Below are 72,089 nucleotides of genomic sequence, written 5' to 3'. Positions count from 1 at the left end.
TTCTTTTTTTTTTTTTTGAGATGGAGTCTTGCTCTGTCACTCAGGCTGGAGTGTAGTGGTGCGATCTCGGCTATCTACAACCTCTGCCTCTCAAGTTCAAGCGATTCTCCTGCCTCAGTTTCCTGAGTAGCTGGGATTACAGGCGCCTGCCACCATGCCCAGATAATTTTTATATTTCAGTAGAGACAGAGTTTCACCGTGTTGGCCAGTCTGATCTAGAACTCCTCAGGTGATCTGCCCGCCTCGGCCTCCCGAAATTCTGGGATTATAGGCGTAAGCCACCGCGTCCAGCCTTCCTTTCTTTCTTAAGTCACTGCAGTCACAATGACCTTTTAAGGAAGTAATATTTCATATATACAAATACAAACATAATATATAACATTAGGTATAACAAATATTGTAGAATGACCACCCATGTACTCAACACCAGCTTAAGAAATAGGAAACTAGACTGGGCATTGTGTCTCATGCCTGTAATGCCAGCACTTTGGGAGGCTGAGGTGGGCGGATCACAGGGTCAGGAGTTCGAGACCAGCCTGGCCAACATGGTGAAGCCCCATCTCTACTACAAATACAAAATTAGCCGGGCATGGTGGCAGGTGCCTGTAATCCCAGCTACTTTGGGAGGCTGAATCAGGAGAATCGCTTGAACCCAGGATGTGGAGGTTGTGGGGAGCCAAGATCACGCCACTGTACTTCAGCCTGGGTGACAGAATGTGACTCAGTCTCAAAAAAAATTAAAAAATAGGAAACTATAAATACCTTTGAAGCTCAGTGTCTCCTCCCCAAAGGTAAATACTATCTTGAATTTGGTGTTTAACATTCACTTGTTAAAAAAATGTATTTTACTATCTATGTATATATTTCTAAACAATAATTTAGGCCAGGCACAGTGGCTCACACTTGTTATCCCAGCACTTTGGGAGGCCGAGGCGGGCAGATCACGAGGTCAAGAGATCAAGACCATCCTGGCCAACATGGTGAAATCCCATCTCTACTAAAAATACAAAAATTAGCTGGGTATGGTGGTGCCTGTAGTCCCAGCTACTCTGGAGGGTGAGGCAGGAAAATTACTTGAACCCAGGAGGTGGAGGTTGCAGTGAGCCGAGATCAAGCCACTCTACTCCAGCCTGGCAAGAGAATGAGACTCAGTCTCAAAAAAAAAAAAAAAATTATTTGACTTTGTTTGTTTTTGAAATTTTGAAAACAGATTTCATGCCATTTGCTCTGCAACGTGATTTTTGTACTCAACATTGCTTCTGAAACTCATCCATGTAGATTTTTACTACTGTGTTATAATATTCCATTATATGACTATATCACGATTTATACAAATTCCTGTGATGAACTGTTGGATTTTTTTTGAGTTTTTATGCAACCACCAGCAAAGCTAGGAACAACAGTTTTGACCATGACTTCTAGTACATGTATGTAAGAATTTATCTAGGGAAAGAGAAATTACTGTGATAATGAAAATGTTCTGGTTATATGCTTTCCATCCAATGAGGTAGCCTCCAGCCATGTGTGGCTATTAAGCACGTGGAATATAACTATTATAACTGAAAAACTAAATTTTTATTTTACTTAATTTAGATTTAAATAGCCACAAGCATCTAGTGGCTACCACATTGGACAGAATAGCTCGAGAAAATATACACAAGAATAGAGTTGCTAGATTATGGAGTATGTGTGTCTTCAGCTTTACAAAATATTGACAAAAGTTTTCTAAAGTGGTAATATTAATTTATACTTCTATTAGCAGTATAAAAGAATTGTCAACATATTTTTTAAAGCCTGCCTTAAAAATTTTTGCTTATCTAGGTATAAACTGGGAATAGTCAGAGGTGTTTGAACCAGAGTGACACCATCCGGAATTGGGGCTGTGTAAAATAAGGCTGAGACCTACCGGGTTGCATTCCCAGGAGGTTAGGCACTCAATCACAGGATGTAATAGGTCATTGGCACAAGGTACAGGTCACAAAGATCTTGCTGATAAAAGGATATGGTAAAGAAGCCAGCCAAATCCCATCAAATCAAGATGGCAATGAAAGCTACCTCTGATCATCCTCATTCCTCATTATACATTAATTGTAAAACATTAACATACTAAAAGACACTCCCACTGGCACCAGGACAGTTTACTAATGCCACAACAATGTCAAGAAGTTACCCTATATTGGCCAAGCACGGTGGCTCATGCCTGTAATCCCAGCACTTTGGAAGGCCAAGGCAGACGGATCACAATGTCAGGAGTTCAAGACCAGCCTGGTCAACATGGTGAAACCCCGTCTCTACTAAAAAAAATACAAAAATTAGCTGGGCATGGTGGCGGGTGCCTGTAATCCCAGCTACTCGGGAGGCTGAAGCAGGAGAATTGCTTGAACCTGGAAGGCGGAGGTTGCAGTGACCCAAGATCGTGCCACTACACTTCAGCCTGGGCAACAGAGCAAGACTCTGTCTCAAAAAAAAAAAAAAAAGTTACTGTAAAACGGGGAGGAACCCTCAGTTCCAAGAATCATCCACCCCTTTCCCAGAAAACTAATGAATAATCCATCCCTTGTTTAGCATATAATTAAGAAATAACTATAATTAGTCAAGCAGCCCAAATCGCTGTTCTGCCTGTGGAGTAGCCATTCTTTTATTTCTTTGCTTTCTTAATAAACTTGCTTTCACTTTACTGTATGGACTCGCCCTGAATTCCTTCTTGTGCGAGGTTCAAGAACCCTCTCATTGGGCCTGGATCGGGTTCCCTTGCCAGTGAAGACATCTTATTTGCGTTTTAGTTTGTATTTCCATCATCATTGTTTATTTGCCATTTATGCTTTCTTTTTTGTAAAATGTCTGTCTAAGTCTTTTGTCTCCTTTCCTGTTGGGTTGTCTGTCTTTTCCTATTGATATTTTGGAGTTCTTTATATATATTTTTGCTTGTTTGATGTGTATATATTTTAATATTTTATTTTCCAATTAAATGTGTTACAATTATCCTCAAAGGTGCCCTTAGAAACATAAATCAAATCATGTCTCATTTCTTAAAATTCATTACACTTCAAATAAAACCTAAACTTCTTATGATGATGCAGTGAACATTGTGATTAACTCTCAACACCCATCCCATCTCTGTAGCACTGAGGAGAAACAATACAATTTGGGGAACTGACCAGTGTAGTAAGGACAGGCTTCATCGAGGTAAGGGTAATCCCATCCCCTAACCAATGATTGGTTCAGGAAAAGGCATGTAGTCTCCTTTTGGACAACAAAATTCAGGGAGAGATTTGCTGAAAGCTTCTGGGAAAGTTGGCCTTCACTCTTAGGAGGGAGTAAGAAAAAGCCAGACTTTTTTCCACTGGACTTGAAAGAGGAAGTGAAACTGCCTTTGCAAAAATTGTAACAGTGAGAAAATTATGATAATGATAAAGATCTGATCTAACAACTCCCATATTGCCTTTAACCTCCAAACTATTCTTGTTCATTCCTGGGCTTGGGCCAAGCTAACTTTGGGAGAAACTTAGTTTATAGTTTAAATGATAATAGCCTTTCCCCAAATTAAACTGCCTTTGTAAAACTAATGAAAGATCACTGTTAGGAGGATTAGAGAAGCCTGGATTCTGCTAAGATCTAGGCGTGAACAATGACCAGCCATTATTACAGAGGTCACAAGATTTGCATCTTCCTCAGTTACTCCTACTGATAACATCACTATTGTAGAACATCTGCTATTGTAGAACCTAAGATTTGCCTTTTGAAATGTCTTTTCAGGCTTTTGCGTTTCTGACAACTAGATGGCCTCACCCAGACCCACGACTCTTGACTCAACTGGTCCTGTGGCCCCACCCAGAAGTAGATTCAGCACACAAGGACTGGGGTTTCCACATCCCTATGATTGTATCCCCAACCAATCAGCTGAACCCATTCCTTTGCCTGCTAAACTGTCTTTGAAAAACCCTAGCCTCTGTGTTTTCAGGGAGGCTGATTTGAGTAATAATAAAGCTGTGGTCTCCTAATTAGCTGGTTCTGTGTGTATGAAGCCTTTTCTCTATTGCAATTCCCCTGTTTTGATAAATTGGCTCTATCCGGGCAGCAGGCAAAATGAACCCAATGACCTTGTTAAGTGGTGCTTGTTTCTATAAGGCCCTTGCCCTTGCTTTCTCCCACAGAGCCTCACAAAGCCAGATCTTTATTGTCATTCAGTTTCAGAACAAATAGTTACCTCCTTAAAGAGGCCTTTAATGCCACTACTCCCCCTGGCCAGTGACTATCACATCATTGTGTTTTATTTTCTTTATGTCACTATTTGAAATAGTGACATATTTCTATATGTCATATATTTGTTTATTGTCTAACTCTCCCACCAGAATGCAAGCACCAGAAGGGAGAAACCTTGTCTATCTGGTTTTCCTGTGTATTTCTGTATCATTTTTATTTTTATTTTATTTATTTATTTTTTTGAGACAGTCTCACTCTGTCACCCAGGCTGGAGTGCAGTGGCACGATCTCGGCTCACTGCAAGCTCCGCTTCCCGGGTTCAACGCCATTCTCCTGCCTCAGCCTCCCGAGTAGCTGGGACTACAAGCGCCCGCCACTGCGCCTGGCTAATTTTTTGTATTTTTAGTAGAGATGGGGTTTCACCGTGGTCTTGACCTCCTGACCTCATGATCCACCCACCTCGGCCTCCCAAAGTGCTGGGATTACAGGCGTGAGCCACCGCACCTGGCTGTATTTCTGTATCTAATACAGTGCCTGACATGTAATAATGCTCAATGAATTTTTTTTTCTTTTTTTTTTTGAGACGAGGCTTCACCATGTTGGCCAGGCTGGTCTTGAACTTCTAGCCTCAAGTGATCCACCTACCTTGACCTCCCAAAGTGCTGGGATTACAGGTGTGAGCCACCACACCCAGCCGAATATTTTTTGTATTAATCAAAAAATAATGATTCATTTTGTCATGTTCATTTTCCCTACTAGATTGAAGCTTCTTGAAGTCAAGGACTAGTCTCCTTCATTTTCTGTATTTCAAGTGCCTAGTACAGTTGCTGCCAATCAGTAGGCATTCAATAAGCAGTTAAATAAATGAATTAAAGAGAGAAATTTTGGGGAAATATAATGTCAACCTACTCCCTTTATGGGAAATATAATTTGAAGTTGATTCTCTCTCATTTTTTTTTTTTTTTTTTTTTTTTTTACTGAAAGAGGAGGATTTTGTGAGTACAGTCATATCCCATGAGTAAAAGATGCATACCTTTCAAAGGGCTTCATGGTTTGACTATAAACTATTTTTTCAACCTCATTTCTTACCTCCTATATACATTTTTTCCCCTGCCATTTACTGTATGCTACTGCCACACCAAATTCTAGAGCAGCCGAATTTTCTGAAAGGGATACATTCCTGAAATCTTCACATAAAATTTAAAACTTCCAAAATTCAAGACTATTTTTCTCATAGCAATAAATGTGAATTTATTGAAGGAAAGATACTATTTTTCCAGCTAAAATGGCTCCGCCATGTGGCACTAGCATAAAGTTTCTAATTCACTTTACCGCCACCAGGTTTGAAAAGTATGCAATTCCTGACAAATATTAAATATTACAAAGGTTTCACACCACTTCAAATTTTGTGTATATAATGAAGTACTATTAACGGTTTATAATGAATGATTCCAAATTTGCATATCTCAAGTGCTCATAAAACTCGACCAAACTTTCTATTTGTTCTTGAATCAGACTCAAGGCCATTCATGCCTCTACCTTTGCATGTGCTGTTTCCTCTGCCTAGAATGCTCTGTGAAGTGCTAGCACCTAGAGCAGTGACTAGCAGAAATGTTATATCCAGAGGTGAGAATAATGTGGGTGCAAACATCAAGAACATTGGATCAACATTCAAGAACATTGGATCATGTTACAAAAAAACCCCAGACATAACTACAACTAATGTTGAATGTGCTGAAACATTTAAAACTTGAATCTAAAGTTCTCTGGGCTTAAGGAGGGGCCACAGGGTTGGGTTAAACCCACATGGAGTTTAGGAGTGTCGGGGAAGGTGGAAGTCAGAAAGCTGCCAGTTCTCCTGGACTCAGATGGGGGCATGCCACATTCTGGAGAAAAATTGTAGTGAAGGGATATAGGCTCCTTTGGGCCCCAAAATCCCCGGGATCCAGTATCTCAAAGTTTTGGCAGGGTCAGCACCTGCTGGCTTTGCTCATCTTAGGGAGGCGGGAATTACAAGCATAAGAATGGGGATGAGAGTGGAAAGGGAGAAATAATTTTCCCAAACTCCACCCAGGACATTCTAAATCAGGGGTTGAAAACATAAATATCCACAGGCAATAAATGTAACACCTTTTTCCCCGCTTTTGATGCAGAAATTACTATTACGGGAAAACAACAGTATTTTTTTTTTTTTTTTTTTTTTTTGACAGGGTTCAGTTCGTTGCCCATGCTGGGGTGCAGTGGTGCAATCTCTGCTCACTATAATCTCTGCTTCCCAGGCTCAAACCATTCTCCCACCTCAGCCTACCAAGTAGCTGGGACTATAGATACACACTACCACCGCCTGGCTAATGTTTGTATTTTTGGTAGAGATGGGTTTCGACACAGGATTTTTCTCGGCCACTTTGCCAGCCAGAGACCTCTGGCCAGGTCTCGCTTGGCACTGGGTTTGTCGCAGGAGGCACTCAGCCCACTCAGCCCATAGGCCATGCCTGATTTGTGTTCTAGCACAGATCCCACAGGCATCACAACTGCACGCTCAGTCCCCAGTGGGAAGGGATGTGTGGGCGAGCGAGTGCAGGGTCTGGCCAGTAACTCCAAGTGCTGGCACAGGAGCTGGCTCCATGTGGTGCCTGTGGTTGAACCACACCTGTTTCAAGAGACTCCTGCGGTGGACTCTGGCATCCAGGTGAGGGGAACGTGGTGGTGCCCAAACAGGGAAGCCTGTGACCCTGAAGCCCCAAAAGGATGTGTTACAACACGCTAACAGCTCTTTTAGTCTGAGGTTAACCATTCTGTCAGTCCCACTGCCCTGCTCTAGCCCATGGCTCTGGAGTTGGCTCAGCCCTGCCACAGTGTGGGGCAGCTGCCAGGTGCCAATGTGGGGTGGAGGGCTACAGTGTTATTGCCTTTTTGTATTTGCATTCAGCAGGGTCCTGAGTTTTTGTCCCACGTCCAAGAAGAATGAGACTATGCTGACAATCAAAGGGTGAGAAGGATGGAGAAGAGTTTTATTGGGTGATGAAATATCTCTCACTAGAGAGGGAATGCGAGAATGGTCTCCCACCTGAAGTTGGGTGGTCTCTCTCCCAGGGTGGCTGGGTCCAGGGCTTTCATGGGCTCAGAATAGGGCAGTGTGTGCTGATTGGTTTGTGGGTATGGCAAAAAGGCTAAAACAAAGGCACAACAGTGTAAAAAATCAATTAGGGAAGGGTAGGTATATGTAAATTATGTGAAGGATGGGGTTCAGTCAGAGGAAAGCATGCCAAATAGGAAGAGGGGTTCTCAATTCAGTCCATGGATTTATCCAAAACTTGTAGCTTGGCTTTCAGGCTTTAAACTGTCTTTGGCTTGAAGGTGGGATTTCGCTGGGGACCCGCCCCTATCTGCTTAGGCATTTGGCTACCTCCTGTTGCTATCAGTTTCACCATGTTGCCCAGGCTGGTCTTAAACTCCTGGATTCGAGTGAGCTGCCTCCTCGACCTCCCAAAATGCTAGGCATGAGCCACTGCACCCAGCCAAAACAACAATATTTTAAAGAGAAGCCAGCTACTGGATTTGTATCCAAAACTTTCCAATTATAAATATTGTCTCAAAAAAAATTTTCTTTGAGACAGGGTCTTGCTCTGTCATCCAGGCTGGCGGGCAGTGGCGTGATCATGACTCACTGCAGCCTCAACCTCCCAAACTCAAGCAACCATCCCATCTCAGACTGCCAGGTAGCTGGGACTAAGGTGCACACTATCACACTGACTAATTTTTATATTTTTTATGGACACAGGGTTTTGCCATGCCATGTTGCTCAGGCTGATCTCCAACTCCTGAGCATTCTGCCTGCTTCAGCCTCCCAAAGTGCTGGGATTCCAGGCGTGAGCCACTACCCCGGCCAGCTCAAAAATTTTAAATTACCATGCAGGCCAAACAAAACATCTCAAAGCTGAATTTGCTCCAATAGGCTACCAGTGTGTGAACTCTGAAGTTGACTATCACGTCCGGTGAAATATAAGAAGGTTTCCTAACCAAGGCAAATCTTGGAGTTAGTGGGACAACACTTAAGTATGAATGAGTTTCACAGAATTAGAGAATGTTTGTGTTAGATTCTAGCGTAGACTTCCATTCAACATAAAAACCTGGTCTTTTCTATCGAAATAGAAGTAGCTGCGGCCAGGCACAGTGGCTCACGCCTATAATCCCAGCACTTTGGGAGGCCGAGGTGGGCGGATCACCTGAGGTCAGGAGTTTGAAGCCAGCCTGGTCAACATGGTGAAACCCCGTCTCTACTAAAAACACAAAAATTAACTGGGTGTGGTGGCCAGGCGCCTGTAATCCCAGCTACTTGGGAGGCTGAAGCAGGAGAATTGCTTGAACCTGGGAGGCAGAGATTGCAGTGAGCCGAGATCGTGCCATTGCATTCCAGTCTGGGAGACAAGAGCGAGACTTTGTCTCAAAAACAAAAACAAAAAAAAAAAAAAAAAAAAAGAAGAAGTAGTTGACAAACACATGTCGAAGATTGGTGGACAGCAAAGGAGGAGACACAGAGTGGGCAATCAATTTGCCTTGAGGCTGGCCTTGTTTGCTTTAACTTGGTAGAGTGGTGTGGAAGCAACAGGCAGAAGGCATGTCTGCTGTGGCAGATGGTGCTGCCTCACAGGATTTATAAAGATTTTCTTTTCTTTCTTTTTAGAGACAGCTGAGTACAGCAGCGTGATCACAGCTCACTGCACCCTCAAACTCCTGAGCTCAAGTGATCTTCCCATCTCAGCCTCCTGAGTAGCTAGGTCTAAAAGTGTCTGCCACCACATTCAGCTAATTTTTTTCTAAAATTTTTTCTTTCTTTCTTTCTTTTTTTGCAGTGGTGGGGTTTCACTATGTTGCCCAGGCTGCTCTTCAACTCCTGGCCTTTAACTCGAGGCAGGAATCCTCCCACCTCAGCCTCCCAAAGTGCTGGGATTACAGGCAATATTTTCTTTTTTAATATTATGGACTTCATACTAGAATTCTGTTTCTGGTTGCCTTGTCCCATGAGGTGTCACTGGGCTGTATAACATCTATTCTGGCTGGAATAAGAGGGATAGAATATAAGAATTTTCTTCTTGGAGAAATGTCTTCCTGGGTGGGTCATTTGGGGGCTACCCACTGGGAAACCAGTTTTATTCTGTACCTCCTCACCATGCCCACATGGGGGCTGAGTGCATGGGTGGAAATCTGGTAATAAGGGTGCCACCCTGATGATGAGGACAGAGCAGAATGCTGGCAAAGAGATGATGATAGAAATCTCTGGGCATGGGGTGGAGAAATGTAATTGCCAGCATGGAAAGGGTGGCAATAGCTGTAAAACTGGTCCCCTCCACCTTCCCCAGTGATTCCATCTCCTCCTGAGCTCTTACTCTTGCAATTGTATCCTCTCTGATGTGTATTTAATCTCTCATCTGTCCTGATTCCTTCCTCTCATCCTCCAGTAGACATAAATTTACCCTTTCTCCCCAAAGAGCTTCTCTAATATTTACCTCCCTCTCCACTCACTACAATGTGGCTTCTGCCCACCCTTCCCCTCCACTAAAACTGCCCTCTCTAAGGTTGCCTGCAACCCACTTGCCAAAACCAATCTTACTTGACTTTCTGCAGCTTTTAGTTCAATTCACTGTCCTCGCCTTGCCTTCCTGGGATTCCAGGACGTAACTCCCCAGGTCTCCTACTTCCCTGACTGCTCTTTCTATTTCTGCTGGCTCCTCTGTTTTCATTCATACTTTAAACATTATCATTTTCAGAGCTAATGCTACCCCCATATGGCATCCTTATAAGAAGTCGTGAAAGGGGCCGGGCGTAGTGGCTCACGCCTTTAATTCCAGCACTTTGGGAGGCCAAGGTGGGCGGATCACGAGGTCAGGGGTTCAAGACCAACCTGGCCAACATGGTGAAACCCCCGTCTCCCTTAAAAATACAAAAATTAGCCGGGTATAGTGGTGCGTGTCTGTAATCCCAGCTACTCAGGAGGCTGAGGCAGGAGAATTGCTTGAACCCAGGAGGTGGAGGTTGCAAGTGAGCCGAGATTACACAGCGAGACTCTGTCTCAAAAAAAAAAAAAAAAAAAAAAAAAAAAAAAAAAAAAAAAAGTAGTGAAAGGTACATCATACTCTGTGCACAGCCTTGGCCAGGGTGCATGGCTTGGCAAGCAGAGCCTGGACTGCATTTTAGTCTCTACTTACCACACTCAGCCTGGTGCCCTTGTGCCATGAACACCCTGTGCCACTGCACATTACAGCCCAGGGCACTATCTGTGGTCTTCATCTCTTTCTCGCTCTATCCTCTTTCCCTCTGTAACCCTGCTGACTTTCATGGTTCCAACTTGAACTTATGTGTCTCACCTAATCTCTAGGTATCTTTTCATCTACCTCCTGAACTTCTCTTCCTGGGTGTCCTGTGGGCATCCTAATTTTGCTATAGCCCAAACTCAGTTCAGATCTGCACACTTGCAAATATGCCTATTTTTCTGTATGCCCTCTCTTGGTTAATGATACCACCTTCCATCTTCTTATTCAGCTGAAAACCTCAAAATTATCGATGCCTCTTCCCTTTCCGCAATTTAAGGCTTTTGTCCCCTCCCAGGTTCACTACTGGAAGAACCTTCCAAGCAGTTTCCCTATCTCCAGAGCCTCTCCCCTCCAAATCACTCTCCCCACTGCCACCAGGTTTCTTTTTTTACACGGACTTCAGCATGTTTTTCCTTTGTTTCAAAACCCATTTTGTCTTCTAATTAACCATAAGATAAAGTCCACATGCTCAGGCATTGCACATAAAACCCTTTATATCTTGGCCCAAACTCACACTTTTCCAGTCCTACACCTTGCCTCTGCTCCCAACACATGCCTTGCTCTTAGCCACATCCGATTATGATGCACCCTTTCTCGAACATGATTTTATTCTCTGTGCCTTCGCTGGTGCCTTGAATGCCCTTCTCCTGTTCTTTGACTTGTAAAAATCTCATCCACTCTTCAAAATCATGCTCTCTTGTTACTTCTATTTTCAGGCACCCTTTGGCCCTAATTGATGGTGCTCTCCTCATTGCTTCTACAGTCTACAACGCTAGTGGTATGCTACTACAGAGAGTCTAAAAGTTGTTTTGCATTTCTCTCCTACTACACTGAGCTTCTTAAGGGCAAGATTAAGTTTTGTTCGTCTCTATGTCATCAGTAGTTTGTCCAGTGCCTAGTACATGTTAGATATTGAATAAAAATTTATTATTTGAATTGGACAGGATGCTTGAACATCATTTTGTGAAAAGACCAGTGATTTCTTTCTGTATAATTTTCAGCCTCTTCTTTTTCAGATATTGAAAGAACCTCAGGGCCGGGCGCGGTGGCTCAAGCCTGTAATCCCAGCACTTTGGGAGGCCGAGACGGGCGGATCACGAGGTCAGGAGATCGAGACCATCCTGGCTAACACGGTGAAACCCTGTCTCTACTAAAAAATACAAAAAACTAGCCGGGCGAGGTGGCGGGCGCCTGTAGTCCCAGCTACTCGGGAGGCTGAGGCAGGAGAATGGCGTAAACCCGGGAGGCGGAGCTTGCAGTGAGCTGAGATCCGGCCACTGCACTCCAGCCCCGGCGACAGAGCGAGACTCCGTCTCAAAAAAAAAAAAAAAAAAAAAAAAAGAACCTCAGAATATGATGGTTGATGGGCCCACTTAAAATAGTTGCTATGTTATAGCCCCAGTTTTTAGCTGAGTCTCTCTAGGGACATAGAAACTGTGCTTTCTCGAATGACTGGTGCCTCAGTATGGATTTTTCCAGATATCAGAGTTCCTTAGAACTGCGATGATTTTCAACCTAAGAAGACCTAGATTCTAGGTTCCACACACACACACAAAACCCTATTGTTTTGAATAGCAGATACAGGGTTTCAGTGCTTTTGTTTTACCTTTTCTGGGTTCTATCCCAACATCTTACTAAAGGCTGAGATTTCAGGGCATGAAAAACGGAATCAACAAAAACAAGGTTTTTACAATCTCAAAACTTTGGGAAACTGTTATCTTGAAAGCCTAGAGGGGGAGCATCAGTTAGTTTTGTAGAGAACTCGGCAAAACAACATTGAGGCATAAGGCTAGCCTGTCATTCTCCCGGGTTAAACCCAACGGGACATGCTGGACTATACAGGAGACACTCGTGAACTCCGTGAAGACCAAATGGGTAGCGTTCTTGAAATGAGCAGATGTCTATTTGTAGAACTCTGGTAATAGCTTTGGAGTGGGTGGGAAAGAGCTTGGTTCCAATTTCCCCTCAAAGACAACTATTTGCTTCTGACGAGAATCCAAGCAACCAGTTGCCATTGAGAATGCAGTGATTGGTCAGCAAACGAGGCCTATAGGAAGAGCCTTCGGGTGCATTCCTTGTGACCCGTCCTAAGCCTGATGCTTAATTATGGGACCTCTCAGCTCCTCCCTCCCGCCTCGAGCTCCCTTTTGGCTTCTCACAAGGATTCCTGGGGACGATTTCCCGATGCTAGAGTACTTGGGGTCTGGGCCCGTAGGGAACACGTCAGCCTTCCTCCTCGGAGCCGGCCTGATACCGAGACGGCGCCCGCGCTGCCCGGAGGCGGGAACCCGGGGGCGAAGGCTCTGGCACCGCCTTGCCTCGCAGAGCAACTGCGCGGTAGTGCGCGGGGGCAGGCGCGGCCTCGGGCCCCGGGCACTGGCTGACCCAGCGCGTCAGCGAGGCCGCCCCCGTCGGCCCTCCCCCGGGCGGGGCCAGCCCCGACAGCGCTGAGTCAGCAACGCGAGGGGGGAGTTTTGTCCCTCCGCGGACCCCGTTTCTCCCGGCCTCAGCCTCCCCGCCGCTACCGCCAAGCCGGTTTCCTTTTTCCGGCGCTCCGGGTGCGAGAGGCAGGTCCGGCGCTTTAGGCAGGGAGCCGCAGCGCAGCCCCGGCGCTCGCCCGAGGACACTGGAAGCTACTGTTACCCCGCCGGGCAGCGTGGGCGCCATGAGCAGCGCGGGTGAGGTGCCGCCGTCCCCCGCCGAGGCCCCGCCGCGGTCCTCTCTGGAGGACCTCCGCGGTCCCCGTGAGGCCCGGCGGCGGGGAAGGCCGGGGGCTGGGACCCTGGGCGATGGCGGGGTGGGAGCTTTCGGGGCGGGCTGGAGCGGCCTGGGAGGGAGACAGCGCCTTGGAGGAGGATGCAGCTCATGGGCTTCCCCGCTGCAGCGGGCACCCCAGGATGCGCCTACGAAGTTAGATCCGGGACGCGGGAGCCCCAGATCAGCCCTCTTCCCCTTCTTTTTGGCGTTAAAATCCCGTTTGGTCTCCCGAAAGGACTGAATTCGGAGAAGGTAGCTGCTCTGATACAGAAACTGAATTCCGACTCCCAGTTCGTACTTGCCCAGAATGTCGGGACCACCCACGACCTGCTGGACATCTGTCTGAAGCGGGCCACCGTGCAGCGCGCGCAACATGTGTTCCAGCACGCGGTGTCCCAGGAGGGCAAGCCAGTCACCAACCAGAAGAGCTCAGGTGTGGGCTTCAACTTCTCCCATGCTTTCCTTGACCTTCTTGACAGCGTCCCATTTTGGTGTCTTACTTAAGAGTGGTCTTAAATTCGTACTGAAAGAACTGGTTGTAAATTCTTAGAGAGTGAGGCACAGGTACAGGCAGGTCTAAGAACATTACCCATGTGGTTTGTTTTGGTATTCTGTGGCTTGTTAGCACATGTGGTTAGAGTACTAAAGTGACATGTCCACGAGTATACATTTGAGTGTAATTGACTATATTATGTTCCTATGTTTTGTGGTTTGTAGCCCATGTCTTGGAGATGCATGGTTTTGGTCACAAAACAGAATATGTGAAAAGGTTCATATCCTTGGAGGACTCACCAGAAATGTCCTGAAGGCCCTATACTATGAGATAGAAAAGATACAATGTAATTACGTTAAAATGTCATCAGATGTTACTTTTAAATTTGCTTCTTGGTTACAGTTGAAGCTGATGTGCTGATGGGCCCAGTTCCCACCAGTAGATCAATTTGTAATACAGAAAAAAGTTCTGTTCTCATGCCTTACTAGTCAAGAAGTGTCGTTTTGCTATCTGCTTTCTAGCACCACTCTCAGAAAAAAACAGGTATAGTGAAAGATTAGATATCCAACCATCTAAATAAGGAGCATATTCTCACAACAAAATTGTACTAAAAGGATTTTTTAAAAGTCTTTATCTACTTGAAAACGACCCCCAGTCTGTCTATATGGTCAGGAAGCACATCATTGCTTGTTTAGAGTCGGTCAGAACTCACAAAGCACACATTTAACTTGAGTACATTTTATTGTATGTACATTTTACCTGAATAAAGTTGATTTTTTAAATGTTAAGGAAAAAATCAAGACCCTACAATAATTAATGTTTTGCTCTAGAAGAAAGTACTTGGAGTGGTATGGACTCTCAGGCTACAGATGATCCAGTTAGTAATGTCACAGTGGTCCTACATAGTTTAGATTGCAGTGACCTGTTAGGGAACAGGTCAGGTCTTACACATTTTGCAGTGTCACTTTTATATACAAAAGATCCAAATAGCATGTGAGCTATGTAGTTTATTTTCATGCAGTTTTCACATCACCAGTGCATCCAGATCCGTTCTACTAGAAATATATAGCATATAGAAGAGAGGTGACGTACAGGTAAATCTAAGGTAAAGAGTAACTAATAGTAAGGCACTAGTGACTTTCAAAAAACACTGTAGTTAACTAGAGTTTTCTTCTTGTTACAAAATTATTTTTGTTCAATGTAGAATATTTGCAAATACCAAGTGAATATTTTTCCTGTATATTTGTCAGGTCTGTGTGTGTGTATGTGTGTGTAATGTGGGTTGATACCTTATGCATTGTTATGTAAGCTACCTATCTTTTTCACTTACCAATATATTATAAGCATATTTTCATATTAGTAAAAAAAATTATACCCAATACAAGTCAAAGTTTTTCCCTCAGAATTTTCCTTCAGAAAAGAGATAATTTGCCTATATTTAAGACCTTAAAGGATTTTTCTAATGGGCGCTCTCAGTTAATTTATTTTGAAGTAGAGTACAATTTGGAGAAGACATTACTCTGAAAAACCTCAGATGCATACTACTTTTGCATGCTTACAGAGATCCTTTGATTGAATCAGCTTTTTTTAAAAGGCGACAAATTTGAATAAATTGATGTTGCATATCATTGTAAATAGACCTTTTAAAGATCATTTAAGTCAGAACAGGAAGTGGTGACATGGAGTTTGTGATTATACACATACAGGACAAATGAAGAATCTGATTGTATAGTGGATGCTTGGCATAGAATTTTCAGGGACAGCATCATGCATGGATTCAAAACATTGACTCAAACGTATAAGGAAGAGAGATGACGTGTGCTGACTGAAAGAATGGATCTAATGATGGCACAGACACTGATGGCTAGGACATGTGAAGAGTATGAATCAGTGTGGAAATGAAATGTGAAGTGGGAAAAATAGTACTTCTAAATCAATTTATGTTAACATGATTTTAAGTATATATTTAAATTTATAAAATATTGGCCGGGTGCTGTGGCTCGTGCCTGTAATCCTAGCACTCTGGGAGACTGAGGCATATGGATCACTTGAGGTCAGGAGTTCGAGACCAACCTTGCCAACATGGCAAAACCCTGGCTCTACTAAAAGTAGAGAAATTAGGTGGGTGTGGTGGCACGCGTCTGTAATTCCACCTATTCAGGAGGCTGAGACACGAGAATCAGGAGGCGAAGTTTGCAGCGAGCTGAGATTGCACCACTGCACTCCAGCCTGAGTGACAGAGTGAGACTCTGTCTCCTAAAAAAAATTTATTAAAATATTATGGGTAGACAATTTACTACTCATATGTATTTTGAAGTGTTTATAAAATCCAGTTAGGGAAATATCTCCACTTTTTTGACTTACCACTGGGAGAATGGAGTATTGACTTACGTTAAGGTCAGCCTATACCGAAGCATATACTCACCCTATATGGAAGCATATTGGGATACATATTCCAGATTAAAGGGTAGGGACTTTTTATTTTTTATTTATTTTTTGAGACGGAGTCTCCCTCTATCACCCAGCCTGGAGTACAGTGGCACCATCTTGGCTCACTGCAACATCTGCTTCCTGGGTTCAAGTGATTCTCCTGCCTCAGCCTCCTAAGTAGCTGGGATTACAGGTGCTCGCCACCATGCCTGGCTAATTTTTGTATTTTTAGTAGAGACAGGGTTTCACTATGTTGGCCAGGCTGATCTCGAACTCCTGACCTCAGGTGATCCACCCGCCTCGGCCTCCCAGAGTGCTGGGATTACAGGCATGAGCCACTGCCGGATGGGTAGGGGCTTTTTAAAGCTTTTGCTAGGTATTGCCAAATTGCATTCAGGTATTTTATACCTATTTAGATTCCTATCCAGATTGATAGTGGTGCTTATTTCCCCAAATGAAATAAAAGAAATGATCTTTCCCCACTTAACAGGTATCTTATCATTAACTTTTCAAACTGCTTCTTTGTCAGTTTTTATCTTTTTTGGCCACTGAATGATCTATTTGTGGTCTCTGTTCACAGTTTTCTAGCAATGTTTCTTTTTCTAATGTGATTTTCTTGGGTGATATGTAATGGATTCTTTATTTGATATGTAAAGAATGTTTTTGTGTTAAAGATATTAAACCTTTGCATATATATTGCTAATAATAATCGCCACCTTTCTTGTTTTGTTTTGTTTTTAATTTTTCTGCTCTTTCTGATTTACTCTTTCTGAATTGTCCAGATCTTGTCGTGAGTTCATTGGTGGGAAATAACAGTTGGAGCAGTGCAGTCTATGTGAACCCTCATAATTTCTTGATATGCTTTCTTGTTTCAGGGCGATGCTGGATCTTTTCTTGTCTGAATGTTATGAGGCTTCCATTCATGAAAAAATTAAATATTGAAGAATTTGAGTTTAGTCAATCTTACCTCTTTTTTTGGGACAAGGTATGGGACGGATCTGGCAAGATTCTTTTCGTATTGATTTCAGCCTTGGTAGGGACTGCCTCTTCATTTGTTACTTTTCCATTTATACCCTGCGCTTTCATAATGGGTGAGACACCTTTTATTCTGACTTCCAGAGTATCAAAAGTTGACTGTTTCAAAGGCAAGAACTGTTTTTGGTTGGTAGGTGGCTATTTTTTGCAATGAAATAAGTTTACTGACTCATCTTACTTGCTTGTCTATTTAAAATTTTAAATTTTATATTCAATATTCAATTCAGTGTATCTCCCTTTTTAATGTCTTTTTAGGTTATTTGTTCTTTTCTAGGACCTAATTTCACTTCTCAAGTACTTGTCTGAAAAACAGTAAATAATGTTATTTCATTGTTTATTTATTTATTTATTTATTTATTTTTTGAGACCGTCTCACCCTGCCACCTGGGCTAGAGGGCTGTAGCACAATCTCAGCTCACCATAACCTCTGCCTCCTGGGTTCAAGCTCTCCTCTCAACTCAGCCTCCCAAGTAGCTGGAATCACAGGCACATGCCACCATGCCCAGCTAATTTTTGTATTTTTAGTAGAGACAGGGCATTTCACCATGTTGGCCAGACTGGTCTCGAACTCCTGACCTCAAGTGATCTGCCTGCCTTGGCCTCCCAAAGTGCTGGGATTACAGGTGTGAGCCACCACTCCTGGCCATATTCCATTTCCTAATCTTCAAAATGTATATTACTGACCTGGTTTGGTGTCTCATGCTTGTAATCCCAGCACTTTGGGAGGCTGAAGTGAGAGGATTGCTTGAGCCCAGGAATTCGAGACCAGTCTGGACGTGGCAAAACCCCGTCTCTACAAAAAATACAAAAATTAGCCAGGTGTGGTGGTGCACACCTGTCCCCCCAGCTACTCAGGAGGCTGAGGTGGGAGGATTGCTTGAGCCCAGGAGGTTGAGGCTGCAGTGAGATTGTACCACGGCACTCCAGTCTAGGCAACAGAGCATGACTCTGTCTATAAATAAATAAATAAATAAACAAAATATATATTCCATAGGTGCTCATTAAATGTCTATTGATTAAAGACTTTAGATATCAGGTTTTGCTGTAGCATTGAAATGTAAACACTGTACACATATATACAATATATTGGAATACATACACAGGTATAAGAAACTTCACATGTTCTGATGAAGTCAGATACTGATGTTTATTTACCAATTTTAGTTTAAAAATACTTATGGTGCTTGTTTCAGCATCACAGATACCCAGACTGGAGTGATAACAGAAAAGATTAGCAAGACCTCTATACAAGGATGACATGTAAATTCGTGAAGGGTTCATGTTTTTAAAAATAAAACAAAAAACTATTATGTTGATTCCATGGTAATTCCAAGACTTCCATTCTGTTGATAATGCCAATAAAATTACTAACTCTTTTTTCTTTTAATTTTATTTAACTTTCTTTATTCTTTAGGTTGAGCGCTGTTATTTCTTCTTGAACGCTTTTGTGGACACAGCCCAGAGAAAGGAGCCTGAGGATGGGAGGCTGGTGCAGTTTTTGCTTATGAACCCTGCAAATGATGGTGGCCAATGGGATATGCTTGTCAATATTGTTGGTAAAAGTTCTTTCTTTAATGGAACTGAAACTCAGCGTGATTAAGTAAGCCTGTAGTTAGACATTGGCCATTTCTTTGATGGTTATGTACAGAGTAGAATTGGTCTCCAAGAAGGATATATCATTATTTCTAAGAACCTTTAGTTCACATTCTCACCTGTAAAGTGCCTTTCTTAAATGAGGAGTAAGGAGAGAGCTACTGTGAAGGATGGGTTGGAGAAGAAAAGGTAGTATTAAGTAGAACTAATTTTCCATGAAACAATTGTTTTCTTCTCCATTGATGTAATCAGGAAACACCTGAAAACTGTAGCTGTTTTAAAATGTCTTCAAAACATCTTTTGGGGAAATCTCATCATGCTGAGCACTTCACAAAAGTATGATAGATACACTTCATCTTGACCAAAAGTCTGAGAAGTGACAAAGTATAGTAGATAAAAAGAATAGAATTAATTCTAACATAGACAGATAAATATGCACATTAAAAACCTACTTAGGCTGAGTGAGGTGGCTCAGGCATGTAATCCTAGCACTTTGGGAGACCAGGGCAGGAGGATTGCTCAAGCCCAGGAGTTCAGTACCAGCCTGGGTAACATAGTGGGACCCTGTCTCTACAGAAAATAAAAAAAATTAGCTGCACATGGTATCATGCGCCATAGTTGTGCTACTCAGGAGGCCAAGCCTGGGAGTTCAAGGCTGCAGTGGGCCAGGATTGTGTCACAGCACTCCAGTCTGAGTGACAGAGCAAAACTCTATTTAAAAAAAAAAAAAAAAAAAAAAAAACCCTGCTTAATAATATGAAGTATAAGATTTTCTGAATTAAGCCAGCAAAATATGGCCTATTTTTTGAAACAATCACTATTTTTGCCAGGGTTTCTAATCTTTTACCTTATTTAACACTGGAATTTGTTTTCTTTTAGAAAAATATGGTGTTATCCCTAAGAAATGCTTTCCTGAATCTTATACAACAGAGGCAACCAGAAGGATGAATGATATTCTGAATCACAAGGTACAATATATGAAGCAGGGTTGGATTGAGTTTAGTGTACTTTCTTTAAAACTTATTTTTTAGAAGGGGTTCCTGGGTATTTCAGTGTATACCGTTTGTGTACAAGATAACTACTGATGTCAATGTCTGTCATAAGCAATGTAGCTATGTAATAACTTTAAAAATAATTAATATTAGAGGGTTTTTGCTTTTAAAAAACTTCCACTTTTATTTCTGTTGATGTTAATGTCTTCTTAGGGGGATAGTTAGGAAATAAAGTCCCATGTCCAATTAATACTGGCTGCAAGCACTCAGGATGCTGTGTCTCTCACTTGGTTCTAGTGGAGGTGGGCTAGGACTGCTTTATGTGCTAGTAAAACCAAAAGAACTATTCGCAAGATTCCCTTAAAGAGTGTGCTGTGTTCTGAGACTTCCCCAGACCACATCAATGTGGTTTATCCACCCACTAAAGAGTTGTTGTAGTTATTGAACTGCTTTTTATTTGCTTCAGTTATCTTAATGAATCATTGTGTCTTCTCTACATAACCAGTTTTCCCGAGGAGAATTATAATTCCTGCAGGGATGCTGCTTTGCTAGCCAGGCCTTGTTTTTGAGAACTGGGAGTTGCCAGAATCTGCTGTCCTAATCCATGAGGCCAAAATTGGATTTTTCATCTCCCTGGGAGAAAGATTACATTTTAAAATAAACTATAGGTGTGTCTCCCCAACGTTAGAAGTGGGCTATTTTCCACCCTGGAAACGCTGGGGATTTTTGTCCAAAGGCTAAAAGATCATTAATAATATAGCATTTGATTCCATTTGAAGTGAGAGCAATGTCTTCTTTAGCACTGTGGTTAAATTTCAGACTCACCTTTATCTTAGTGAAAAAATGAAAATTTATTTGGGGCTGGCATAACCATAGTCATAGTCAGTTGGCAGAGAAGGAAAAATGGACAGCTATTGAAATCCTAAGTAAAAATCTACTAGAGTAACATAGTGGCATAATTATCTTGTCTCCTGCTTTTTCTGAGTGATAGGCATTATGTAATCACGTGTTTTCCCCATGCCCAGACACATAAAACATCTTTATATGATGTTTGCAGAACAGGAGCAGTTCCATCTAGTATTTTGGAGGAATAATTTATGCCTTTGCTCCTTATGGAAAGCATTTTTAGCTATGTGTTTAAGTGGACAAGTTGAAGAAAAACACATTTGCCTTTATGAACTTTGCCATGGGTCTGGCCTGAGTTATACTTCAAAATAGAACTTGCGTTGGTCTATGAGACTCATTTACAATTGAATTTGGGTAACTATTGGAGTGCTAAATAAGTTTCTGTCATAGATGAGAGAATTCTGTATACGACTACGGAACCTGGTACACAGTGGAGCAACCAAAGGAGAAATCTCAGCCACACAGGATGTCATGATGGAGGAGGTAATAACAAAATTTGGATTTTTTTGTGACCCTTCTAAAGAACTCTCAGAATATTCCCATCTGTTAAACTAATGATTAGGAAGCTTTAGTCATGGCAACGAATGTTTAATTGAATTGAAAATTACTTATTTTACACTGAAAAAACTGAAATTAAAACTTACTTTGCCTTTTATAAAAGTATAGGACTTGGACTTAGGTTTTCTAATGCCTAGTTTAGTGGTCTGTATAATCATTCTTTTATCATTTCATAAATACTAAATACCTTCTATGAGTTTGGCACTGAGGAAACAGATGAGAAAGACATAGTCACTGCTCTTAAAGAGCTCAGTCTCTTGGGAAAAACACATCTCTAATTAGAATAAATCCTATGCTAGATGTGTAAAACTGATTTGGTGGTCATAGAGGAGGAAGTGACTAGCTCAGTGAGCTGAAGGTTTCATAGGGAAGATAGCTCTTGAAAGAGTAGTCACAATTTACCAGGTAGATAACAAGACCATTCTAGGCAAAAGGAATTGTATGAACAGTGCCATGAACAAAGATAGAACCTTCAGGGAATCGTGTGGCTGAAACATAACTTTTGTCAGTGTGATGGGTAGCAAATTAAGCTAGAAAGGCAGAGATGTAAGGGATGTTAGATAGATACCAGAATATTTGGCTTCTTTCTGTAGAAATAAAGACAGGGAGCTATTGATGGTTTTATTTGTTAAAATAATGTATGTAAAAACATTTTGGAAAATGTAAAAAGCACTAAAATATATGGTGGTAATATTATTTATGATCAAGACAGTTAAGAATCTTTATTATTAATACTATCCATGTCCAGAATGAATACGCATAAAACTGAAATTGGTTTGAGGAAAGAATAAATGTATCCGTTTGTCAGCCAGTGGGCCCTTAATTAGGCTTTGTTTCAAGACTGTATGGAGTTAAAATGGCCTACTTTTTTCCACTGCGATGGAAAACACTAATGCTTCATTCCTGTTTTCCTTTAAATTTTAGAGATGCAGCATAGTGGAGTAGTGGAGGGTGTAATCTCTGAAGTCGGGCTATCTGAGTTCTAGTCTTCTCATTACTTAATAGCCATATATCCTGGGACAAGTTCCTTAAGCTCTAAAGACTCCGTTCATGTTTAACATGTCTAGCCTAGTGCTTGACACAATAGCTGTTTCTTAAATATTTGTTGAGTGGATGAATGCAGAAATTTCATTTACCAAATGGATTTAAATAATATCATTTTTATCTCTTAAATTCTTATGGAAGAGAGGCATCTTAGTATAGTAGGAAAAAAATAGGCTTTGGAGTCAGACATACATGGGTTTAAATTCTGACTCTTTTACTTAACAGTCTGTGATCCTAGGTAAACCTGTCTGAGATTCAGTTCAGGATCTGAAATATTTTCCTTATTGGATTTTTGGGGAATCTGTCTTGCAGAGGCTACATCTGCTACATAATTTGCCTTTATTTAGGGTTAGATTAAGATGGTGGGGGCCAGGCACAGTGGCTCACGCTTGCAATCTCAGCACTTTGGGAGGCCGAGGCGGGTGGATCACAGGGTCAGGAGATCAAGACCATCCTGGCCAACATGGTGAAACCCCGTCTCTACTAAAATACAAAAAATTAGCCAGGTGTGGTGGTGTGTGCCTGTAGTCCCAGCTACTTGGGAGGTTGAGGCGGGAATCACTTGAACCGAGGAGGCGGAGATTGCAGTGAGCCGAGATCATGCCACTGCATTCCAGCCTGGCAACAGAATGAGACTCCATCTCAAAAAAAAAACAAAAAAAAAAAGATGGGGTCATAGTAGGAATGAAGGTTCTGCAAACAGTTAGGGAAAAGGGCCTAGATAATACTTGCTGTAGATCATAAGCATCCTTTTGGCCTTTGATGTTTGCTTTAATGATCTTTGAACTAATGATGTGTCTAAGATTGATGTCTTCATCATTTGTAGAGCATGGTAATTGGCTGATAAGAATTAGGGCAGATATGTTTCACATATTTTTTTCCTCCCCTACTCCTGCCTCAGAGAAATAGTAACATCCAACTTTACCAAGTCCTGAGTATGAGTGTTTTATAGGATTATTTACTTAATGATTCTGCCTAAACTATTTACTACAGAGTTCTATGTGTAAGGGTTTCTTCCCCCTTAGTGACAGAGCTCACTTTGTTGCCCAGGCTGGAGTGCAGAGGCGCAAACATAGCTTACTATTACCTTCAACTCCTGGGCTCAAGTGCTGCTTCAGCCACCCAGGCAGCTGGGACTACAGGTGCATGCCACCATGCCCAGCTCATTTATTAAAAAATTGTGTAGAGATTCAGTCTCACTATGTTTCCCAGGCCTATCTCCACCAGCTGGGCTCAAGCAATCCTCCCACCTCAGCCTCCCAAAGATTGCATGTATTATAAAGTGTGAGCCACCATGCATGGCCCTGTATATAAGGTTTTAAAATTTTTACAATCCCCCAGATGACTCCTTTTCATTGAACCTGACTCTTTGGTAATGAAGAATCTAGCTGCAGTTTTAAAGCCACAAATTAGTACCTATGATTTGTGTAACCTTGTAGGCAAGTCAAAATGATGACTTAATCAACAACCATGAAGCTCAGATAGCTTTGAATAAAATGTGTTTATGCTAAAGGCATTCTTACTGAGAAGTGAGGTATAGACTGCTTGTTGAGATGACAGGCAAGGCAGATTTGTTTTGGAGATGTGTGGTTACCTCTATTGCAATGTTATCTCAGTGTCCATTTTTTTAGCCTGCAGATCCCCTTAAGATTATTAATGTATTCTCAGTTGGGCGCAGTGGCTCATGCCTATAATCCCAGCACTTTGGGAGGTCGAGGCAGGTGGATCACTTGAGGCCAGGAGTTCAAGAACAGCCTGGCCAACGTGGCAAAACCCCGTCTCTACTAAAATATGGAAAAAATGCCTGGGTGTGGTGGTGCACGCCTATAATGCCAGCTGCTTGGGCAGCTGAGACATGAGAATCACTGGAACCCCGCATGTGGCAGAGACCAAGATTGTGCCACTGCACTCCAGCCTGGGTGCCAGAGCAAGGCTCTGTCTCAAAAACAAAACAAAACAAAAAACTTTGTTAAAAAGCAAAGCATAGCCAGGCATGGTGGTAACACTTGTCAATTTTTTGTTTTGTAACAAAAAGAATTCTCACTTGTAGTGCCAGCTACTTGGGGGGCTAAGGCAGATCACTTGAGTCCACATGCCCAGGAGTTCAAGTGCTACCTGGACAACACAGTGAGACCTCATTTCTAAAATCAATCAATCAATCAAAGACCAAAAACAATATTTGTCGGTACCACAAAAAGGGAAAAGAAGCCATTATGATTGACTTAGGAAATTCTATAGCAGTGGCTCTCAGCTATTAAAAACAATATATAGGCCTAACTTGTCCCAGACCCACAAAGTCAATTTCCCTGAGAATAGAACCTAGTTATCTGTATTTTTATTTTAAAGACATCTTTGATTAAAAAATATATGTTTAACATCAAATATATAAAATGTTCAGATGTGGTGGCATATGCTAGAAGGAGGCTGAGGTGGGAGGATCACTTGTGCCCAGGGGTTCCAGGCTGCAGTGAGCTATGATTGTCACCACTGCACTCCAGCTTGAGTGACAGAGCGAGACCCCATCTCAGAAACAAAAAATTTTTCAGGGTATTATTTTGGAAGTGAAGCTTTTGGGACTTGCTGATGAATTGGATGTGGAGGACGAGGAAAAGTATTGGGATAACGTCCTGGGATCTTGAAGGGTGGACTTACAGATAGGAAAGAAGGCTTTTTGGCAATTAGGGCAGTGTGAGGGAACCAATGTGTAGAAAAGGATAGCAGGTGTGAATGAGAGAAATAATAATTGAAGAAGCAAGGTTTTGGAAGAGAGAAAGAGTAGATGTGGTCTAAAGTAGTGCCATCAGACTTTAATGTGCACATGAATCACCTTGGGATCTTGTTAAGATGCAGATTGATTCAGTAGGTGTGAGGTGGGGCCAGATAGTCCACATTTCTGTTTCTTTCTTTGATATAAACACCTCTAGAAGTACTCTCAAGATCATTTAACTATTATCATCTATATGAGTTCATTCCCTTTAACATCACAGAAGTGCCTATACTTTTAAAGTGTACCTTTTTATGTCTTTCTGTGCCCGAAAACATATTTAATGCCTCCAGAAGGCATCTGCTTTTTTGCCTGCTTTTGCAAGCTTAGGTGTTTTACTTTAAAAAAAAAAAAAAAAAAGGCCAGGCGCAGTGGCTCACCCCTGTAATCCCAGCACTTTGAGAGGCCGAGGCGGGCGGATCACGAGGTCAGGAGATCGAGACCATCCTGGCTAACACGGTGAAACCCCGTCTCTACTAAAAATACAAAAAATTAGCCAGGCGTGGTGGCGGGCACCTGTAGTTCCAGGTACTCGGGAGGCTGAGGCAGGAGAATGGCATGAACCCGGGAGGCGGAGCTTGCAGTGAGCCGAGGTTGCGCCACTGCATTCCAGACTGGGCGTCAGAGCGAGACTCAGTCTCAAAAAAAAAAAAAAAAAAAAAACAGATCTTTGCCCTTCTTTCATTCCCTACCAGAAAGCAGTAGAGAGCTGTCTTCCCTTCTCCTCTTCCTCTGTGAATAAATAATCACTAAGGTAGGTTCCTTACTCCTCTCCTATAACTGGCTCATTGACCCACGGCACTAAACCTTTTTCAGAGTTGAGCTGTTTTCTGTGACTACTTTAGTGTTCTCGTGACCATTCTATTCTTTGATCAATAGGTTATTTTACCCTTGAGACTATTTTCTCCATCAGTAAAACTAAAAAAAGCTAGGGTAGGCTGTGCACGGTGGCTCATATCTGCCTTGGGAGGCCAAGGCAGGAGGATCACTTGAGCACAGGAACTTGAGACCAGCTTGGCCAACACAGAGAGACCCCATCTCTACAAAAAAATGAAAAAATTAGCTGGATGTGTTGGTGCGTGCCTGTAATCTTAGCTACATGGTAGCCTGAGGCGAGAGGATCACTTGAGCCCAGGAGTTCAAGGTTGCAGTGAGTGCAGTGAGCTATGATTGTACCCCTGCACTCCAGTCTGGGCGACAGAGTGACACCCTGTCTCTTAAAAAATAAGTTGGGGTAAATGATTGTAGGGCTTTGCATTTTATATAATAGAAGTAACTAATATTTTTACAGTGCTTTAGACTTTACTGTACTACTTTCTCAACAACCCAGTATTCCAAATACAAATGAATACTTAAGATTCTGTCTTTTCTGCGGTGGTTTCAAGCACTGAAATCTTTTAGCCTTAACAGTGGAAAGGTAACATTAGACATAGATAGTAAGAACTTAGAGTACGAGCATGAGAGTTTGCCCCAATTCGATAGGCAATGAGAAGTCAGGAAGATTTTTGAGCAGAAGAGTTATATGAAGTTTTGCTATCTTTCAAGTAGTTTGGTTGTCATCTTCGAACTACCTTACTATTCTAACCTCTCCTTTTTTCTGTGTCTGCCTGTAGCTGCCTTAAAAAACTGTTTCAGGTTCTCATGCTTCTAAGATTTATGCCTGACTCTCAACTGCTGCATCTTTCCTTCTTCCTCTCATTTGATGTCTGTCATGGGTATGGGAATTAACTAAGTCCAGTATCATTTGTCTTTAAATTGGGATCTACACTTTCTTTCCCCTTATTTCATGTCTCATTCTTTTACCTTTCTCTCCTGATTCGGCTTCTTTTACCGTGTTGTACTTCAGCAGGTTGTTTAAGATAAACAGATCTCTCCATTAGAGAGATTTATTTTTTTATTTTTTTGAGATAATGTCTTGCTCTGTTGCCCAAGCTGGAGTGCAGTGTTACGATCACAGCCCACTGCAGCCGCAACCTCCCAGGCTCAAGTTATCCTCCCACCTCAGCCTCCCAACATGCTGGGATTACAGGCATGAGCCGCTGCATCTGGCCTGAAAATATTTTTAGAGATCAGTTACAATGGAGCTCCTTTATAAAATGAGACTTGAGAGGAAAGACCCTTCTTTATAACTCACCTTCTTATGAAATATATTTAAACTGGAAATAGGGCTTGGACCTTTCTGGCACCAGCTGCAGTTTTTCCAGTTATAGGTTGCTAGAAAGGGACTATATATAATCCACATTGTTGTAGGTTAGTTTAAGTTCCCTATTTAATTAGCTAAAGATACAAAATCTTAATCAGAAGATAAATGGCCCCAAGAGACAAGTACAGATGCACTCAGCATAGCTTCCCTTGACATACACCTGCCCCCAGGGTATAAGCGAAGGGTCTCCATCAATCAAAAAATGTAGCTCAATTTTGGGCACGCTGTCCTTTATACTCTGGGACTCATATCACAATTTTAGGGGACCTTTCTCAGTAATCTATATTTAAGGGAATAATTAGAAACATTGACTGCTTCTGTTCTTTTTAAACCAGATTCAGAATTAATAGGATCACATCATTATTCGTTTAAGGAGTTGAGGAAGAGCAGAATCTGTTGCCAGGTGTCATTGAGCCATGTATATCTTTGCCTTCAGCTTTCCAGCATTTTGGAAAGCCCATATTCCAAGTCCACACCCTTTATCAGTTTGGTTCTAAATTTGGTTTGAAATGACAAAAGTGCTCGGGGCTGGATGTGGGGCTGGACGTGGTAGCTCACGCCTATAATCCCAGCACTCTGGGAGGCAGGTGGATCACGTTGGCCTGGCCAACGTGGCGAAACCTTGTCTCTACTGAAAATACAAAAAATTAGCCAGGCCTGGTGGGTGGCGCGTGCATGCAATCCCTGCTACTTGGGAGGCTGAGGCATGAGAAGCGCTTGAACCTGGGAGGCAGAGGTTGCAGCGAGCCGAGATCATGCCACCACATTCCAGCTTGGGTGACAGAGTGAGGCTTTGTCCCCCACTCCCCCCCGACAAAAAAGGAGGCATGTGTTCGGTAAATATTTCTTAATATATGTGCCTGACACTATTCTAGGCATTGGAGATTGAACAGTGAACAATGCGGAAAAGAATACCTACCTTTGTGTAGTTGATGTTCTAGTAGGGAAAGACAAGTGTATAAGACGTATAGTATGTCAGAAGATAAGTGCAATGGAGAAAAATAAAGGAGAAAAGATGTGAAGTACTGGGATGGGAAGTGAGCAATTTCAATTAAAGTCACAAATACATTTCCCTAAATGGGCTAATTGTTGGTTTTAATATTAATTTAATGTGTAATTATATTCTGAGGGATGTGGTTGTACTCTTATTTTATTCAATTCAATATAATCTCTTGTGTTCAATGTCCAGTATCTTTTTTTGTGCTGAATGCCAAATAGATCTTGTGAGAAGCAGGTGACACTCCGGTGTTGCCCACCAGAGAGCAGACTTGGATATCTAAAGCTCACTGCCCAGGGGATGTTATTTCAGAACTGCAGAGTCTCTTATCAAAAAAATCTAGTATCAGAGACCATGGAAATTATTCTTCGGAGCATTTTTTTTTTTTTAATGAGAGCTTATTTAATTAACTAGTGTTGTTTGACTCAGAGTCAGATATTCCTTACAAAGTGTTACAAACTGACTTAAGTATTAATGACTTTGGATAATTTATAGTCATTAGTGTACAAATAGTATATATATATAGTCATATAGTAAACAAATAGTATAAAGCAATGCAACATATCTCAAGTTACAAAGTTTTACTAAAATCTAAAAGAAAGAGGCCGGGCGCGGTGGCTCAAGCCTGTAATCCCAGCACTTTGGGAGGCCGAAACGGGTGGATCACGAGGTCAGGAGATTGAGACCATCCTGGCTAACACGGTGAAACCCCGTCTCTACTAAAAAAATACAAAAAACTAGACGGGCGTGGTGGCGGGCGCCTGTAGTCCCAGCTACTTGGGAGGCTGAGGCAGGAGAATGGCGTGAACCCGGGAGGCGGAGCTTGCAGTGAGCTGAGATCCGGCCACTGCACTCCAGCCTGGGCCACAGAGCGAGACTCCGTCTCAAAAAAAAAAAAAAAAATCTAAAAGAAAGAAATATCACCCTTATCCTTACTTATGCCTTAATTATATCTTTATTAAAATTCAGATTTATAAAATATATGTGAAGGGCATAAGTATTGTCTTACAAAAGGACTCACTGTAGAATTCATTTATGTATTTGGGAGAAGGAGGAATTTAACACTTTTTACTTTAAATAGGGAGTCAAGTACATAATAAGGTATTTTGCAAATTATAGTGTAAACATTTGTATTTATCTTTAGAATATGTTTAAAAATAAACAGAAATTCACTTAGTTATCTTCATCTTAATTGGGCCTGGCCTTGCCTCTCCTTTTTTGACCAGAACCTGGCTGAGCTGAATTTACCACCCTTGGATAACTGAGAATTGATCGAAATGATTCCACTACTACATGTAGATACACATGTAACAGTAGTTACTAGTTGAAAATACACATCATTTAGGTCTTTAAAACCTTTCTAATCTAAGTATGTTCTGACTGTACATCTTCATTGTCATTGAGTTGACCATAGTTACCAGTGGCAGTGTCTTCTTCATAATGACAGATGCCTAAAGTTGTCATTTGTAGTCTTGGCACTGAGCAAATGCAAAATGACTGTGAATCCCAAACAGAGCTCATTAATCCTTGGCTAGAGTAACTCAATTACAGTTGCTTATGTGATACTGTGCCTCCTTTCTGTGGTAGAAACCAACTTGAGAAGGATATAATGTTAAAAGAGAGATGGTTTAATGACCAGATGTTCAGGCTCATAGCACACACAGTAAATCTTAATAAAGGAAGGTTCTATCTTGGAAAACAACAAAACAAAACGACAGGCAAGCATAACTTCTTCTCTAAGTTAACTTACTTCTGTTAAGATAGAATCACAGCAGTGAAGAACAGATTGCTCACATACACAGCAATGTGTGTGAATCTCACAGACATTATGTCAACCAAAGGAAGCCAGACACAAAAGATATGTTCTATGAATACTTTTATACGAAGTTAAAGGACAGGCAAAACTAATCAATGGTTATAAAGTAAAAATAGTGGTTATCTGGTGGAAGTTGTGGGTTACTTAATAGCAAAGGGACCAGAGAACCTCCAGAGCCTGGAAATGTTATGTATATTGATGTGAATGATGGTTACATGGGTATATATGTATGTTTTTAAAAAACGAATTGTTAGTGTGTTTTACACACTTAACATATGTTATGCCTAAGTTAAAAAGTAAGAAAAAGGAATTAGGTCACGGAGTTTGGATTCGTTGTGGGAGGTAATAAGGAAACATTGGATCTTCAACAGGGATGTGAGTTGAGAAAAGTAGTCCTTTTAAAATTCTCCTGTGGTGATATGGAGAATGGAACAATGTTCAGATCAGCTGGTATATCTATGTCATGTCGCCAGCATTGCTAGATGCTATAAAGGACACGAAATATCCATGATCTGGTTCTTATCTTTAAGAAGTGTATAATCTTTTATGAGAGACAAGTTATATGAAAACTAGAAAGTTACAGTAAATGGCAAATAGATGGACTTTGGAAACAGCATATTAAAGTCAGCCCTAAGTTCAAATCCTGATACTGCCTTTTACTGGCTCTATGACTTCAGGAAAGTGATTTATTTCCCTGAACCTTGATTTCCTTATCTGTAAAAGGGGGATAATATCCACCATCTTTGCTGAGAGGCTTAAGAGATATGGTAATGAAAGATAGTACAGCAAAGTAGACGGTCGGTACATCTTCCCTTTTTAAATCCTGTAGCCAAGGAGCAATACTTTGTTGTTGTTGTCATTGACAGCATGTGACCTCAGTTTAGATTGTGGTTTTCCACTTGCTGGCTGTGTGACTTTAAGTAAATTATTTGGTTTCTTTGTGTCTTAATCGCTGATTAAAAAAAAAAGAAGAAGAAAAAGAAGAAAAAACAAGGTGAAGCGGAAGTGGAGGGAAATATACCTTGAGAGGGTATTACGAGAATGAAGTGGACCTAGCAAGTACATAGTATCTAGCACAAAATAGGCACGCTTGGTAAATGTAAAATCTGTTTCTCTTGAATGTGATAGCAGATACAAATGTGTGGCGTAAATAATGCAGGTAGTAGATGATTGGATCAGGGTGGTGACTGTGGGTGCAAAAGGGAGAGGCAGATCATAGTGTTATGTTTTTAAAAAAACAAGGACATTTGATATAGAAGATGAAATACTTTTATTCTGTCCTTGTGCAGGGTGTATCTCTTTTTCTATTTTTGCATTGCTTTTTTTTTCTTTTTGAGATGGAGTTTCGCCCTGTCACCCAGGCTGGAGTGCAATGGCATGATCTCAGCTCACTGCAACGTCTGCCTCCTGGGTTCAAGCGATTCTCCTGCCTCAGCCTCCCGAGTAGCTGGGATTATAGGCGCATGCCACCATGCCCAGCTAGTTTGTTTGTTTGTTTGTTTGTATCTTTAGTAGAGATGGGGTTTCACCATGTTGGCCAGGCTGGTCTTGAACTCCTGACCTCATGATCCACCTGCCTCAGCTTCCCAAAGGGCTGGGATTACAGGCGTGAGCCACTGCACCCAGCCTTATTTTTGCATTTCTATAAAATGAAAAAAATATAAAATATATCCTTGGATTGTAATGATGTTAACTTGAAGGTGTTGTGACATCATTAGAAAATATGTTGTCTCACAACCCAAAAAATTATACCTTATTACTAAAAGTTACTCCTCTTTTTATTTTTGAGACAGGGTCCTCACTCTATCACTCAGGCTGGACTGCAGTGGTGTGATCTCAACTCACTGCAACCTCTGCCTCCTGAATTCAAGTGGTCACCCCACCTCAGCCTCCTGAGTAGTTGTGACCACAGGCTCAGGCTACCACGCCTGGCTAATGTTTGTACTTTTTTTTTTTTAAACCCTCAGGAGATCCTGAGAACATGTGCCCCTAATTTTTGTATTTTTTGAGATAGGGTCTTGTTCTGTCACCCAGGCTGGAGCGTAGTGGCACGATCATGGCTCACTGAAGCCTCTGCCTCCTGGGCTCAAACAATCCTCCTACCTCAGCTTCCTGAGCAGCTGGGACTACAGGCATGAGCCACTGCATCCAGCTGATTTTTTTCTTTTTTAAGATGGGGTTTCACTACGTTGTCCAGACTGGTCTTGAACTCCTCAGTTCAAGTGATCCTCCAACCTCAGCCTCCCAAAATGCTGGGATTACAGGCATGAACCACCGCACCTAGCCCTCCTCTTCTAATACTTTTAATAGGCATTGTCATCCAACTGCAGCTGAAAAATTAGTTACTTTCCTATGAGTAGAGACTCCTGTTGTAATAAGGAAAACATCAATGTAGAAAGGGAAGGAAATCCATTTATAAAATTTGTCATTATTTGTTACTTGAAAAATAATCAGCAGAGCAGCAACTCAGATCTTGCTGGGTATCAATGGTAGGCAGATTCTTGGCTAAGGAAGTTTTAATTTTCAGGACAAGTACTAAGCACTAAATGTTAACATTTCAGAATTGCATTGTTCACAGTGTTTATTTGAGAACTCATAAGTTGACTGGTACCAAATCTCAGACATCAGCTTTCCAATTTTTGACGCAGTATTAGATTTCTTGTGAAATTTTTAGCTTGAATTTAGCCACTAACTTCTTGTGTTTCCTAAGCTTAAGGAAAAAGAAGAGGTGAAAAAAATAACATTTCCCCCTAGCCATTTCTCGCCTTTCCTCCTCCTCTCTTCCAGATATTCCGAGTGGTGTGCATCTGTTTGGGTAATCCACCAGAGGCATTCACCTGGGAGTATCGAGACAAAGATAAAAATTATCAGAAGATTGGCCCCATAACACCCTTGGAGTTTTACAGGGAGCATGTCAAGCCACTCTTCAATATGGAAAATAAGGTTGGTGAATGGCACTGGTAGTCACTGGCTGTTTACTTTCAAATGGCTGGTAATCACAGGGAATGGTATAAGATTCTTGGTTAGCATGCATGAGTATCAAACTAGACAGCAAACATTTTTCCTCACTTCTTGGAAGTATTTTATGTAGCTAATGAAGTTGGTGGTGCCAGGATTTATCAGCCTTTCCCCAGTGTTCCTCTTCAGAGACTTTTTAAACTGTAAGCCAGCAGTGATTTTAATTCCCACATGCGCCCCTGTCTAGGACCAGACTCATTCTCAAGTGCAAAGACAATGAAAGTGTATTGGGTATTTCTTATCATGGAGTCAGAGCACTTTTGCACTGAGGTCCCTTGGGGAACTCTCTTGTTGAAGGGAGCAATCTTCATTTTTCCTGTTCCCTTTAGGTCTTCCTCATCTGCCTAGCAGGATGATCAGAGCCTCTTCCTTTTATTGGCTTCTTGATCCTCTTCCAAGCAGATGCCTGTCTTGTAACTTGAGAATAGGGGCCTTGTGATTAGCTCTCCAGTTTTTCTTACTCAGTGCATGTAGTTTTTCAAAATGCGTTTTGAGGGCCGGGTGCAGTGGCTCACGCCTGCAATCCCAGCACACTGGGGGGCTGTGGTGAGTGGATCACCTGAGTTTGGGAGTTCGAGACCAACCTGGCCAACATGGTGAAACTCCGCATCTACTAAAAATACAAAAATTAGCCAGGCGTGGTGGCGCACGTCTGTAATCCCACCTACTTGGGAGGCTGAAGTGGGAGAATCACTTGAACCCAGGAGGCAGAGTTTGCAGTGAGCCGAGATCATGCCACTGCACTCCAGCCTGGGCGACAGAGTGAGACTCTGTCTCAAAAAAAAAAAAAAAAAATTGCTTTTGGAGCAGTTCTTGCTAGTAGGAAAAACAGGTAGATGTGTCTCCTAAGTGTGTCTCTTACACGAATTAGAATAAGCAAGGACTTCTCTCACATGTATTTTGCCACTTTTTGTTTCTTTGTTACTTAACAATGTGGCTGTAGTACTTAGCTTGTAGGCAGAGATGATGAGCTTGATGCAAACATGAACCTAGAGGAGAGCTGTGTGTTGCTTGACATTCCTGGTTTTGTGCCCTAATCAATATGTTTTTGCTCTCAATAGATTTGTTTAGTGAATGACCCTAGGCCCCAGCACAAGTACAACAAACTTTACACAGTGGAATACTTAAGCAATATGGTTGGAGGGAGAAAAACTCTATACAACAACCAGCCCATTGACTTCCTGAAAAAGATGGTTGCTGCCTCCATCAAAGATGGAGAGGTTGGTATTGTTTTTGTATTTTGCACATTGGGGTTAAAACATCTTTTACTTCTTTGGTATAATAGGAAGATGGGGTTTATGTTGACTTTCTTTCTCTCTCTCTTCTGTTTCTAGGCTGTGTGGTTTGGCTGTGATGTTGGAAAACACTTCAATGGCAAGCTGGGCCTCAGTGACATGAATCTGTGAGTTCAGGAAATTTAAAATAGAAAGTCATTTGTGGGTTGTTGCTGTTAGAGTGTGCTCTTGGTACAAAATGACTCTGCCGAGGTTCATCCAAAGATGAAGGTTGGCCTAAGGGCGAGTCTCTTTCTTTGCATCCTGTAGAGTTTGAGGATTCATAGCAGAAACTCCACATACTTAAATACTCTAACCCAGGACATCAAGATCACAATACTTTCTATCTGAGTAGAAATCGTTGAGTGTTCCTAAAAAGCCATCCTCTATGAGAAAGACACTTTAAAAAAATAATTAACTAGTGTGTAAATGTGTTCAGTACATTTGGGAATGTAATGAAAGATTTTGCAGGGCTCCCGTTTGCTGTGTTACTTTGGTAGCTTTGTATTTTGTCTTTGTGACAAGTGGGACTAATTTGCGTGCATACTTTAAAGCATTCCTCCTGGTCATTTATGACAATGAAGGTTAATTTGTAAACTGAATCATAGGATTCCTTGACAGTTCAGCATTCTCCATTTTAGGGTTACTTTTAAGTAGTTGTTACTTGTAGGAAGTTGAGTAAATATCTTGATAGAGAAATCTGCTAAAAAGAGAATTAATGAGGTTTAAAAATTTTTTGAATGCAGGTAGATGCAACTCCCAAGTGTCTCTCACATTAACTAGAACATGCAAGGATGTCTCTCACATGTATTTTGGCTTTTGTTTCTTTGTATTTAACAATGTGAGTGTAGTGCTTATGCAAAAATATTCCCCAATATTTTGGGCATTATTTATTTAAATTTTAATCAGCAATGATTTAAATGAATTCAGAAACTGGTTGGTTCTACCAGCTCAAAAGAGACCAGTTTTCTAAGAAGTTACTTCAAAAGCTTTTTTCATTATTTTTTAAAGTTTTCTTGCCTCAATGACAATGTAAACTTGTCAGCTCCTGATGTGGAGAATTTATGTTTAATCATCTCCTTTTTTTCCTGCATACTCTTGTGACACGTAGAGAATGGACTCCCACTGAGAGACTAAGTTCTGCATGTTCCATATTCTTTCTGAAGAGCTACAGCTAGAGCCTTATTTATTTGGAGCTGTTGAGCCCCTTTAGTTTATTCTGAATTCCTTTTGCAACCAAAAGCCAGTTTTCCCTATGATCGTACTCCCTTTATTTTGTACTATCATTCTTTTTACAGCTATGACCATGAGTTAGTGTTTGGTGTCTCCTTGAAGAACATGAATAAAGCGGAGAGGCTGACTTTTGGTGAGTCACTTATGACCCACGCCATGACCTTCACTGCTGTCTCAGAGAAGGTATGACCCTCAGCATGCCTGCTGGAGTGTTTGCACAGATGGATCTACATTCTCCTGCAGACTGTTTACCCAACAGAGCTTCATTTATAGTGTATATGATTTCTGTTAAAAGTTAGTTTCCGGCCGGGCGCGGTGGCTCAAGCCTGTAATCCCAGCACTTTGGGAGGCCGAGACGGGTGGATCACGAGGTCAGGAGATCGAGACCATCCTGGCTAACACAGTGAAACCCCGTCTCTACTAAAAAAAATACAAAAAACTAGCCAGGCGAGGTGGCGGGCGCCTGTAGTCCCAGCTACTTGGGAGGCTGAGGCAGGAGAATGGCGTGAACCCGGGAGGCGGAGCTTGCAGTGAGCTGAGATCCAGCCACTGCACTCCAGCCTGGGCAACAGAGCGAGACTCCGTCTCAAAAAAAAAAAAAAAAAAAAGTTAGTTTCCAAGTAAGACATTGTACCTGCGTCACTTGGGGCTTGCCTGCGTGCTTAGAGGTAATATAAAAATAGAAACTTTCTATGAAGAGAATTCGGGTCAGCAGGGAACGACCAAGTAGCTGTGTAACTTTGGAAGGTCATGGTGTGAAGAGAAATCAGCAAGGGAACTTGAGAGAAGGTAACTTCTGCTTTATAAGGAATCAAAATGTGCCCTGAAAGTGTTCATATCTTGATGACGTATGTTCAGATTTCCCTTCATTTGTCATTCAGATTCTTCTTCAGTAAAATGTCAATAACAGTAATTTGTGGACTCCATACCCATTACTAGTTATATACAGAGCTTCAGGAAGTTGGATATAAAGTATTTTGAATTTCCTGTGAAATAGTGTGTATAGTAATACCGCTTTTTTAGGATACACAGTTGGAAACAACTGAAATTTTATCTTTCACAAATAAAACTCCTCACTTCCAGTCAGTAAAAATAGATATTTTCCCCTCTGTGCTCAGGGATCATCAGAAAGGAAGAACTCGAACTACTTTAATTCCTTACCAGCACAAGCAAAAATTTTCTCTTTCTAGCCTAATTCCTGGAAACTCACAGAATAACTACCTTGTATAAATTGTTCTAGAAAATCGTTTTGGTTTTTTTTTTTTTTTTTTTTTTTTTGAGACAGAGTCTCACTCACTCTGTCATCCAGGCTTGAGTGCTGTAGTGTGATCTCAGCTCACTGCAACCTCCACCTCTCAGGCTCAAAAGATTCTCCTGCCTCAGCCTTGTGAGTAGCTGGGATTACAGGCGCCTGCCACCACGCCCAGCTGATTTTTTGTATTTTTAGTAGAAATGGGGTTTTGCCATGTTGGCCAGGCTGGTCTCAAACTCCTGACCTCAGGTGATGTGCCCACCTCGGCTTCCCAAAGTGCTGGGATTACAGGCGTGAGCCATTGTGCCTGGCTAGAAAATAATTTGATAGAGAATTGTTTCTGCTATTCTATCCACTAGGTTTATGATCTTTAAAATGTTTAGAAATATCTTAGCATATCATTATGCCACATTTTCATAACTAGCCTATCTAAAAGTCCTGATTTGTTTTTTATACTCTATGCAGAATTGTGAGTGGAATGGCATTTTCTGTCTGTACCTTTTTCTCACCTCTTCCAACTACTTCACTTGTAGGGTGCCCTTTCAACCCCACAGCATCTAAGATCCCTGTGCTCTCTCCGTATTCAAAACTTGGTCTTAAAGGTTTAATTACATTCCTGCAAATTATAAGGCCAGTGCTTTAAGTAGTAGAACTCTGAGGTATTCTCAGTTTTATATGAGATCAAACAGTATGGTGTAAAGGTGCCCTGAACTTAAGAGTCAGTCTTAATGCTGATATTTCTGATCCTCATGTAGTTTTCATAAATAAATGTAAAGATTGAGGTCTTATAAACCAGCGAGCTGTTTTCCTCATTATTCCATTCGTCGATAATCTCAGCTCTGTAGTTAGCGAGACTCCCACACCAAGAAACAGGTTTTCAGGGTTACCCAGGAGAATGTGTAGAGTATAATTTGCATTACTTATGTAGATCACGAAAAGCCATTTTAAAATAGCAAAAGGTGATTTAAAAGTGTTATCACCCCAATTTAACAAAATTCTCACATTTGAATTATAAACAAAACATAAAGTTAGGTTATAAAAGGTTTTTTAGACCGAGTGCAGTGGCTCATGCCTAAAATCCCAGCACTTTGGGAGGCCGAGGCAGGAGGATCACCTGAGGTCAGGAGTTCGAGACCAGCCTGGCCAACATGGCAAGACCCTGTCTCTACTAAAAATACAAAAATTAGCTGGGCATGGTGGCACAAGCGTGTAATCCCAGCTACTAGGGAGGCTGAGGCAGGAGAAATGCTTGAACCTGGGAGGTAGAGGTTGCAGTGAACCAAGATCATGCCATTACACTCCAGCCTGGGCGATGGAGTGAGATTCTGTCTCAAAATAAATAAATAAATAATTTTTTTTAAAAAGGTTTTTAGCTGGGCACTGTGTCTCACGCTTATAATCCCAGCACTTTGGGAGCCCGAGGCGGGAGGATCACTTGAGGTCAGGACTTCAAGACCAGCCTGGCCAACATGGTGAAACCCTGCCTCTACTAAAAATACAAAAATTAGCTGGGCATGGTGGCATGCACCTGTAATTCCAGCTACTCTGAAGGCTGAGGCAGGAGAATTCCTTGAACCTGGGAAGTGGAGGTTGCAGTGAGACAAGATGGCACCACTGCACTCCAGCCTGGGTGACAGAGCAAGACTCTGTCTCAAAAAATATATATAAATAAATAAATAAATAAAATACATGAAAAGGTTTTTCAAATAAGGGTGCTTTATAACTAAACTAAAGCTCTTTAATTAAATTTTTAAACTATATATAGTTTTTTTTTTTTTTTTTTTTTTTTTTTTTTTTGGGAGACTGAGTCTTGTTCTGTTGCCCAGGCTAGAGTGTAGTGGCACAATCTCAGCTCACTGCAACTTCCACCTCCTGGGTTCAAGCTCTTCTCCTGCCTCAGCCTCCTGAGTATCTAGGACTACAGGCATGCACCACCAGACCTGGCTAATTTTTTTTTTTTTTTTTTAAGTAGAGACAGGGTTTCACCCTGTTGGCCATGCTGGTGTTGAACTCCTGACCTCAAGCGATCCATCTGCCTTGGCCTCCCAAAGTGCTGGGATTACAGGCTTGAGCCACTGTGCCCAGCTGAGAGTTCTTTTTTTTTTTTTTAAACAAACCAACAATACCTGTTGTGATTTCCAAGAGAAATTCTGCTTTTTATCATTTCTGTCTCTGTTACAAAATATTCCTATTTTTCAGAAATAAAAATAATGAATAACACTGTCATTTTCTTGGGAACTTCCGTTCTTTGATTAGCATGGTTTGTTTCCTTAGGAAAATGGAGCTACCTTACATGCTAATGGTATAAAGCAGAATTTATATTATTATAACAAGAATTTTATATTGAACATTTTCTCTTCATTCCACTAGAGTTTTTGATCCCAAAAACGAGTTTGAACTGCACTTGAGTAATAGTACACAGGTAAATGCATACTAATGGTTGTATTTCCACAATTTTCTTTCTGTTGTCGCTGATATCATGAAATCCCTATAAGGGAGTTCCAGGTATTAATAATTTTGTAATTGTAGATGACCCAGAGAACAATTTGATCTAGGTCACTCCAGGAATTCATTGGCCAATGGGAAAACATAGGAAACATTTTAAGACTGAGAGTACAGATAACTATATCACTTTAGGTGACATTGATTCTAAGTGATATTTAAAAGGAAAGTAAAGTTGGACTACAGTGGGAGGAATAGAAAACCAAAACAGATACACGCCAGCTGCAGAATGTACAGTATATAACGATATGGTTTTAAAGGATTTGGGGGCAAAGAGTAAGGATTAGTACAGGTAAGGGTGTCTGAAACTTGTGAGTTTGTTGGCGCTATTTGTGAGACAGAAAATTACTGAGATCCAAGAAAACTCACAAGAGTGGAGTGTTTGGGTTAGCAGAGCCAAAGAGAACCAAATCCCATATAGATGAGACTCATCATATAGTTATTTGCAAGTGGGAGTTGACAGATGAAATCATTCGGCGATAATACAGGGGTCAGTGCTTTTCTCATGGTACAAAGATTTAAGTTGCTTTGACATCAGTAAATGTCCTGAATAAACATGAAAGAGAAGTCTTTTCCCAAATGGAGCCTTCCTCTTGTCTCTCTCTGTGTCACTATAGTAAAGGCTGTAAATGAAGTTTATCATGATGAGTATCACTGTACCTTTAAGAAGACGAAAATTGAGCTTAGTTTAATAATGAAGATGGAAGAAGGAGAAAAGTAGAACTGCCTGGCTTTTGTTTATGAAAATGGTCTTTTTACTTTTGCTTTGCCATTCAGTCTCTTCTATGAAATTCAATATTTGTGTAACTGGATCAGTAAAAGAATGCATTTGGAGAGTATCATTATTTGGTTTCCCCAAGTAGAAAATCAGGCAGTATGATGAGTTTATTTTGTTTTGTTTTAAAAGACTCTGACCAGGTTTTAGAATTATTCCTAAAATAAAGTAGGATGCATTTGCTTTAATCAATATTGATTGATTAAAAGCAAGAATCCCCAGCTTCAAATAGTGTTTACTGCTTTTAATATAGTTTTTCATAGTCAAGTAGCATTTTTACATGCTTATTTTATGTATAGAATAGAATAGAAAGGATGAAATAGTATTTATTGCTTTGTTAGTTTATTATGTTTTTACCCCAAGAGATTCAAATTCCATTTCTATTGGAGTATCCCTTTAGTGATAGTAGGAAACTTATGGCCTTGACCAAGTACATCCTGCCTGTATAGAGCAGGCTGTTTCTTTCAAGTGGCTACAGAAGAGCTAAAATTATATGACACCTCAGCAGGGAGAATCTGGCTTCACACTACTCACCGTCATCCACTTTTTTGCAGGATGATCAGGATGGTGCTTTCACAAAATGGAGAGTGGAGAATTCATGGGGTGAAGACCATGGCCACAAAGGTGAGCTCAGTTTGGTAATACTAACTCCAGGTGACTGAACCTGCTCTACTCTGCCTTTCTGGGTGTCAAGCTACTCTAGTGTGGAAGATTTCTCAGTAATTGGCTCACTGACTAGACTATTCTACAGAAAAATCTGAAGATCTGATTTACCCCCAGAATTCCCTTGACCATTATGGCGTGCCTGAACTCCCAGGTTGGCTCTGAGACCGCTATGTGCTGCATTTGTTCCAAACTATGTTGATCCTCCCCTCTTTGTAGACCACTTGGCTAGTGAGGAGGTTGAGGTTGAGTGCCCTTGCCAGGACACTTGCTATATGGCGTTTGATGCATTTTCTTTCTTTTTTTTTTTTTTTGAGACTGAGTCTCGCTGTGTCACCCAGGCTGGAGTGCAGTGGCATGATCTTGGCTCACTGCAAGCTCCACCTCCCAGGGTCACGCCATTCTTCTGCCTCTGCCTCCCGAGTAGCTGGGACTACAGGCACCCGCCACCACGCCTGGCTGATTTTTTGTATTTTTAGTAGAGACGGGGTTTCACCGTGTTAGCCAGGATGGTCTTAATCTCCCGACCTCATGATCTCCTCTCCTCGGCCTCCCAAAGTGCTGGGATTACAGGTGTGAGCCACCGCTCCCGGCCTTGATGTGTTTTCATCTACTACATCAGTACTCCAGAAAGTCAGAAGCCTTCTGTATGGGAGAATGGGACTGGCAAGAAGCTTTCTTTAGGCATTTATTAGAGACTCCGTAGAAGTTACCATTGCCTAAAGTGGAAATGAACACTTTGCTTACCACTTAGAACTTCTTTATACTAATAAATCAAAACCTAGGGAGGTCATAACTTACACTAAGTAAACTAAACAAAATAACATAGGTAATATGTGAGTTGTAGAAAAATTTTAAAATATAGATAAAAAGTCTCTAATAATCCAACCACCTAGAGATCACCATTGATTAACAGTTTAGGGTGTATTATTGTAAAATTTTGAGACCATATTTTTAAAGGCTGTCTTTAGTAATAGCTTTTGAAGGAGATTTTACATTTTAATTTTTAGGGTTCCAAACCAAAAGTGGCGACCACCATGGCATATGTGTACATGTGAACACGTAGATGTGTGTGTGCTGGGGGCATTTTGTAGCCAGCTCTTCCCCAGAGTCCTTTTTCTTTTAACCAATGAATTCTGACTAGGAAAAACATTAACTGCAGCTTAGTAGACTAGTTAGAAAACTGAGAGGAACCAGGTAGGAAAGCCAGAGAAGTGACATGCAGAGATACTTGGAAACAAACTTGAGCATACATTTTACCCAACAGGAATTAGGCATTTGATTTTTAAAAAAAGAAAGAAAAATAGATTTTAGCAACTCTTTTTTGTTGCCCCTCTCTGTGTTTAGAATAGTGATTTTCCAGCTATGTTCCTCACAGCCCTAGGATTTCCAAGGGTAAAAGGTAGAGGATGGGATGTGGAGGTTTGGACGTGAGCGTATCTGACTTCCATAGCTCGTATTTGAAAATTGCTGTTTTAGAAGAGTCTGTTAAGCTAAGTTTTGAACTTGACAGCACTTTAGTATGCTGATTGGGCAGCACAGGCTTGTATATGATAGCCAAAATCTGAAGACCATTTATTTGTCATTCTAGGGCTTTTCATCTTCCTATGAGAAAAATCACTGGTGGGTTTTGGCTGACTGTCCCTGGAATCTGCTGTGAAACTCAGCAGCCCAATGTTTATATGTAAACAAATACAAGTGCTGTTACTGCATTTCTTTTCATCAGATAGTTGCATGTCTACCTTCTGTGATTTCTATAATTGTTCTGTGATTTCAGGGGTGCCAAAGTTAACTATTATGAATTAGAATGCAGCATTTTAAAATTGGCAGTCTCTCGTAAGGTTAATTTTATTTTGAGACAAATACACATTAGGATCAAATAGAGAAGGGTTTAAACCTCAGCAAAGCTAGCAGACAGAGTAAAAATAACTCACAATTTAGTTGTATCTGTAAGTTGTTGATAGTTAAGAGATGGATACTTGTCTTAAATTTGAAAGATTTGATTATTTGTAGCAAACATAAGATACTGAGTTAAAGTTTCCTGTTGCTTCCAGTGAACCCCCTGCAGCTTCTGTTTCATTTCTGGTCTAATTTGGTTCCTGTAATTGGGTTTGTTATCATATAGCTTACCACCTACGAGAAGAACTAAAGTTATATTTGTTTAGAAGAGCCTGGTATCCGTCAGCTTGCTGCGATATTTTTCCATCTGTAATAGTCAGTGAGTTTGAAGATAGTAGTGTTATCTGGTTAATAGAGGATAAACACTTGTAAAATCAGGAAAATGTGTTTTATGTAGTGTGAGTTACTGTCTTTATTATTTTGAACCTAAATACTTAATTTTAGGTCACTTTACTGTATATAATTTTTCCATCTAGCTTTACCTCTTAAAAGTTTTGCTTCTGCTAACTTACTCATTTCATTATTATGCTGAGAGAACTGTTTAATACAGGATCTTGCTATCCCTGTAACTCTCCTATAATCCTTCTTAGTGAAATCTGCAGCTATGTAGTAAAGATTAACTTTTTTGTTCTCAAATAACTGAAATGCCTGTTATTATACACAGCAAAGCATTTCAGTAGAGAGCCAAAAGATAAGAAACAGAACTGGAGTGGGGGCAGGGAATCGTTCATTCAAGCCAAAATAAATTATTCTTATGTATTTCTTGGTAATGTTCTTTCTAACTTAACAGGAAGGAAGGAAAGAAAACATGATCTAATTTAATTGGCACACTTGGCCTGACCTTAGGAGAGTGCATAGTATGTTATTATGTTGGCAATATGTGTTTACCCCAGCAGGGCCTTCTTGTCTGTCATCCTAGTGGACATTGGCTGGCACGTCTGAGGCAGGACCTCTGTTTATGCTCTCTTGGGAGACGTGACAACCTTAAGAAGCATTGCTGGGATTTTGTTTCTGTAGATAACATTGTTAACAGTTTGTTGCTGTTCTCTTTGGGATTTCTTACTGTTAAGATTGATGTTTCTGAAAAAGCAGTGTTGATAATACATGCTGGAGATAAACAGAGCAAAGATACCTGGGCAAGCTGCCTTTGCCCAGCCCTGGCTTTGGTTCTCCCCATTGGTTATGTTCATGGCCCTCCTGCCCAGAAATTGTTTTGTAACAGATAACCTGACTATTTCATAAAATGGACAGAAGGTTTCTTCTGACCAGGAGGACATAAAAGGAGAAAATAGTTTTTGCCTTACTGTACCAGTTGGATTACTTCAAGTTGATGAATTCTAGTGTTCATAATCAGTTGTACTGAAAATTGGATGCATATCTAACATGTAATACCAACATAGGTTTCTTTTCTCCCCTCCTTCTTAAAATACTTGACTATCCATTTTGTACCTTGTTAGTGGATCATATCAGAAATGGATTTCACAATTAGATGAGGGAACAGACTTTGAGATTTGATATATTATCTTTCATTTTGAAACGCTGATAAAAATATTTTGTAAAATATTTAAGAATTTAAAATCAAGGAAGTCACCTTTGATTCCTCTCACTATTAGTCAGAAATTCATCTGAGAAGAGCCTAATCTTTAAGCCAAAGTGACCTGCAGATCCCCTAGCTAGTAAATGATAGAGCCAGAATTTTAACCCAGATGGCCTGATACCAGAGCCAGTTTTCTTAACCACTAAACTGCTTTTTCTCAGCTTCCCTGTTCTAGTAGCGTGTCATCCACTCATGAAATAACAGGTCAGTTCATGGTCGTTGGTGACCAGAAACAGTGGATGAGGGATATAAAACTGTGTGAAGGACCTGGAGATGTTATGTAAATGTCTGACATTGGGAGAAAAGGCCCCTAGGGCATCATTTGTGGCTGGGAATCTGAGTAAAGAGTGAAGAATGGGGCGTTCTGTGAGGGTTTGTCCCATGTTAGCACATTTGTGACTTAGGCAAGTAAGAAACTATGCAGCCACCCAAAACCTCCCTGAATTTTGTCCATGCTGCTTTATAGTAAGGTTATTTAGTTCCTTTTTTTTTTTTTTTTTTTGAGATGGAGTCTTGCTCTGTCACCCAGGCTGGAGTGCAGTGGCGTGATCCCAGCTCACTGCAAGCTCTGCCTCATAGGTTCATGCCATTCTCCTGCCTCAGCCTCCCGAGTAGCTGGGACTACAGGTGCTCCCCACCATGCCTGGCTAATTTTTTGTATTTAGTGGAGATGGGGTTTCACCAGGTTAGCCAGGATGGTCTCGATCTCCTGACCTTGTGATCCGCCCACCTCAGCCTCCCAAAGTGCTGGGTTTACAGGCATGAGCCACCGCGCCTGGCTAAGGTTATTTAGTTGTTAACTTTTTATCTTGGACAATTTTAAACATATATAAAGTAAACAGGATTGTATTAAGGAACCCTACATACGCCTGTCACCCACCTTCAGTAGTTATCAATATTCTGTCATGCAAATAATAGTGTATTTGATAGTCAATAAATAAAATTCCTAGATGGTCTTTCTAATGAACCAGTCTTACTATGAAACTTTACTTCTTTGTGATTGGTTCACTTAGTTATGAGACTGTATTCCGTTTCTAGAGCCTGACACAGCGGAGCTCTAAATGTGGAATTATCATAATATAGTTCTTAATGCTTATTTGGTGTAGTTTCTCAGTATGATAAGTAACAACTTTTAAGTGAAGATATGAGGGATATTCTCATTCTGCAATGTTCACTGAAGGAAAATACTTACCTTTTAAAAATTCAGTCTCTTCCGATTTTCATTTTGAACCAAGATGAGTTTTCCATTTTTCACATTGCTTTTGTTCCTTTCAGATACATGAACATTTGAAATTGTTTTTAACCCACATTTTTAATCTTTTCTTACAAATGAGCCTCTCTGTTCCTGATTTCTTTCATTTTAGTAAAATTTTCAGACTTCCTTCTAGAAAGGAGCCTCTAAATGGTTTCAGTTAAAGTGACTTTGGCATGTTAGAGATTAGAAAGAAACATGTTACCAATTCAGATTATATCTAGATTTCTGCTGCTTCCTAAAAACCAACATTATGACCTTTAATTGTCTCAGCAGCCAAACTGCCATGTGTGATTTTGGAGATGGTATATTCAAAGCTAGGCACAAAAACCATCATATTCTTCATTTAATGCTATGTTGTAGAACCAGATGAGTTGAGAGACAGTTACTAATAATTAATTCTTGATTTTAGATGCTGGGCAGTAATTTAACTCATTATAGTGTCACATTTCTATATCAATAACATGGACAATTTGTTTCTTTATGAGCTCCTACAGTTTGTATGTAGCCATCAAATGAAATAATGAATGCAAGCATTTTTCAAACCGTATACTGTTACATAAATCTAAGGAGTTATGAACAGCCCATATTTCTTTTGGAGGTAGTCGAGACATAAAGCTACAGGGCATCTTGCTTCATGAGAATTCAAAGTTCGCTAATAATTTCTATTTATTTATCCTCATGACATCAGAGTAGAGTAATCAGGATGTGAACAGGGCTGATTATACCCAGGTTTTATGTGAAGAAACTAAAACTTACTGACAGTTGTGTCTTGTTCGGGTTCCACAGAATCAGAGAGAGAATTGGAATTCAAATCTCTTAATTTGACACAGACAGCTTCCCTAAAAGTATATATTACTTACAAAAGACAATCAGTTATTTGCAGGTCTCTTTGAGGTTCAGTTCTGGATCTCTAGTACAATAATGGAAATTATAGGCAGTGTTGGGCCAGACTTGCTGAAACGAGAGTGAATTGTAGAACTTAAAACCTCAGGTTTCTGATTTCCGAGAAAAGGGCAAGATGCAAATTTGTTTTGTCACCTTGGAGGGTTTCATGTCTCCCCAGGCTTGGGAAAAGTGCTGCTACCATCACATCTGGATTCTGGGTTCTTTCAGAAGGGCTTTTTGTTGCTGTTGTGACGGAGTGTTGCTCTGTCTACCCAGGCTGGGGTGCAGTGGTGTGGTCTCGGCTCACTGCAACCTCTGCCTCCCAGGTTCAAACGATTCTCATGTCTTGGCCTCCTGAGTAGCTGGGATTACAGGCGCCCACCACCATGCCCAGCTTTTTTTTTTTTTTTTTTTTTTTTTTTTTGTATTTTTAGTAGAGACGGGATTTCACCTGTTGGCCAGGCTGGTCTCGAACTCCAGACCTCAAGTGATCCTCCCACCTCGGCCTCCCAAAGTGCTGGGATTATAGGTGTGAGCCACTGTGCTCGGCCTTCTCAGAAGGGCTTTTCATCATACATCTTTATTAACCAAAAAGCCTGCATGACTTTGGCTGAGAAATAGTGTATGTAGATGGAATAGAGGAAGCATGTACTCTCCAGTTCACTGGTGCTTCCTGATCAAAGTATGTGACTAAGAGAGGATTATTATGTGGGCAAGGACAGACTGTGTGACAGAGCTCTTAACCTGCAATGAGGCATCTGCTTCAGAGAGAAATCTCCTCATATCTAATGTAGAGTTTTGTGTATAGATGTGCTTTTACCTGTAGATAGGATCTATAATTTTCACCAGATTGTCTCCAAGGTGTGTTTGCATTGGCTTAAGAAGGATGGAGGCTGGCCGGGCACGGTGGCTCAAGCCTGTAATCCCAGCAGTTTGGGAGGCCGAGACGGGCGGATCACGAGGTCAGGAGATCGAGACCATCCTGGCTAACACGGTGAAACCCCGTCTCTACTAAAAAATACAAAAATCTAGCCGGGCGAGGTGGCGGGCGCCTGTAGTCCCAGCTACTCGGGAGGCTGAGGCAGGAGAATGGTGTAAACCTGGGAGCCGGAGCTTGCAGTGAGCTGAGATCCGGCCACTGCACTCCAGCCCGGGTGACAGAGACTCCGTCTCAAAAAAAAAAAAAAAGAAGGATGGAGGTTTAAGCACAGAATCTGGAGCCAGACCACCTGGGTATGCATCCTGGCTAACCTATCTATATTGGCTGTGTCACAGTGGTTATTGACATTTAACCTGTCTGAGCCTCAGCTTTCTCATCTGTGAAATAGGGATAATAATTGGACCTATCTCATAGGGTTGTTGTGAGAACCATGCCAGGTGCATAAGAAGTGCTTAGAAATATTAGAGCTCCCATTGCTACTGTTGTTAATGTTTTCTATAGACTAATGAGGGCAAGAGAACAAGAACATGAAGCTCACTAACCTTTCCCTTCTAGAAGAGGGCATCTAACTTGCCCCATGGTTCCAGTTTCAGATCTCTAAATTCAGTGCCCTAGTGTGATCATTATGCTACATCACCAGTGTACTGGGTGGATTACCCATAGTGTGGGCTTAGTGTCGTGAGAGAAAGCAGTGAAGGTGAATAAACCTAGTGCTGAGGAAAAACCATTAGCAGTAGCATCAACTCACATTTCTTGATGGGATGCAAGGAACCGTGCATAGGCCATGGTGTAATGAATGTCTCTGACCCTCAGAGGAATTTATACTTACCCACCTGTGACACAGGAGGGGGATTTGAAGAGGGCTGTGATGTGACAGAAGTGGCATTCATGGTGTGCTCCTCAGACTGTAAGATATAGGATAAATAGACCGAGAAAAGCAGAGAAGGGATGAATTTTTTTCCAAGAAGGCAGTTGACAGAAGAAGAACTAGGGAGTACCTTCCCTCAGTGGGGAGACAATAGGAAGACATGGAAGCTGAGGTGATTGAAAAGGGTGAGGGGTTGGAGAGAGCACTTTGGAAGCCCAGGACTAGAGGGCGTCAGGATGAACATGGTGGTACATAGTGGAACAGCAGAGCAGACAGAAAATGGGTCAAGGAGAAAAGCTGTTGGGTTGGACTTAAGGTAGTTTTTTGAAACTTTAGGAGGGGTCAGGGTGCAAGCCCAGCTATCCTATTATGCTCCATTGGCAGCATGTCAGTACTTCATTCCCTCAAAGGCTACGTACAGTGGAGTTGCAAAGAATTGAAGCTGGGACAATTAAGGCTGTTAGTCTTGGCCCCATATGGTGTTTGTAACCTATTGTAAGAAAAAATCTGTAAAACATAAACACAAGAATAAGTGCAGAGTCACACACGGGATAAACTGCAAGGGAAGTGGTCAGTGACTAGAACTGTGAGGCCTCCGTAGGGATTCTTCAAGGGTGACCCTCTTTAGGGAGGATTTTAAGGCTGTGGCTTTTTTTCTGAAAGGGGAGAGGGAGGCCAGCCAGAGAAATGGTGGCTGAGAAGTGCAGCTCTTGGCATTTGGAGCATGCGTTGAACAGGTCAGAGGAGTGAAGCCAAGAAATAATGTGACTTGCCATTCATAGAGCTTTTGAGGAATGACCAACAAGCAGACTTTGTCTGAAACAAATAGGAGTAGCGATAGTTTGGGGTGAGAGAAAAGTCACTGAGTTTCAGTGGGAAAACAAGACCCTTGAATGGCATCTAAATTTGTGCTTTCCTCTCTGGGTTCACCCTCAGAGATCCTGGAGAGCTGTGTGTGCCCTCAGGGCTGCCTGGCTCGTGCTCATTGGTCTAGAGAAAGAAGTCAGCCGGGAGGTGAACAGGCTGCTTCTGGGCTCCTTAGCAGAGGGCACTTCTCAGGCTGTGGACACTTCTGCTGACTGAGCTTTGTGGTGGTTTAATGGTTTAAAAAATACAAACCAAAACAACTCCTTTTCTCTACCACATTTTCCACCCTGCATTTTTCCTAATATATTTACTGGGGAAATGGTACTTTCTAACCTTTGTTTCTGAAAGAGGCCACAAGTAATATCCGGCTATAAGAGTATCTCTTCTTTTGTCAGCAAATGGTTTATGAATGTAAATGTGTCCCCACCACATAGCCAGACTTTTACGTTTCCTCTGGAGGAAAAAGAAGCCTCTTCTCTGATCACTGTTTCAAATGGCAGTCATAATTATAAGTGGTGGTTTTGGTTCCCTTCCTCTGGCCTTTTTTTTTTTTTTTTTTTAAAAACATCCAACCCATCCTGTTACCTATCTTTCTAAATACATGCACTTAGAACACATGGTGTCTCTTGTCTCTTTCATTTAAACAGACAAAATAGCTAGCCAAACATGGTAGTATGCACCTATAGTCTTAGCTACCCAGGGTGCTGAGGCAGGAGGATTGTTTGAGCCCAGGTGTTCAAGTCCGGCCTGGGCAAGATAGTGAGACTCCATCGCTAAAAAATAAATAAATAGAAGACACAAAATACATTATAAATGGACCCAACAAAAACTGGGTTCCTGTTTGTTGATATGGGATTTGTGAGCAGATGGAGTTGGTTTCAAAGTTAGGTACCTAAGCTAGACTAAATGCTATCTGTTGCTGAAGCCATAACTACCTCCCAAGTCTCTTTGCCCGCAGAGTGCTCAACTGGAGGAAGCTGAGCCCGATGAGAAAGACGGAATTTGAATTTAAGACCTGGGTTTGATGTCGGGTTTACTTACTGCCCTCCTGTCTGACAGTACTGTTGTGAGGATTAAAATCAAAACCAGGATAGTGATGTGAAATTGCATTGTGAAGTGTAAAGTCCTCACAGGGTTTTGGGCGTATATATGTGTGCATTTTTTTGTTTTGTTTTCTAAAGTGTAATTCTTTTAGTAGATAATGAAATTACATTGTTCCAAAATCAAAATATAAAAAGGTATATGAAAGAATTTTGTTTCCATCTCCGTCACTCTTCATTCCCCTGCCTCTCTCTTAGGTTATTATTTCTGTTTCTGGTATGTCTTTCCTTGTTTTTTTAGTACTAACATTACACGTATTTAAGTATATTATTGCCTCCTTTTCTTACACTAGTGGTAGCACACTAGGTCGCCTGCTCTGCATCTTGTTCTCACAGCGTATCTTGGGGACATTTCCTTATCAGTACATCAGTACAGCTTCATTATCTTCCATTGTCTGGATCTACCACAGTTTATGTAACCATTTCCCTTACTAATGGGACTTGGGTTGTTGCAGTCTTTTGCTATTACAAACAATATTGCAGTGGGTTATTATATATATGTACAGTGCTTAGAATAGTGCCTGGCACATCGTAAGTGCCAAATAAATATTAACTTTGTTGCACATAAATTCATACTGTATGCATGTAAGTATTGTGTATCTGTAGCATGAAGTCCCAGAAATGACATTGCTTAATGAAGAGGGTAAATGCATTTGTAATTTTTCTAGATACTGAAAAGGACAGATCTGACACCTCTGGACACCATTCCATAGGCAGTGTGTCATTTTGCACATTTGCAACATACCCTGTACAAATTCAAGGAAGTATAAGGTCATGCTTCACCCAGTGGATACCTAACAGAAGTGGTTGACAAATTATCACTACTTAATTATCTGTTGAAATTGTCTGGATTCATAGTTGGGGACTATGTCAAGGCCTTAGTGAGTAATGGAGTTTTTCGTTGAGAGTCTTGTTTCTGATGTTTTCTCATCAATTATCCTTCTTTTTTCTTGTATGTTTTTCATTATAATAGCAGAAAAATGTTTGTAAGCATAACACCAGTTAGAAACCAAAAAGAAAAAGATTAATAAATTTGACTTAATAAAAACAAAAATGGGCCGGGCACAAAGGCTTAACACCTGTAATCCCAGCACTTTGGGAGGCCGAAGCAGGTGGATCACCTGAGGTCAGGAGTTTGAGACCAGCCTGGCCAAAGTGGCGAAACCCCATCTCTACTAAAAATACAAAAAATTAGCCGGGCATGGTGGTGGACACCTGTATTCCCAGCTACTCAGGAGGCTGAGGCGGGAGAATCGCCTGAACCTGGGAGGCAGGGGTTGCAGTGAGCTGAGATCACACCACTGCACTCCACCCTGGGCTACAGAGCAAAACTCTGTCTCGAAACAACAACAACAGCAAATGTTAGTAGGCTAGAAAATATAAACTAAATTAGAAGGCAAATTACATAATAGGAAAATAATGTTTGCGACCAATATAAATATAGAGTGTACTGTAACTGATCACTATGAAAAAGAAAAAAGCTCCAATTTAAAATGTGCAGAGGGCTAGATATAGTGGCTCACACCTGTAACTCCAGAGGTTTGGGAGGCCATAACAGGAGGATTGCTTGAGCCCAGGAACTCAAGACCAGCCTGGGCAACATCGCAAGACCCCATCTCTACGAAAATTAAGAAAATTAACTGGATGAGGAGGTGCATGTTCGTAGTCCCAGCTACTTGGGAGGCTAAGGTGGGAGGATCGCATGGCCGCAGGAGTTTGAGGCTGCAGTGAGCTATGATTGTGTCACCCAGGCTGGAGTCCAGTGGCATAATCTTGGCTCACTGCAGCCTCTGCCTGCCTGATTTAAGCAATTCTCCTGCCTCAGCCTCCCAAGTGACTGGGACTACAGGCACATGCCACCATGCCCAGCTAATTTTATGTATTTTTAGTAGAGATGGGTTTTACCATGCTGGCCAGGCTGGTCTTGAACTTCTGACCTCGTGATCTGCCCGCCTCAGCCTCCCAAAGTGCTGGGATTACAGGCATGAGCCACCATGCCTAGCCAGACCTTGTCTGTTAAAAAAAAAAAAAAAATGAACAGAGTTCTCAGACACTTTAGAAAATAAAACTGTCAATAGCAAGCAAACACATAAAAGGAGAAAAGACTCAAATTGGATCCAAGAAAAAAGTTAGTAATTATGTATACCAGATATTGATTAGGATATAAGGAAATTTAATACAGTGAAGCATTACTTAAGACAGGGATCTTTTCTGAGAAATGCATCATTAGGTGATTTTGTCATTGTATGGACATCATGGATTGTACTTACACAAACCTTGATGGTGTAGCCCATTGCCCCTAAGCTACAAACCTGTACAGCGTGTTACTGTACTGAATACTCTAGGCAGTTGTAACATGGTGCTAAGTGCTATTTGTGTATCTAAACATAGAAAAGGTACAGCAAAAATACCTTATTATAATCTTATAGAACCACTATCATATATGTGGTTCCTTGCTGACCAAAATGTCATTACGCAGTGCATGAATGTAGATGATTAAGAATGTGCACAGGCCGGGCGCGGTGGCTCAAGCCTGTAATCCCAGCACTTTGGGAGGCCTAGAGGGGCGGATCACGAGGTCAGGAGATCGAGACCATCCTGGCTAACATGGTGAAACCCCGTCTCTACTAAAAAATACAAAAAACTAGCCAGGCGAGGTGGCGGGCGCCTGTAGTCCCAGCTACTCGGGAGGCTGAGGCAGGAGAATGGCGTAAACCCGGGAGGCGGAGCTTGCAGTGAGCTGAGATCCGGCCACTGCACTCCAGCCTGGGCAACAGAGCGAGACTCTGTCTCAACAAAAAAAAAAAAATGTGCACAAAGATTTACCTACAGAAATGTTTATAACAGTATTGTTTCTAAGCATGAAAAAACAGTCTGGATTCCAAAATAGGGGACTGATTTAAATGTGTTTTGATTTAATAATGTAGATTCAGTACTTAAAAATTATGACGTAGCCGGGCACAGTGGCTCAAGCCTGTAATCCCAGCACTTTGGGAGGCTGAGACGGGTGAATCATGAGGTCAGGAGATTGAGACCATCCTGGCTAATACGGTGAAACCCCGTCTCTACTAAAAAATACAAAAAACTAGCCGGGCGAGGTGGCGGGCGCCTGTAGTCCCAGCTACTCGGGAGGCTGAGGCAGGAGAATGGCGTGAACCCGGGAGGCGGAGCTTGCAGTGAGCTGAGATCCGGCCACTGCACTCCAGCCTGGGCGACAGAGCAAGACTCCGTCTCAAAAAAAAAAAAAAATTATGACGTAGATAGATGTATTTCATTATCAATAAGGAAAGAGATTAATTGGAAAACAGTATGTGTATTACTTTGTAATACAAGACCACCATGTAAGATGTCTCATTTTTATGAAATTTATAGCTTCTAGTACATGTGGAAACTTTATCAAGGATACATGTAAAATTTGACAGAGCTTGAACATGTGTCCCAAGGTGGTGGGATTGTAGGCAGTTTAAAAATTATTTGTCTTCTCTTTCTCCTCCTTTCATGTTTCCAGAATTTTTTATGATGAGTCTTTGGGTAATTTTTAAGGAGTTAAAAAGCAGTGTAACATTTCAGAAATTTTGGAGAGAAAATCTCCTATCCCATGGCATAAAATTCTCATGTTTTATTGCTGTTCATGGTTTTTTCTCATGTACATCTGTATTTGTAACGTAGTTGTAATTATACAGGATATGCCACTTTATTTTTATTACCTAAACATTTTTTCATGTTGCTACACAGTCTTTACAACTTCATTATAAAGTGATTCCTGTTCTGTGAGGTGGTTTCTCCCTGATGATTAGGAAGCTTGAAATATAAGACAAGTGCCAATGAGACTTCTGCTTTCCTTTCTGGGAGCCTTTTTTCAACCTTGAGTTAACAACCGCTAGGTGAAAGATTGGCAGTGACTGAATGAAGGGTTGGTAGTCCGGCTTCTTAGTTTCATGCTGCCAGACAGACCGTTAGAGCAGAACAGATACCTTCATTTTGTCATAACTTTTTTAAAAATGGCAAAAAATAACAGCCACATATAGTTTGTTAGTGAGGTGAAATACCTCATAGAACAAGACAACAAAGAATATAAAATATTTCTAATATGTTAAAATATAAGTATTTTAAATTCTTTGTATTCTTTAGTCTGAAAGGCTTAAATCTTACATCTCTGGTGGAATTTCAGGGAAAAAAAAATGTTTTCTTAGGTAAAGCGTCTTTTTTCCTTTAAACTAGCCCATGTGAAACTCTTCTGTTTCTGAATGAATTTCACCTAACCTGTCTACAGCTATATTCACAGACACTGTTTTTCCCTTTACAGACCGACCCTACCCTTTCTGTTACAAAATACAGAAACATTGCCAGTGTTTTTTGGTTGGTTGGTTGGTTGGTTGGTTTGAGGTGTTTTGTTTTGAGGACTGTTCACTTTTCTTTCTTTCTCATTGCATGTAAACAAGACATTAAAGTTTAAACAAAATTTAATTTCACCTTAGTTCCTAAAGCTGACTTTCTTTATCTATTTATCTATTTGTTTCCCTCAGTGTAACCTTGGGATCCCTAGAGCAGGTTTTTATTTTGTTTTCTTTTCTTTTTCCCTTGGAATGCTTGTGTCTCGTGGCCAGTGGGCCTAAGGGTTAGGAACTGTACCTTCCCACAAATGAAAAATGCCACCCGAATCCTGCCTGAGCCAGTGCTTTGCTGCTTCCTACACAGATTTCAGACACGCTGATCCTAATCTTCTCAAACTCCAAGACACACAGTATCAACAGTTATAGCAGCCGCAAGTTCATTATCTACATAGGGTGCAATTACTTGGCAGCTACCTAGACTGTGAGGATTTTGTGGGTCCCCAAAGAACTCATATCCTGAAGAGAGAGACTAATCAAGGTGGGTCCTCTTGGCAGGGACATTGAAAGGGTGGATTACAATTGATAGAAATTTTAATTTGTGAGGACTTAATCTGATATGCTTTTGGAACAAGATAGTGTAGATGTACTTATTGTCCATATTCTGGGACCATTCTTTGAAGATTCATTTGATTGTATGGTGATAGTATTGTTGAAAGGACACAGAATTTTATTACATGAATCTGCTTCTATCCTTCACCTGCCTAACTGCCCAGGGCTACTGCAAGTGTTTATTTAGCCTGCATTGTGGTGAGGGAAGGGATGACTAATGTCTCAAACAGTGTGGTGTTCCCTAGTCTGCTCTCCTGCTTGCTGAAAGCTCCTTTTTGGGAAGGCAGATGCTGAGTTTTCAGGAAGCACTCACTTAGGATGCAGTGTTTTAGTTTTAAATATATGCACTAGTTGACCTTTGAGCGGACAGAACTTTTGTTGCCAGAACCTGGTGGCACTGGTGTGAGTGATGTTAATTAAGGGCCAGGTCCTGACACCAACAAAGCCAGGAAGTTTGGAATATATAATCAAGACAAGCCAGAAGTAGCACAGGCTGCAGAACAGGCCTGTACCCTCCTTCCGGCTCTCGTCTGGGTCCAGGAGGCCAGCTTATCAAGAGACAAGGATGCATTCCTTTACCTGCCTTGGTCGGAACACTTGAACACTTTTACAGAGCACTCCCAACCCCCGCCATTCCCACCCCCAAGACAGGATCTCATTCTGTTAGGGCTGGAGTGCAGTGGTGTGATCTTGGCTTACTGAAACCACAGGCTCAGGCCACCACACTGGCGAAATTTTTTTATTTATTTTTATTTTTATTTACTGATATTTTTTGTAGGGATGGTGTTTCGCCATGTTGCCCAGACTGGTCTTGAACAACAGGGCTCAAGCAGTCCACCTGCCTCGGCCTCCTAACGTGCTGAGATTATAGGTGTGAGCCACTGCACCTGGCCTCCAGAGTGTTTTTGAGGGTAAATGTATGCTATGCCACATCAGGATGATCTGTCTCTGACTTCTGTCAGAGGTGAAAAACAGGATTGGGCAGGGCATAGATGACTTCACCAAATCAATTGTGTTTTCAGGTTAAATAATGCCCTTTGTCACACCATTTAACACACAAAATTAGACTTACCACTATCGTTGCCTTTTAATTATTTAAACCAGTCTTGCCTCAAGAGCAGCAGTTCTCCCTAGGGCCCTTTCAGGGGGTGTGCAGGGTCTGCCCTTGAGCATCATATCTGTGTGAGGCTGGATTTCCTTCATCTGCTTCAACCAGAACAACATACTGCAACAGATTAAACACAGATGCAGATACCGGAATTCAGCTGTCTTCTACAAATCCAGATATTAAAATGTAAAACAATGCCACTTTTCTAACTAAAAATATTTTTTTACAGAATATAATTATTTTTTCCTTAAAATATATTGTTTATATTCATTTTTCATACTTATTTTTAAATGAATTAATATTTTTAGCTTTCTGTTTTAGTTTCTGGTATAGTAAATAATGATAGATATTAGTCCACATAAAGAATGTTTTAGGTCCTTAATAATTTGAGGAATGTAAAGGGCAGGGCTTGAGGCCAAGAGGCTTGAGAACTGCTGCACTAGGGGACCCTCTTGGTAGAAACACCTACTTCTCCTTTCCCTGGGTCCTGTGTAGTGGGAAATGGTATAGCACAGGTCTAGGTTGATACAAACTTTCAGAGAAAAATGGCTCCAGTGTCTACTGTAAAGCAAGTATCAGATACAGTCAGATGACAGCCGTGGTGCTGATGGCCATTGCTAGTCTGGGTAGCCCTTGGATGTGTATGCCTGCATTGCTCTTGGTTCAGTACACATCGTTTGCTCTGTGTTCTGTCTGTGGCCCAGCAGCCCATTCTTGTTAAATATATGGACTTCAGTCTCTCACTTTAATTTTGCTCTTCTTATTAGCAATGGCTTGGGTAAAGCATTTTTTTCCCACTTAAGTTTTTTTGGAGATCTGTTCCTGAAAGAACAGATTCGTTTGTTTTTGTTTTTTTAACTTTCAATCGTTTTGGGGGAACAGGTGGGTTTTGGTTACATGGATAAGTTGTTTAGTAGTGATTTCCGGGACTTTGGTGCACCCGGCACCTGAGCAGTGTACACTGGTATGTTGTCTTTGTTTTATCTCTCCACCCCTCCCACTCTTCCATCCTGAGTGCCCAGAGTCCATTATATCATTCTTAGGCCTTTGCATCCTCATGGCTTTGCTCCAGCTTATATAAGTGAGAACATATGATATTTGGTTTTCCATTCCTGAGTTACTTCATTTAGAATCATGGTCTCCAGCTCCATCCAAGTTGCTACAAAATACATTATTTTTTTCCTTTTTATGGCTGAGTGTAATATTCCACAATATGTAAATGTCACATTTTCTTTATCCACTCGTTGGTTGATGGGCACTTAGGTTGGGTCCATGTTTTTGCAATTGTGAATTGTGCTGCTGTAAGCATGCGTGTGTGCATGTGTCTTTTTCATTTAATGACCTCTTTTCCTTCGGGTAGATACCCAGTAGAGGGATTGCTGGATCGAATGGTAGATCGTTAGTTCTTTAAGAAATCTCCATACTGTTTTCCTTAGTGTTTGTACTAGTTTATATTCCCACCAGCAGTGTAAAAGTGTTCCCTTTTCACCACATCCACACCAACATCTGTAATTTTTTTGCTTTTTAATTATGGCCATTCTTGCAGGAGTAAGGAGTAAGGTATCACATTGTGGTTTTAATTTGCATTTCTCTGATAATTAGTGATATTGAGCATTTTTTCATGTGTTTGTTGGCTATTTGTGTATCTTCTTTTTCAGATTGTCTATTCATGTCCTTTGCCCATTTTTTGATGGGATTTTTTTTTTCTTACCAATTTGTTTGAGTTCCTTGTAGACTCTGGGTGTTAGTCCTTTGTCGAATTCATGGTTTGTGAAGATTTTCTACCACTCTGTGGGTTGTCTGTTTACATTGCTATTTCTCTTGCTGTGCGGAAGGCTTTTAGTTTAATTAGGTCCCATTTATTTATGTTTTTGTTGCATTTGCTTTTGGGGTCTTAGTCGTGAATTCTTTGCCTAAGCCAATGTCTAGAAGAGTTTTTCCAATGTTATCTTCTAGAACTTGTATTGGTTTCAGGTTTTAGATTTCAGCCTTTGACCATCCTGAGTTGATTTTTGTGTAAGGTGAGAGATGAGGATCTGGTTTCTGAAGGGGAATTTGTGTTGGCCTAGTGGAGCCTGAGATGCAAGTTAATCCTCCTTATGGAAGACGACGATTACTAGGATGGGTACCCGATGACACCACACTTTTTCTCTCAGCTGAGCTCTCAACCTTAAATGGGGCATTAGTGCCAGGACACCTCTGTATAGTCCTAACCCACTGGAGAGGCCTTCCTAAGGAGAACAGGTTAAGCAGATGTCTCACTCTTCTAGTTCTGCCTGATCCTCATCATAGATTTCCTCCTAGGAAAGCAAGGACTGTTTGATCATTTTACTCCAACAGTATCATCTGCAAATAAGTGTGTATCTAGGAATGATGACATGACCCTATCAAAATGCTCACAGCAGCCTACCTGATTGTTGTAGGAGTGTGTGATAGAAAGGAATGGGGGAGAGCAGCCATTGACACTGGTAGGATAAGAAGGGAAATGGGGTGCTTGCCCTTCTGACCCTAGAGATTTATGCCCTAGGTGTGGCTGTATGAATGAGAAGTTTTTCTGCCTCCCTACTAGTATACAGGTAATCACTCACCATCACCAAGGCAGCTGAGGAAGAGAGCAGCAGCACAGGATCTGGTGTTAGCCTTGGGTCCAAGGCTCAGCTTCAAACCTCACCATGTGACCTAGGCACATCACCTAGTTACTCCAAGACCCAGTTTTCTAATTTTTCTAAAAATAGAGCCATGCCTGTCCTGTCTGCTTCACAGAATTGCTAATAAGGTTTAAATTAAATGAAATTTACAGATGGGAAAGCTGAAAAATATGTATGAATATCAGTTTTGTAAAAGGTTTATCCTACAAAAAGGGTTTCTGCTCTTTGCCCCTTGCCCTCTGTACTCATAAGTCTTCTGTTTTTTTCTCCAGGTTACCTGTGCATGACAGATGAGTGGTTCTCTGAGTATGTCTACGAAGTGGTGGTGGACAGGAAGCATGTCCCTGAAGAGGTGCTAGCTGTGTTAGAGCAGGAACCCATTGTCCTGCCAGCGTGGGACCCCATGGGAGCTTTGGCTGAGTGATACTGCCTCCAGCTCTTTCCTCCTTCCATGGAACCTGACGTAGCTGCAAAGGACAGATCCAGGGACTGAAGCCAAAGTTATGCAAGGGACTAGATGTTGCCACAGTCAGATTTCCAGTCTCCACCAGGAACCTCTTTGGGAAGTGTGGTTTATGCTGAAACAGAATACTCTTAAAGGAAAAAAAAGAGGGGGAAAGATCAGGTCATACTCCCTACTCTCCTCATCTCTAACAGCTCAGGATCTCTTAGCATTTTAATCAGATGTAATTGTTTGTCTTTAACTGTCAAAAAGTTTGGTTCTGTGTCTGTGTTTTAATAAGATGAGAGGATGAGCGATTGAGGTGTATGGAGAGAAAACAGACCTAATGCTCCTTGTTCCTAGAGTAGAGTGGAGGGAGGGTGGCCTAAGAATTGAGCTCTCGGAACCGCATGCTGCTGGACAGTATCACTGTCTTTCTTAGATGGCAGTCACTGAATTCCATTTTTTCAAGGTAATTTCTGGTGCCTCTAATAGCCCAAGAATGGGAGGTTGATCGGGTCTGACATGATTCCTTCCTGTTCTGAACTGTGGGGTGCACATCTCTGCTTGCGTCGGGTTTGAGTAGAGGCTTAGAGACAGTTGGGTGAGAACAACCAAAATCTTATCATGGTCTCAGTTACAATCATTAGGGGGAGCTCCAGCCAAATGGTTTAACTTCTGCCTTTGGAACTGGGGATTGGGTGGGCAGGAAAAGGTGATATCCATTCTTTCTGATAACTAGATGGTGCTGAGAAGCTTTTGAATAAAAACTTTGCTAAATGAAAATAAGCTGATTTATGTGATCTGTCTAAGAAGTGTTTGTTTAACTACAAAAGAAAGCAGCCAGGTGGTTGGCTTATGTTCTTGAAAGTGAAAAAACAGGAACAGGGCTTCCCTCCTCATCTTCTCTGCAAGATGTGTGCTCTTTCCCAGATTGCCGATTCTCACCGGCATCTGCAAAGGGCTTCCAAGTGCCTATTTAAGGACTGTTCCCTACCATGTAAATGTTCTACCCAGATCCAGGGTCCCTGCAAGGGTGGGGAGTGAGGCTCTGTTGGGCCCAGCCTTAGAATAGGTCAGTAAGTTATCTTACTGAGATTGGCCCACCCTTTCAAGAACAAGGGTGAAATAGAAGACATTTTCACAAAAAAACTGAGTTGCCCCAACAGAAGGGAGGTGATCATATGGAAGGGTTGAAATGTATCAAGGAGGCCGGGCGCGGTGGCTCAAGCCTGTAATCCCAGCACTTTGGGAGGCCGAGACGGGCGGATCACGAGGTCAGGAGATCGAGACCATCCTGGCTAACCCGGTGAAACCCCGTCTCTACTAAAAAAATAAAAAAAAATTAGCCTGGCGAGGTGCCGGGCGCCTGTAGTCCCAGCTACTCGGGAGGCTGAGGCAGGAGAATGGCGTGAACCCGGGAGGCGGAGCTTGCAGTGAGCTGAGGTCCGGCCACTGCACTCCAGCCTGGGTGACAGAGCGAGACTCCGTCTCAAAAAAAAAAAAAAAAAAAGAAATGTATCAAGGAATGTAGAATAAAGAACATGATTGTTATGTGGATCAGCTACACAAAAAGCAACTGTAGATGAGTCTTACAGGGTTTGAAAAAAGGTGAAACTAAAATCCATGAAGGTAGCAGATAACTAGGGAGGGGAGGTAATAGGAATGAACATACTCTAAGATCCTTGTGTCTTTCAGGAAGAAGATAAATGCATTGTTTAACTTCAGACTTTGGTGTGTAAACGTGTGCCAAAAACTTCTGTAGTATCTACTAAAAATAAGCAGAGGATACAGTTTCCAGTCAAGAATAAATAGAATGGAAAAATGCAATCAGTCCATAAGAAGACAAGATAGGGTAGAGAAGGAAAAGGCAGGACAAATAGAGCATCCAAAATAAGATACTAGAGAGAAATCTAAATGTGCCAATAATTATATGTAAATGAACTAAATGTTCCAGAAAAAAAAAAAATGCCACACTGGATTTTTAAAAAATCCAACCATATGTGATGACAAGAGAGAGACATAGGCAACCTAGAATATAAGAAAGGATAGAAAAGATACATCAGGCAGATACTAACCAAAATAAAACTGAGAAGTTATATTCATAACCCACAAAATTAAGGCCACTCCAAATAACGAAACAGATGGTCTAATTCCAGGGTATGCTATTTGCATAACTGTAATGTGAATGTCCTCCCTAGAGCTGTGGAACACTGCAGCCCTGGAAACAGGCTCTAAGACAAAAAGCATTACTACAGATAGAACCACTACATAATGATACGCTTACCCAATTCTTCAGAAAAACATAAAGATTCTAAGTTACGTACCTAATAACATTGCCTCAAAATATGTAAAACAAAAACAGCTATATGGAAAAATAAGAAATCCAACATCATAGTGGGGGATTTTAATATACTTCACATAGACCAAGCAACAAAAAATTCAGGTAAGTATGTAAGAGATTTAAGCATTTAGCGAGTTTGGTAAAATGGACGTGTAGAAGACCACATCTTCATCCTGAAAGCGCAGATGTGTGGAAACCAATGACCGAGCATAAACCTGTTTAAAAAAAAAAAAAAAAAAATGCATCTAACAACTGCACTTTCATGTTGATCACATATGGAAGTTTTTCAAAAATTGACCACACACTGGACAGTAGAGTCAACCTCAACAAATTTGAAAAGGTTGTTGCCATGTAGACCACACTCCAACCACAGTGCAATTAAGTTAGAAACCAAAATTAAAAGATTACAAGATGACCTCTGTATGTTTAGAAATTAACTCATGGGTCCAAGAAGAAATCATGAAGGAAATTTAACCTGAACAATAATAAAAATATGTAAAAATGAGGGATGCAGCTACAACAGTAATTTAAAAATTTTACAGCATTAAATTAATATTACATTAATGTATTAAGATTACAGAATTTTATAGTTCTTAATAGAATAATGTAAATTCTAAATCTAAATATAAAAATTATGCTAGGATGTAATAAAGGCTGAAAATTGAGCTAAACATCTTTCAAGAAATTAGAACAGCAAAATAAACCTAAAGAAAGTAGATATGCACAGAAATTAAGCATAGCATCAACAAAGCCAGAAGAAGTTGGTTCTTTTAAAGAAAAGTTGACAAATTTTTTTAGGTACACATGGAATTAAAAGGATATTATAGATGCTGCAAATATTAGAAAAATAGAAGATACCCTCAAAGCAACTTGTTTAGAAGACAAATCCACAAGCTCGGGAAGACCAGGAGAGGAGTCAATGAAATATTTAAACCCAGAAAGCAGATGGAGACCTTGGAAGATTTAGCAGAGCTGAAAAACTTGAATTTCATTGAGCCCTGGTGGAGAAAGCCAGTGATAAGCAAATCAGTTTACAGTGCATCGTCCCCCGAAAAGCACAGATACGGTAGCAACAGAAAGCATGACTTCCCGAATTGGGTGTGAAGGGAGGGTTACCAAAGAGTTGAATGTCTGTTGGGTCCCCTTCCTATACCCACCAGCTTGGTGACTGCCCTTCCTCCATTCCTCAGCCCATTAGAGAGAGAAAAAGTGTAATCTAGGCGTCAGGTGAACCCCCAAGGGGATTCAATGAGCATTTACATTCTGAATCTTCTTGCCGTCCTTGGCTCCTAGAACTCTAGCAGCCAGGAAGTTGAAAGTCTTCTCGGGAGCAACTTGATTAGCTCAATAGGCAAGATGTAAAAAATGACTTTATGGCCTAAAGAATGATTTTACGAGGCTGATACAACCCTGATAAGGATAGTGGAAAAAATACATGTAAACCTCACCCATAAACATAGATGCAAAGTCCTAAACCAAATGCAGCAATATGTAAAAAAGATAATCTTCATTACCAAATACTTAATAAAATCCATTTTTCAAATGAAATTAGGATCCAGAGGGGAGAATTGAAGCATGGTGGGTTTATCTTCTCTGCTAAACAATCAGGGAAATGGGATGAAGTTATAGCTAGAGGTCTCAGTTGGAAGAAACTGCTAATATTTGGGTGACGAATGAGGAAATGGGGAGGCATGGAGTTGTCTTTTGCTTTAACTCCGAATCTTACAGTGTCACCAGAGGAGAGCTTCATGACTGTGGCCTCTGGGAAGTCCTGGCCTGAGTAATGGTGACCCTACATGTCCAAGAAGCCAAGACATGATAATGAGACATGCCTTCAGGATGTGGTGTGGCCCCATCTGCTTGCCTTGGCTTGTCCTTAAAGAGCAACTTAATTGTAATTTGCTGTTGGCGGCACCAGGGCACTCGTACTTGAAGTCCCGTTCCTCCAGTGTGCGGGTGGGCACCGCTGCCCACTGTGGCTCTGGTTAGTCATTTGTTAAGTTAGATTCCACTTTTTAAAGTAATTCCAGATGAGCATGGTCATATTTAGGACAACTTGTTCAGAACCGTTGTTGATACTCATGAAGCCAATGCTTCCTTCTTGGGGTCTGTGACACAAATGGGTTGAAAACTAGGATTAAACTGGCCTGGGTTTTTCTGTTTTTCAAACTCCAAGTCCTTTCCACGTTATTGCAGAGGGAAAGGAAATAGGGAGGGAATGTTCAGTTCACACCAGCTGCAGCTATTTTGTCTTTGTTTGTTTTGTATTTTCTTTTGAGTCTCATTCTGTCACCCAAGCTGGAGTGCAGAGTGCAGTGGCACGATCTTGGCTCACTGCAGCCTCCACTTCCTGGGTTCAAGCAGTTCTCCCACCTTAGCCTCCAGAGTAGCTGGGATTACAGACGGGCGCCACCACGGCTAATTTTTTTTTTTTTTTTTTTTTTTGTATTTTAGTACAGACAAGGTTTTACCATGTTGGCCAGGCTGGTCTTGAACTCCTGGCCTCAATTGATCTCCCCTCCTAGGCCTCCCAAAGTGCTGGGATTACAAGCGTGAGCCACCACATCAGGCTAGCTGCAGTTATTTGGAAAGAGGATTGTGTGCAGATGGGAAGCCCTCCACATCTTCTTTCCTGGATATTGTTTGAATATTCAGTGCTTTCCCTCTTGCTGACTCCTCTAGAAAAACTCTAGTTTGGTAGCACATCTTGAAGTGGACAGAATGAGTTCTGGAGCCATCTTTCAGGCTACCCCATGACAGCTGTTTGGTTTTTAAACATCAGCTGCTGTGCAGAAGGCTAGGGCAACCGAGGAAGGGTGGCCATTTGGTGGAGTACGGAGGGTGCTTGACTTAGAATTGCAGCATCCCTATATCTCACCTGGCGGAGGAGACCTTATGGGTTAACCTAGTCCAAAATTCTCCACAACGAGTACGTCTTTTAAGTTCTACTTGCACACATTGAATGACAGGAACACACAGTCTCTCATTGTGGTCCCTGCCCACCTGTCCACAGTCGACTTACTCCCCTTCTTGTACACTCTGTTCAGCCAACCACTGACCACCTCCCACCCTGTCCCGCACTTTGTCCCTCAGACACACCATGCTCATCTCCACCTCCTTGCTGTTCCTCCTTGCTGTTCCTTCTACCTAAAGCTCTTCCCTCAGGTCTCTGCATGGCTGGCTTCTCATTTGGGTCACGCCTTCAGTGTCAAGGCCATCTCTGACCACCTTATCTAGGGAGCCAACTTCCTCCTCCCCCTGCCTCTGCCACCTCCATGCTGTTACAGGGTCTATTTGATTCACAGCACTTACCACTTTCTGGAGGTACCGATGTATTTATATGTGTATTGTCTGTTTTCCCCAAAGTCAGTTACTCTCTGTCCACTCCCAGGGGCGGGAACCTTGTCCTGCTAGTGACTGTATTCTCAGTGCCTGGCTCATAAGAAATATAGGGTAGGCTGACACTGAGCACACCCTCCATTCTGACAGCTATAATTAATGAACAGTTTTTACATAGACCTGAAGTCAGCTTCACTATAACTTGCTCAGTAGGGACAACTAGAACGAGAACAAAGCCCCCGGAGATCTTTGTATTCCAACATTTCACATTAAGGTCTCAATTTCTTTTTTTTTTTTTTTAATTATACTTTAAGTTCTAGGGTACATGTGCATAATGTGCAGGTTTGTTACATATGTATGTATACTTGTGCCATGTTGGTGTGCTGCACCCATCAACTCGTCAGCACCCATCAATTCATCATTTATATCAGGTATAACTCCCAATGCAATCCCTCCCCCCACCCCCCTCCCCATGATAGGCCCCGGTGTGTGATGTTCCCCTTCCCGAGTCCAAGTGATCTCATTGTTCAGTTCCCACCTATGAGTGAGAACATGCGGTGTTTGGATTTCTGTTCTTGTGATAGTTTGCTAAGAATGATGGTTTCCAGCTGCATCCATGTCCCTACAAAGGACGCAAACTCATCCTTTTTTATGGCTGCATAGTATTCCATGGTGTATATGTGCCACATTTTCTTAATCCAGTCTGTCACAGATGGACATTTGGGTTGATTCCAAGTCTTTGCTATTGTGAATAGTGCCGCAATAAACATACGTGTGCATGTGTCTTTATAGCAGCATGATTTATAATCCTTTGGGTATATACCCAGTAGTGGGATGGCTGGGTCATATGGTACATCTAGTTCTAGATCCTTGAGGAATTGCCATACTGTTTTCCATAATGGTTGAACTAGTTTACATTCCCACCAACAGTGTAAAAGTGTTCCTATTTCTCCACATCCTCTCCAACACGTTGTTTCCTGACTTTTTAATGATTGCCATTCTAACTGGTGTGAGATGGTATCTCATTGTGGTTTTGATTTGCATTTCTCTGAAGGCGAGTGATGATGAGCATTTTCAAGAACCACATGATTATCTCAATAGATGCAGAAAAGGCTTTTGACAAAATTCAACAGCCCTTCATGTTAAAAACGCTCAATAAATTCGGTATTGATGGAACGTACCTCAAAATAATAAGAGCTATTTATGACAAACCCACAGCTAATATCATACTGAATGAGCAAAAACTGGAAAAATTCCCTTTGAAAACTGGCACAAGACAGGGATGCCCTCTCTCACCACTCCTATTCAACATAGTGTTGGAAGTTCTGGCTAGGGCAATCAGGCAAGAGAAAGAAATCAAGGGTATTCAGTTAGGAAAAGAAGAAGCAAATTGTCCCTGTTTGCAGATGACATGATTGTATATTTAGAAAACCCCATTGTCTCAGCCCAAAATCTCCTTAAGCTGATAAGCAACTTCAGCAAAGTCTCAGGATACAAAATTAATGTGCAAAAATCACAAGCATTCTTATACACCAGTAACAGACAAACAGAGAGCCAAATCAGGAATGAACTTCCATTCACAATTGCTTCAAAGAGAATAAAATACCTAGGAATCCAACTTACAAGGGATGTAAAGGACCTCTTCAAGGAGAACTACAAACCACTGCTCAGTGAAATAAAAGAGGACACAAACAAATGGAAGAACATACCATGCTCATGGATAGGAAAAATCAATATCGTGAAAATGGCCATACTGCCCAAGGTCATTTATAGATTCAATGCCATCCCATCAAGCTACCAATGAGTTTCTTCACAGAATTGGAAAAAACCGCTTTAAAGTTCATATGGAACCAAAAAAGAGCCCGCATTGCCAAGACAATCCTAAGTCAAAAGAACAAAGCTGGAGGCATCACGCTACCTGACTTCAAACTATACTACAAGGCTACAGTAACCAAAACAGCATGGTACTGGTACCAAAACAGAGATATAGACCAATGGAACAGAACAGAGTCCTCAAAAATAATACCACACATCTACAGCCATCTGATCTTTGACAAACCTGAGAGAAACAAGAAATGGGGAAAGGATTCCCTATTTAATAAATGGTGCTGGGAAAATTGGCTAGCCATAAGTAGAAAGCTGAAACTGGATCCTTTCCTTACTCCTTATACAAAAATTAATTCAAGATGGATTAGAGACTTAAATGTTAGACCTAATACCATAAAAACCCTAGAAGAAAACCTAGGTAGTACCATTCAGGACAAAGGCATGGGCAAGGACTTCATGTCTAAAACACCAAAAGCAACGGCAGCAAAAGCCAAAATTGACAAATGGGATCTAATTAAACTCAAGAGCTTCTGCACAGCAAAAGAAACTACCATCAGAGTGAACAGGCAACCTACAGAATGGGAGAAAATTTTTGCAATCTACTCATCTGACAAAGGGCTATTATCCAGAATCTACAAAGAACTCAAACAAATTTACAAGAAAAAATCAAACAACCCCATCAAAAAGTGGGCAAAGGATATGAACAGACATTTCTCAAAAGAAGACATTCATACAGCCAACAGACACAAGGTCTCAATTTCATTTCATGCAGGTGCGTAGCAGCGGGGAGAATAGGTAGGGAGAGAACAACAGAGGCTTACCTGGCTTCCTCACTGCTTGAACCTTGTTTCAAATCAGCCCAACACAATGGGAAGACCAGGGCCTTTGGACTCAGATATGCTGGCCTTGCCACTTGGCAAGCATATAAGTGCTTACACCTGGCAAGCCTGTATAAATGTGGAGAAACTACTTAACCTCTCTGAGCCTCCATTTCCGTACTTCCTTTGTTGAAAAACAATATTAAAATTTATTCACTTTGTGAGGCCAAGATGGGCGGATCACAAGGTCAAGAGATTGAGATCATATGGCCAATATGGTGAAACCCCGTCTCTACTAAAAATACAAAAATTAGCTGGGTGTGGTGTTGCACACCTGTAGTCCCAGCTACTCGGGAGGCTGAGGCAGGAGAATCGCTTGAACCCAGGAGGCAGAGGTTTCAGTGAGCTGAGATCACGCCACTGCACTCCAGCCTGAATGACAGAGTGAGACTCCATCTCAAAAAAAAAATTATTAAACATGAGAACTCAGCCTGAAAAGGAGGAAAACCATAATTTAGTTTTTCATAACATATATAGTTATCCAAAAATAATAATACCAGTTTATATTGCATATTTCCCATATGGTAGAAAAAGGACAGAAGATAATTCATATAACGTACCTAGCAGAGGCTCAATAAATGGCAGCTTTTATTAAAAACAGTTCTCATGGAGCTTCTTCAATGTGTCCAGTGTTGTGCGAGCCCCTCTAGGAGTTGAAACAATTCGCTTCTCTCCAACCAAAGTAGTCATTTACTTGGGAAAATAACATGTTTATGCATGAACCAGTTGAAAAAGAAGGTGACTTTATATGAGAGAGGTCTTCCAGTAAACTCCGTAATAATTGTGAAAGGGCTTGAAGTTGGAGAAGGAAACGTGCTGACTGGTTTTAAAGTAACTTCAACCCACAGTGAACACAGATGTCAAGGGTGAGCGTGATCAGCTCACCAAGAAGAAACTAAGGGAAGCCCTTCCTAGATGGAGAGACACAAGTTAACCTGATGTTTGCTGAGAGGAAGAAGAGCCAAAGAGAGGGTGAGTGTCTTATAAACTTGAGCAAGAGAAAGAAAAATGGAAATGGGATACAGGAGAGAGGATTGGCTTCAGGAGCTGGGAGCAGAGGGCTTGAGTTCTAAGAGTAGGTCTAACTCTTTGATCAGGTCTTGAGCAAAGCCTTGGACTTCACCTCTTGGCTCCCAGCATCTTTGCTAATAAATAGGTAAAAAAATGTACTCCTTAAGTGAACAGCACTGGTGATGTGTAATGTGGCAACATTTGTGGGGTAGTGCCTCTGCTGTAACATGGAGCTGAGCCCCTTTGAACTCCCTAGGGCTCCTACCTCCTTTGTAGGAGGCTCCTTAGAACATCTTTTTTTCTTCGTCTTCTCCTCTTTTCTTTCTTTTCCCTCCCTTCCACCCTTACCCCTTTCTTTCTTTGCCTTTTATAATTTAAAAAAATGCTTTTCTGAAAAAGTTTCATAAAAATATCACCTGCACATGGCAAATATGTAAATAGTAGAGCAGGGTAGATGTTGACAAAGGGGGTTTCCTTCCACCCTAATATCCTCTCCTTCCAAGGCACCTACTGTTCCCAGTCTCTTCTGTGCACTTACAGATTTCAATACACATATCAGCCCCCATGCCTCGCCCTCAACAAATTGGAGTAACACCTGTTCTGTGCATTTTTTTCCCTCCATTTATAATAAATCTTGAGAACTTCCCCAGATCAGCCCATAGAAAACTGCCTTACTCTTTTTACCTGCTGCATGATACTCCATTGGTGGATATGCCCCTGGGCCCTGGTTTTATGGCACGAAGTCTGGTAAGACTCAGAGGCATTTTCCAAGCCCTTCATTGCCAGTGTGTACATTTATGGAGGCTGCTGTGCGCCCACGCAGTGATAGGTGTTGAGGCATGGAGACAGGCAGCAAGCACCCTGTCCCTTGGGAACCCAGAGTCTAGGAAATTCGGAGAGGGACCAATGTGCTCCAACAGCTCTGTGTGTGTACAGGGCGGTGGGGCCCTCCCTGGTTCTCTGTGCTTCTGGCATCAACATCTCCACCAAGGTGGAAGGGAAAAACAGCTGCGCTCCAGAGTGTGGCCCTGGCTGATGGAGTCAGGGAAGGGAATCCCCTAGGGAGGAAGTAGAAATCATACACCCTTAAGGAAGGAGACCACCACTTCTCCTGCTGCCCACCTCCCCCCTCCACCTTCCCCTGCCGCCCCCGGCCCACGCCTAGTTTATAAGACAGAAGAAAAGGAAAAAAGCAAAAAGTCAAAAAAAAACAAAAACAAAAACAAAAACAAAAGTAAGATAAATAGCCAGATGACCTTGGCACCACCCGGTCCTGGTGGTTAAAAAATAATAATAATAATAATAATAATATAATAATAATATTATCAACCCCTGACCTAAACTACTTGTGTTATCTGTAAATTCCAGGCATTGTATGAGGAAGCATTGCAAAACTTTCTGTTCTGTTAGCTGATGGATGTAGCCCCCAGCCACGTTCTCCACGCTTGCTCGATCTATCACGACCCTTTCACATGTGCCCCTTAGAGTTGTAAGCCCTTAAAAGGGCCAGGAATTTCTTTTTCGGGGAGTTCAGTTCTTGAGACATGAGTCCGCTGATGCTCCCAGCTGAATAAAGCCACTTCCTTTTTCAACCCGGTGTCTGAGGGGTTTTGTCTGTGGCTTGTTCTGCTACACCCTGGCTCACAGAGATTGCAGCTAGATCGTGGGGTAGTCATAGTATCTGTAAAGTCTGGGGGTCACCTACACCTTGATTTCTGCTCATGTGTGAGTGTCCTTCAAGCTGGGCCTTTCCACATCAGCCACTCCCACCTTTCCCCCTCTTTTAGAAAAAATTCTCCATGAAGTCTGAATATACAATGAGTTAAGCAAGGGTAGCAATGGAAACTTACATCGACGCTAATCTGAAAAATACTTCCTGATTTTAAACAATTATGACTGTGCCTCTCAATGGGGTTGTGGAAGCAGCAGGGGCGCCCCTGGTGAAGACTGAGGGAGTTAATTATGGTCCTTAGATAGAAAGCGCTTTAAAAGTCTTAGTTATTGTTATTGGCATTAGCATTTGCCCAGCAAATGCTTCTGGGAGGGTTTGGGGTGCTATCATAGAGTGGGTGGTGTGGTGAGGCTGCTGCCATAGCACGTGATAAGAGGTAACGGGAGTTCAAGTAGAGAGGACAGTGCGGCTGGGGAGAGGGAGGTGGGAGACCGGGTGATGGGGTGCTAGGAGGAGGGTTTAGCAAAAGCAGAAGGCTCTGAAGGAATATGGGGGGAAGGAGCTAGGAAAAGTGATCAATGACAAAATGAACCTACTTCCAAACGTTTCTGGCCTTCCTAGGGCCGAACCTGATCTGTTCCTCTCCCACACCCCCCGCATTCCCAAAGGGACCTTGCTTGGAGTTCCCTTTAGCTTGCTTCATCTGGATGGGGGGGGGGGCCTGCTAGGGGCTCCCATGGAGACCTCTGTAGAGAGGAGCCCAAGGTTCTCAGTGGCAGCAAGTCCTGCCTTGGAGGTGCCACTGAACATGAATGTAGAGTCACCAAAACCATGCCAGGTCCCAGGAAAAACTGGGGGTGTCGGGGAGGTGCTGGTGGGAATGGAGCAAGACGACACTCTAAGGACAGAATACTGTCAGCATTTTCCTGGGCCTGAAAAAAAGCCCACAAGGAGGGGTGGGTCTCTTCTTCCTTTATTGTATAAACAGGGCAGAGGCAGGACAGACAGATGGCACCAAAGGCTTCCGGAGGGAGATCCCGGGATTCACATGGTTGGGTCCTGGCTGTCTCCACAGAGAACTCACTGCTGGCCTTTGAGACTCCCAGTAAGTGGGTTTTCTTGGCGGTGTTTGGGGCAGGTGTAAATATTTATGTGCTCCTTACCTCTCAAAGCGAAAGCCTACGTTTATTCTGAGCCCCCGAGCAGCTTCTAAGCCCCACTATTTATGGGCTCAAGCAGGTGAACAAAGAAAAATATTGCTGTGCGGTGATCGCCTGGCAGCCTCTTCCCAGCTGCCCAGGACCTGTCGCCCTTGACATCTCCATGGCTGTCCCTATACATCACCAGCACCAAGCTTTGCAGGTGCCTGCTGGGTTTCCGGCTTGCATCCCTTCCTCGCGGCCACCCGCTGACACCTGCATTCACATGCTAAGCAACCCCAACCACCACGACGCTCCCCGCTGTTACCTGCAGCGCACGCAGGTCATAGATATTAGATTCTTCCCCAAAACACTGCTTCCCTCCTGCCACGCTCAGGGCTCCCTCTTGCCTTCCACGCCCAGGATAGGGTCTCCCAGCCTCCCCAGGTCTCTGGAGCAACAGAGGTTGTGACTTCCTCATGCGGTCAGGCTCAGGCTGGGAAGGAGC

The 72,089-nt window shown here is 41.7% G+C and overlaps 1 protein-coding gene and 1 non-coding gene across 2 annotated transcripts; both read left to right on the top strand.

The window, feature by feature from the left end:
- Positions 1-13,023: 13,023 nt before the first annotated feature.
- BLMH (bleomycin hydrolase) lies at positions 13,024-60,157 on the top strand. The gene is made up of 12 exons (XM_010367951.2): positions 13,024-13,192; positions 13,507-13,704; positions 17,070-17,179; positions 18,644-18,785; positions 19,702-19,790; positions 21,111-21,203; positions 32,890-33,045; positions 34,182-34,340; positions 34,455-34,522; positions 35,693-35,810; positions 40,711-40,780; positions 59,202-60,157. The coding sequence occupies exons 1-12, from the start codon at positions 13,180-13,182 to the stop codon at positions 59,351-59,353; spliced, it is 1,368 nt and encodes a 455-aa protein (XP_010366253.1). The 5' UTR covers positions 13,024-13,179; the 3' UTR covers positions 59,354-60,157.
- On the top strand, positions 18,410-18,517 carry LOC115894992. Its single transcript, XR_004055206.1, has one exon. It is a non-coding gene; the product is annotated as a U6 spliceosomal RNA (small nuclear RNA).
- Positions 60,158-72,089: the final 11,932 nt, after the last annotated feature.

The sequence above is a fragment of the Rhinopithecus roxellana genome, chromosome 19 (assembly GCF_007565055.1).
Source record: "Rhinopithecus roxellana isolate Shanxi Qingling chromosome 19, ASM756505v1, whole genome shotgun sequence".
Classification (NCBI taxonomy): Eukaryota; Metazoa; Chordata; class Mammalia; order Primates; family Cercopithecidae; genus Rhinopithecus; species Rhinopithecus roxellana.
This window is presented reverse-complemented; position numbering and strand designations above follow the sequence as displayed.

Excerpts from the sequence above, each read along its gene's own strand:
- BLMH (XM_010367951.2), top strand. Across the intron at positions 19,791-21,110 it reads ATGATATTCTGAATCACAAG|ATGAGAGAATTCTGTATACG; the intron begins GTACAATATATG and ends TTTCTGTCATAG. Across the intron at positions 40,781-59,201 it reads TGAAGACCATGGCCACAAAG|GTTACCTGTGCATGACAGAT; the intron begins GTGAGCTCAGTT and ends TTTTTTCTCCAG.